Source organism: Perissodus microlepis, chromosome 3 (genome assembly GCF_051167445.1).
Source record: "Perissodus microlepis isolate ML-2025 ecotype Zambia chromosome 3, ASM5116744v1, whole genome shotgun sequence".
NCBI classification, from domain to species: Eukaryota; Metazoa; Chordata; class Actinopteri; order Cichliformes; family Cichlidae; genus Perissodus; species Perissodus microlepis.
The window spans coordinates 34,826,107-34,898,195 of record NC_140463.1 but is presented as its reverse complement, the minus strand read 5'-3'; the positions used below and the strand labels follow the sequence as shown (position 1 = coordinate 34,898,195).

The window sequence follows — 72,089 nt, the reverse complement described above, 5'->3', positions numbered from 1 at the left end:
TATATTGTATAAAATGCTTTATACAACAAGCCATACAACTACTTTTTTCTATCCTTAACATGAGCAACATACAAAGATAAGACCAAATTGGTAAACACAAGTCATTAAATATTTACCTATGTAAACATGTCATGGATTATATGGATGTTCGACGATGCTTTCTGTTTTGATTTTCACGCTGACACCAGGCAGGCGTGAAACCGGCGAACACTGGTCTAATACAGCTCATTCATTAGTCATTCATAACTCCTGACTATGCTGAAGACAAACGCTTCAAATGTTATTAGTACATTAAATGCACATAATCGGCTCGCATCATCAACACATAAAACTCCTGTCAAGGCCGGAAGATTGTTTTCATCTAGTAGTTTTCATCTAAGTTTTCGGGAAGGCTCAAAATCAAATATATTCAGTTTAAGAGAAACATATCTGCAGTCAATTTGTAGAAATCAGTGATCTTTGTAGCTATTTGATTGCAGCATGTACTGTAGATGATGAGATTTCGTGCAGTTTTATGCTGAGGATCATTATTATGAAGTTGTTCCACTATTTGAGGATGCTCTTTCTAACCCCGATCATGTTACTGATGTGTAAGTCTCAAAATGCTCTCCAGCTCTGTCTTTATGTTTTAGTACCACTTACTCGTTAGCTTTTTGTTTCAGTTTTCATCACTTTATGTGAACTGTTACTGTAATCAGATTCAAAATTAGTAACATTTTTCATGCAATAGCAGAATTTCACAGTTTAAACATGTTGCCTGTTGTCTGTGTCTATGGTAAATAAAATATGGGTTTACGAGATTTACAAATGACTCCATTCTGTTTTATTTACATTTTCCAGAACTAAGCTTGTAATAAGCATTTTTTCTTAAACTGTAGGTAAATAAAGCTATGTACGAGAAAAGTCTCATTCTTTTTCTTTCATGGGTGGTTGCAATGCAGATCACTAATTTTGTTTCTTTACATATTTTTGTGAGGATTTATAGGATGCAAGTCTTACAAAATAACTTCTACTCCTTCAAAAAAGAACGTTTTTGGCTTTGAATGTAAAATGAAGATGCTTTTAAAAAGTTACTTTGCCTATTACTGATTCATATAGTCTCTTTGTGTAAAAATACGCATTTAATCTCAACTTTGAAATGCAAAATCAAGTTTTATACATAATTATTTTCCAGGTGTGTGCTGTAATATCAATGTATAAAACTTATGACTAGAAAAAAAAGTCATGATTAAAAGCATATTAAAACAATGATTCTGAATGTCGTACTGGAAACCAAGTTTGACTGTGTTATTGGTACTCTTCAAGGCAAAAAAAAAAAAAAAGTAAGCTCCTGAGATGTTATATCACATACTTGACCATCTTATTTGGTAACTTTACATCCTCGTGGGATTTGCTGATATCTCTTTGTCTCTCCAACACGACTACTGAAGTATACACACCCATCACGAAGAGCTGTTCTGATGATGCCGGTATCTCTCCCTCTTTCTTTCTGTTTTCTTTGTGTTTCCTGGCTCTCTCTCTCTCCTTGCCTGTATCTGTCTAGGCGCAGTGCCAAGTTCCTTCCTGTCAGGCCAGTCAAACAGCACTCCTGAAACTCATCCACTCAACAGGGCTCTGCAGTATTTAAAACCCGGCACGTCTCATCGTTTGATGCCAAGTTGTTCAGTCCTCCTATGTGGTACAAAGTTGTTGTTGTCTAGCTTTCCTTGAGTTATCATTGACCTCAGAGTTATCCTCACTTCTTGGTCTCAGGTTTTCTTCCTCTACTTGTCAGTTTGCCAACTGACAAGTAGACGAGCTTTGCCCAGCTTTCCATTTTCCATTCTCTCTCAGTAAAGATCGCCCGTCCCACTCTCTGCTGCACTCTACGCCTACTGGCCATCCTTGCTCTCCACTCCCTTCAGCAGCCGCAGCTCTGTGCTCCATCCTGTGCCAGCCAGCCACTCTCATGCACTCACCATCTTCCTCTCCACTGGGGCTCAGATCCAAATTAGAGCTATGTTTGCAAAATTACAAAGACCTTGTTTCCCTGTGATGTTGAAAGCCTTTGGGCTCTGCTTTTGGTTCAGTTTTCATTCAAGTTTATTTTTGGACTCTTCTTTTGACATTTACTGTTAAGATTAGGTCTCTATAACCTGTTTAGGGACTCCTGCTCTTCTTGTGTGTGAAGACTTGAAGATTTAGTGGGGTGTTAATCACAGGGTGTTGGTTTGTGAGCTTAAATTGTTTTATGTGTGTATTTTATATGAGTTTATACTTGTATATACATTATGTAATTTAAAATAAGTGGATAGGAACAAATAAGTCTATACTTTATTCTATCCTTTTTGTTTAAGTATGAAGATATATATGATTTTCTTGTTGTTTGTGTTATATTTATATTTATATGCAAGAAAAAACTGCAGCTTCAAGCACTCCGTGGTTCGTTTCGTGGAGGATGTGGATGATGAAGATGTTTTAGAGCCTTCCTGACACGATGCTACTGTTCATAACAAAAGTTGTCATTAAACCTAAATGACTCACAAGAGGTGATTTTTTTTTCACTCAGTGGTTTTCATTAGCTATAAGCAAAAGTCATTAAAATGAAAACATCAGAAGGATTGAACCCTGCCGAAGTCACTCTTCTATTTAATGAATATAGAATAAATGCAAGTTTCCCTGTTTGAATGAAATTTTTAAAAAAATATATGTTTTTCAAAATCTGTAATTTTTTTTATGTTTTAGTATGTACTATTACAATCATGCATGCTCATTTTAAAAGTTAAATATGTTTGAACTAATCACAGTGATCGTTGTTGTAATTCTATGGGATTCAAATCTTATTAAAATTTGAAGCTTCTAACAAAAGCAAACTTGACAGTAACAAATTTGAAAACCTGCTGGACCAACTCGACTCAACAAGAAGTTATACTCAAACAAAATCAAGAAATTAGAATTTTGCTTTTGATCCATGAAAACAACAAACAACCCTTCAAAGCTTAGTTTCCCTTATAAAAAACTTAATTATTTAAATATATTTCAAGCTTCATTTTCAAATCCTGGCTGTTAATCTGAAGGGGTCACGTGGAGGACACAGTCAGATAGTTTAACAGTGCTAATAAACTGAACTCAGTAAAAATGAGTGTTCAGAAGAAAGTATTCAGGCTGGGATTTACAATTCTCTTTCTTTCCACAGGACAAAGGTTCAGGCCACTCCGACCTCTATTGCAGGCTAGATGAGAGTGTCTCAGGCAGGTATTCAGGTAATTATTAAGCATGCTTTCGGACAGCTTTCCTAGCAGGAGGGAAAAGACAGGTGAAAGAGTACAGAAGAGACAGAACTTGATGCTACATCATACACAGAACAACAATAGGGCAACAAGTGGAAGTGAAAGCCAGTTTTAAGTACTGCCACCGATCGTGGGTGGAAAACAGGTGCACCAGCTGGAGACTTCCTGAGACCACCACTGGAAGACAGTGGTTAGTAACACCCACACCAACATTCACACTGATAGAAGAAAGAGAGAAGACAGATCTGCACCTGGAGGACAAGTGGGGGGCAAGGACATGATAATGATGGGATATTCATCCCTGTGAACCAAAAGATTCAGTTTCAGAGTACTCTAAATGCTCCTTTTTGCACTGTATGATCTGTATGATGACTGATGACCAAACCAAACCTTCTGCTTGTGAGGAGTGGCCATGTAGAATAAGTCAATCAAGGTAAAATAGCTAGTTTCAGACAGACAAGGCCCAGTGTCAGAGAAATGAGGGTTATTTTGAAGTGTGAGTTATGTAGTGCTACTCTACAGAATCCAAGACAGAAGTATGGAGCTGGAAATGAGCACAAAAGATCCACTTTATGGACTAGCCTCCTGCAAAAGTCAGATTTAGGTCCAACTGTGCACTGCACCTGAAAGCACAAAGAGACTGGTGGATTGTGATTGGAAGTTTATATACAGGTTACTGTGATTAAAGTAACTAAGTGTTAAATCCACCGTATGACCGGTCGATTTTTAATCAAGCACAGAGGGAGAATGAACCAAAATGTGCTTTTTTTTGCCTCTTTATTCTCGTGGATAATAGTGACACATTAATATTGTCAAAATCTCTTTCCTGACACCAAACATGTAAATTAAATAAATAATTCTGAATGACTATCTGCAAATAAATGTTGAATTAGGGCTGCAAGGCTTGCCATCCATAATGACTGGCCCACAAAAGGGTTCACGCTGGGCTTTCAGTCAGTCTCGCAATTTCTTGTCACACCTCGCCGATGCCTTTTGTGCTCATTTAAAAATATGCTGCTCGTTCCTCTGCAGCTCTGCAGAGACCATTTCTGCTCTGCTTGAGGGGCTGCTGGGCTCTGGAGTCCAGTCAATGCTGCTGACCCCAAGTTGTAAGGACACTGAAGCTGCTATAATAGATTATTCACACATTGAATATTCTCTTTCCAGTCTTAATAATTTGTTGTGATATCAAGACTGTTTATGGTAATGGTGGAAATATTTCTCATGCAGAAATAATCTTTAAGGAGATGCAGATGTGAAGTGTAAACTTTTGATGGAAATACTTGATATCATGGAGAAGAGAGATGATCATACGTATGATCATCATATTCTGAAATGCATCCTTCCACAGGGTTTTCTTTCTATGTAGAAGGAAAAATAATTAATCCAATGATGAATTTGCAAGTTTGCCCACTTACCAAGAAATGAAATCTCTAATTTAATGGCATTTTCATTTTGATGGAGAGGGACAGAATAGAAACCACATTTTCAGAAAAACACTTTATATAAAAGTTATAAACTGATTTGCAAGCCACTGAGCAAACTAAGTTTTCCATCCCTAAATAAAATATGACTTAGTAGTTGGTGGAAAAACTCTTATTGGTGAGCACAGCTGTAAGATGTTTCTTGTATTTGGTCTCCAGGTTTGCACAAATCTCAGGAGGGATTTGGCCCACTCTTCTGTACAGAAACTCCCTAAATCCTTTAATCTGTGACGGTTCTCAGTCATCCAGGTCATCGTAGTCTAAGGAGCTTGGAAAGAAAAGCCTCTGGACTTCTTTAGGTTCCTAGAAGATCTTTCACCTCTCATCTGAGAAGCTTCTTCAGTTCTAAGAGCAACTGGTGAAGAGTCCCAGATTTTAAGCCCTCCTGGGGACATTCCCATAGGGCTTAATCTGTGACTCTTCACCAATTGCTCTTAGAACTGAAGAAGCTTCTCAGATGAGAGGTGAAAGATCTTCTAGGAACCTAAAGAAGTCCAGAGGCTTTTCTTTCCAAGCTAAATCCTTTCTTACCTGCCCCTTGGCAGCTTGAACCTTCAGCTCCCTCCACAGACTTTGTATAAGTCTGAGTCTGTCTAGGCCACTACATGAACTTAATGTGCTTCTTCTTTAGCCGCTCCTTTATTGCCTTGGTGGTATGTTTTTGGTTGTCGTCATGCTGATAGACCCACCCATGACACATCTTCAGTGTTCTGGCTGACGGAAGGAGGTTCTCTTCCAAGATTTTACAGTACACAGCTCCATCCATTGGGCCTCAATGTAGTGAAGTTGTCCTGTACCCTTATGAGATAAGATTTTGGTGAATGTGGTCCAAACTGCCTTCAGATCATTAACAAGCTCCTCCTGTGTAGTTCTAGATGATCCACCACCTTTCTCCTGATCATCCTCATCCCATGAGGCAAAATCTTGCACTGATGATCAATTTATATTTGTTCCATTTCCCAATGATCACACCGATGTCACCAAGCACTGTTCATTTCTTTGCAATTGAGCAAACATACAAATTCAGCTAGGAATCAGATAATTATTTCCCCCATGTACTCTAAACTAGACAACAGTCAGCCAGGCTGTGCTCGAGGCTTCCACAGAGGTAAATCAGAAAACACCTAAGAGGCAATTACCTAACACTATCACTACCTCACCAAACAGAGGGACTCGTCGAGGAAATCCATCACGCTGAATGAGTCCTAAATGTGTCCCAGTTTTATAAAAGGTAAACGTCAGTATAATTGGATGTTTGTGATGAAGCGGCACTGACAGTTTGCAACACAACTGGAGGCAAAGATTAAGCACTGAAGTATTTCTCCTGACTAACTCTACAGTGTCAACAATTTCACAGAGACAGATAACCATTAGTCATAAAAGCATTGAGACTCAGAAAGAAAACAAAAGTCAAACAGAAGTAGAACAGACAAAGGTGTTTTTTTTTCTCTTTTTGATGCACCTTAAGACACTGTTTAACCAGTAAAGAGCTACTCAAGTAATTTTCATATGAACAAGGTTGACTCTTTAAAAGCAACGGCAACTGTTTAATATGTTACACCATGTAAAATTAAGAAAAAAGGCTTTCTAAGTGACTACAAGGTGCAGTGGATTTTATGCACTTGTTGCGATTGGTTCCCATTAAGTTCATGAGACATAAATTTGGGATTTTGTAACCTCGTTTCTTTTTATGTTTCTCTGCGTCATTTATTCAGTTATAAAATACTGCACTTACAGATGCTGTGTTTGTGTTTGCAAAAAGACATCACAGTCTGACAGCTCTACAAGTGCTGGAATAAGCTCATCTCTCTGGGCTGTGGCTGAAAAGTTGTCATTAGGACACGTCAGACTCTCAGCCCCTTTAACTGCTGTCTCTTGCAAAATATCATTTAAGAACTTCATTGTTCAAATCTCTTAAAGGGGGTCTATTGTGCTCATTTGCAACTCCACGATTGTATTCTTTGACTCTACTAGAGGGCAGCGTGGTGGGACCATTAGCACTGTTGCCTCACAGCAAGAAGATCCTGGGTTCATCTCAACATCTGGCTAGGGCCTTTCTGTGTGGATGTGTTCTCCCCATGTTTGTGTGGGTTCTCTCCGGGTACTCCAGCTTCCTCCCACAGTCCCAAGACATGGAGTTAGTGAGGGTTAGGTTAACTGGTGATTGCTAAATTGCTCATAGGTGTAAATTTGAGTGTGAATAGTTGTCTGTCTCTTTGTGTTCGCCCTCTGTCTGGCTGGCAAGTTGGGATAGGGATAGGGGGATAGCCCCCCTGTGACCCTGATATGGATAAGTGGAAGAGAATGGCTAGTATAAAATTGCTTTTGCATTCACAGTTCAGAATTAACCTTGTTTATTCTGTACTGATCCTCCGATGTTCACCCACTCCGTGGGACAAGCTGTTTTAGCTCAGATTAAACTTAAACTTTCTCCTGATTGGCTGAAAAAAGGTCTGAACAGCAGGTCTGAGATGACCAAATTAACACTGTCCACTTACTGACATCACATGGAACCAAAAGAAAAAAAAAGACCTGTGAAACTAAGTGTTTAGAGCAGTCTGCAGCTTTTTGAAACTTGTTTGATGTTTAATATGAGTATCCACTAAAAAATATACAGCATATACTGCATGACAGAAAAAAAGGAAAAGTATAATATGCCCCTTTAAAGGAAAACCATTCCTACTCCCAGTAGGAATTCCTAGTAATTCTGGCTGAATGAGAGGCATTATTCCTCACCATCACCGAGTTCCTTAAACACACAGGAATCATCTTTGCTGTCAGCACATCTCTCCCCCTGGACACTCCACACATATAAACCCGGCAGGTCCTTGCTACCTGAGAGCTAACGCTGCAGCACATTTTTCGATACAACAACAAATAATGCAACTTTGGGTAAAGGTGTGAATTTTTTTAATACAATGCAGTTTTTTCTTTGTTTTTTGTCTGGTATTTCACAAAAAAAGTGTAGGCACACATTGATAAGATGTGTGCCCACTCATCAGCGAGGACTGGGCACTCTTATCACATTGATAAGAGCTTCCAGTCAATAATTGAGAAACAGGGAGTGCAAGGCAGGTTAACCGCTGAAATATTCATGCAGATTCAAGGCAATACTAGGAGACAGTGTGAAAGTGCTGCAAACTTGCTACTACTGTCCTTCCTCTCCTGTAAAGACACGAATTATAATTTCTTGGTGCTCATTTGGGAAACTGGATTTGGTGAAGTGGAGCTTTGAACTAGAGGTGTGCTGCTCACTGGTTTGACTCCCTGGGTGAACTTTTAGAATGAGGTAAGATGATGAGTCATGGTCTCACCTCCTGGAACCACCACTAAAACACTGCCAAGGCCATTTTTTAATGTACTAAAGCTGCATGATTACATCTTTACCAACCAAATGGATGCTATACCCTAAATATATTATTTTTATTACTATCATTGGGAAGTAAATGAAACTGAACCATCATAAAATGACATATTAAGTATTTCAGGGTTCACTTTGAAAAGAAACTCAAAACTTTTAACTGAGAAGAAAGACACAGGAGTGTTTAAAGATAGATAGACATAGAATAGATGGGTAGACATGTTATCATCCCCTTTTTGCCCCTTGATTTTCACAAAAACAAGAAAAAGAAACAACACAGAGAAGCTAGAAGACAAATGTATTGGTTTTTTTTCCTTGTCCATTCAGTATACTTTGATTGTTCAAACATTTAATTAAAAATAACCAGCAATGTATAAAACACAAATTCATTTATATACTTATTTTAAGTCAGCTGGTGTGATGAGACACTTGGACTTAGAAGTACTTCTAAGGAGGATGACTGTGTATCAATGGGATGCTGCTGAGTTATTGATGTAGATATTAAAGACACTGGTCATATTATTATATTTGTAAAGTGGTTTTACTTCAAACTTATTTTCATCGCCTTTTCATTTTACTTCAGATGCTTTGGCTAAAGGTTATGTTTCTACTAGATTTTCAACAGTTGGCATATTATTAGTCCACAGACTCAGTCACATCTTTCTGGTCTTGAATATAAATTAAAGTATAATTGAGTGATGAATGCTTTTGATCGAGATCAGTGGGTGTCATGATCATCAACTCAGGAATCTCTTCATCTTAAACCTATTCAGACGTGCGTGGAAGCGGGTGGATGTAACACTCGGCTGCTGCAATGTTTTATTTTTCGTTTTTTTTCCTATGTATGTGGGAAGGATTTTTTGTGCATACAAATGCGCTAACTGAGGTTGAAAATATAATTCCGTTGCAATCTGCTGAGGAAATCACGTGACTCTAACATTGCTGCCCCACGGAACAGAATTAAAGCTGTGAAATTCCGTCTCTTGCGCTCATGTTTTCGTATATTTGGTAGAAGTAGCTGGCATTTTGAATTTTTTAAAGCTTCTTCACAGCCAAGATGTGTTATTCGTATTAAAAAAAAAAAGATTCCATGGGGCTCAGAAATGTTAACACTGGCATAGCTCCAGGCATCTTTTATTTTTTTTTAACCTGTTAACATACGTGCTGTGCATCCCCCAGTGGTACTGCCAGATATTCAAGTATAACCCACACCAGTGAATGCAGGTGTGTGTGTGAGGGGGTGGGGGGGGACTGATGTAGCGTGGAGGTGTGTGTACGATGAGGTGAAACGCAGTAGACCTAGCAGCCTGCCTCTCAGCAATGAGCTCAGCTCCAAAATCCCAACTCTCACACTCCGCCTCCGTGATCTCCTCAAAACTGCTGCCACACACACACACACACACACACACACACACACACACACACACACACACACACACACGGCGCTCCACAAATTAAATCCTGTCCGACTCTTGATCACACTTTCTTTTTCTTTTTTTCATTTCATCTCAAACGGCCTGGCTGACTGTCTCTTCCCTTAACGGCCATAAACAACCTTTAGGACTCTGCAGCGGGGAAATAGTTGATGATGATGAGTGCAGCAATACTGACCTCCAGTGAGTTGAGGTTTATTAAAGAGAAGAGGAAGTCTTTCAGGTTTTATAGACACTTAAAACTCAACCAGCAAGTCAATATACAGAGTTCTCTCTCGCTCTCTTATCGACTTATACAATTTCAGATGTTATTAATACTATTAACATTAATATTTTTGCATCGGTTTGAGATCATCTGGACACAGCCTTATCACATTCCCACAATATGAAAATAATGTGTGCCGGGGGCGGGGCGGCAGTGGGTGAGTTTTATGAGAACAACACTTGGGGCATCATTAAGAGCGAGAGCGCACCATGCTGAAGGAAGGGGAGCTGCGGCTGGATGTCATTCAACTCCTGACGAACAGGAGCCGTGACAAAACTATACCAGGGGTGTCTTTCCAATTCAAGCAAGTTGTCTTGAGACACACCCGATCAACAGGTTGTAAGAGCCTCCAGAGACTTCGTTAACTGGGATTTTATTTTATTTTTTGCGTGCGCCCGTATCCATGTCGTCAGATTTGTAAATTAACCACGGAGGAGCGCGTTTCTGATGGACTCTAATGACAGGAGCATTAGAGATCTGAAAAGAACTGACAAAATCCAACCAGGATATACACACACAAGCAAATATATGTAACAATGGATTCGTTCAACGCCAGCGGAATGGATGCGTTCACGGTGATCCATTTAAATTCCTCCTGGACGCTGGACAGTGGATATTCTTTAGCAGCGATAGCTGGCATCGCCGCTCTCGTAAGTTTTCTCATTCTTTTTACCGTTGTTGGAAATATTCTTGTGGTTATCGCTGTGTTAACGAGCCGGGCACTGAAAGCCCCCCAAAACCTTTTCCTGGTGTCTCTGGCCACAGCGGACATCCTGGTCGCCACTCTCGTGATGCCGTTTTCTTTGGCAAATGAACTCATGGGTTACTGGTATTTTGGAAAAGTTTGGTGCGGTATTTATCTGGCTCTGGATGTTTTGTTTTGTACTTCATCTATTGTGCATCTGTGCGCAATAAGCCTGGACCGATACTGGTCCGTTACGCAGGCTGTAGAGTACAACCTGAAGCGGACTCCTAAACGCGTCAAGTGCATTATCCTGATCGTGTGGCTTATATCTGCGTTTATCTCCTCTCCGCCGCTCATATCTATCGACAGCAACAGTGAGATCAGCTCTCAGCCTCAGTGCGAGCTGAATGATGACACTTGGTACATCCTCTCCTCCAGCATCGCGTCCTTCTTCGCTCCCTGCTTAATCATGATCCTGGTCTATATCAGAATATACCAGGTGGCCAAAACCAGAACCAGAAGCATGTCGGGAAAAAAACCCAGGCCAGATGGCGTTACACAAACTGAGAATGGACTGAGCAAAGCCACCTCCCCTTTCCACGGTGAGAGGGAGAACGGTCACTGTCAGTGCCCGCCTACGCCCAGCCAACGCACCGTCACCGTCGGGCAACAGACTGAGGAGGCTGACATGGAGGAGAGCTCCTCGTCAGAGGGCAAAGGTCACAAGCCCCAGCTGCAGGAGTCCCAGAGAGCAAAGAGGATCAGCAACAAGAAAAGCTCGCTCTCCAAGCAATCCACTCGCATCTCCAGGGTCAGTAACAAGTCCATGGATCTGTTCACCTCCAGGAGGAAACGCCGTAAGAGCTCCCTAGCCAGGAAGAAGATCTCCCAAGCCAGGGAGAAGAGATTCACATTTGTCCTGGCTGTTGTCATGGGAGTGTTTGTTGTTTGCTGGTTTCCCTTTTTCTTTAGCTACAGCCTGTATGGCGTGTGCAGGGAACCCTGTAGGATTCCCGACCCCCTCTTTAAATTCTTCTTCTGGATTGGCTATTGCAACAGCTCCCTCAACCCTGCCATTTACACCATCTTCAACCGGGACTTCAGACATGCCTTCCACAAGATTCTCTGCAAGTCCTGGAAAAAGTCCTTTTAGCTGTGAAGCAGAGCTGCTGCATCACTGTGACAATCTTACATGAAATATAAAATTGAATTTATAAAAAACACAGGAAAAAAAGGAAATCTGTTGTGTTTGTTATGCCTCACTTATGTCTCATTGTCCTGCTTTTCCAGTCATGACAGCGTGCACCCTTCAAGGAGTCCCCTCAAGCTTCAGCATAGATGTTTTCATTACAGACTTCTCACAGGCTTTCCCAGTTTGATTAATGTGCACCACATTTCTGTTATTCTCTATGAACTGTGCTGTAATTCTGTATTAAAGGACCGATATTGATAAAGCCCCCTGTACATCCACAAAAGATGCACACACGGGTGATTTATGTGCCAGGACAAACCCCCAGTTCAGCTCCGTTTTTTCCATTCCATTATAATTTTATATTTTTTGAACACTAAGATCATTCTTCATCACAGATTTTCTCTTGGGTAATTAGATTTAACCTATTAATATTATTTTACACATTATTGAAAATATAAAAATATAAAAATATGCAACCTACAAGCACAAAATGTCATAAAACCAGATCCTTGACAAGACAGAGTCTTAGTGTGGCATTTTGAGAAATATGCTCAATGGACTTTCCAACAGAGTCGGTTCAATTCAAATTTATTTATATAGCACCAAATCTCAACAGTCACCTCAATGAGCTTTATACTGTAGAGTAAGGATCCCAGAATATTAGAAAGAAAACCCCAACAATGAAAATTTGATGACAGTGGAAAGGAAAAACTCCCTTTTCGCAGGAAGAAACCTCTGGCAGAACCAGGGTCAGGCAGATATCTTCAGAAACTGGTTAGCAGTGAGGAAAGAGAAAAGTTAATGCTCTTTTTAATGGACAACATAAGAGAAGATAAGAAGAAAAGATGTCTGTAAATATGTAGCATGTTTGTTCATAAGCACTACCTTGACACAGAAATTTAACAAATTCTCACTGAAATTAGCACATTATATAAGTTTTGTTAGTTAGTGAAAAGAAGGCTTTCTATTTGCTGGTCTTCAATGCACATAACAAGTGGAAACTAGAGAAAGTTAGTATTGCCATAAAACTGCCCCCCATCATTAAAAAGATATATGTGTTTGATTTAGATATAGCAAGTGTAGCTAAGCTTAGCTAAGCTAAGCTTACCAGCTGTAAGCTGATACAATGTAACTACTGCAGAGAAATTAAAGCGATACTGATCTTCTCATCCAAGCCAGCAACAAGTCAAAGAATATTTCTCAAAATGTCAAACTATTCTTTAAAATGTTATTTAAAAAACAAAACAAAAGAAAAACAAAACTGTTAGTGTTAATGCCTGTGTGGTCAGTGCTGCACTTAATCTGTAAAAAAAAGAAAAAGAAAAAGAAAAAAAACAGTAGCATAAAACAGTTCATCCCCACTGTGCCTGAAACTTTCTGGCTCCCTGAAATGATGAAGCCTTTTGGAGGCTGCCCACCTGGCCCAGGTTAAGAATCCTCATACACTCATGCACCTGTGGTTTCCAACCTTGTTTCATCGCCCTTCTGCTTATATGTTTGTTTTGAAGTGAAACCAAAACGATTCTCCTTTCTTATCTGCCTTTTTAAAGGACATATTTACTGTTTTGAGGCAATGAGGGCTACCGTGGAAAAGTCTGAAGTGATATTTATGTACAAACATGTTTGAATCTTTGACCTTTTTGAGAAAGGCAAGCAGGTTGGACGCCATTAGCTTAAATTCAACCATTTGGTTTGTTTGTTTGTTCAGCTTCCTTGATGCTGTTAGCCGTGTTTTCTTTGACAGTTTTTGAACATCTCTGTTGAAAACAGACTCTAAACTGAACTCTTTTTGTGTCATTGTAGGGTCTTTACCTCACAATACAAAGTGCTGTGAGCCAACTGTTGTTGTGATTTGGCGCTATCCTGGGTTTGGTTGTCATCATGGTAATTCACAAGTCACACTGAGATATATTAAAGGACAACAGCAGGATAAATCACTGCAGATTACAGATTACTGGGTTTGACATTAAAAAATGGTTCCATGCAAAAGGGTAATTATTTTCACAGTAGCCCTAAACGACTGAGCATTTCAGATTCAATGCATTCATTCTGCATTTATTTTCCAAGAAACTACCTCTGTTTATTTGCTGCTGATTTTGGAGTGACATCTTGCAAAGTGCATATTTTCCTCTGCTTAAGCTGTCTGCTGTTGTGCAAAAATAAAAGATGACAAAGTCACCTGCTGTTGTGACACGGAGTCTCATTAATGGTCAAAAACATGGGGAGAAATAGTTAAGAAGCTATCACGAAATGATAAATGTTATTGTGTTTTTTTTAAATATAAATATTTATATTCTAATCAGATGACCACTTTTGGATTAAACTTACTGACAACATCACAATAGTAAATCACGATAGTCTTTCTATCTATAAATGCATCCTTTGATCAGATTCAAATTCAGCAAAAGTTGATCCATCCGAGAAGTTTACTTTCCATCCGATAAAGAAAATCCCCATTTAGGCAAAGCCAGCGAGATCCAGGGTTTTGTTTGACTGTGTTGTACAGCATTCGTGTAAACAGAGTCCTAATTAGGTGGAACAGTTGCACGATCCAGAACAAATTGGTGACTCCAAAACTGCTCATTATCATTATTTACCCAGAGAATTTAGCCCCACCGTGTTCAATCAAACTTCTGCAAATCCACATATCGTTCAGCAGCTTGAAATCCCTGAACATGGCAACGGGTGGGTGTCATAAAAAGTGTTCAGTCCCTCTGATGGACTGAGGCCATGTTCATTTCAGCGTGTTGGTGACCTTTCTGCACAATAGGTTTGATGTTGGTTCTGGCAGTGTCATAATCTAATACTCCCCAAAGACCCTGTGGGCAAGACTGAGGTGAAACTGAATTCTCCACACACCAAAGTCCTGTTTTCCTGCTGCTTTTGTGCCGTGGCTGAGTGTGCACAGCCAAAAGCCATTTGTAAAGGGTTACGAGCCCATCTGCTGTTTGCAGTCACGAGAGATTTATGTCCGAAAAAAACACAACAAGAAAGCATTTTCCCAGCCTGTATAATTGTTTCAATACAGAGGATACGCAAGGAGGTGCAGAGTGGTTGATGAAAGACAACAGTCAAATATATCACCAGATGGACGTACTGGTGCCAAGCAAAAAAAGGAAGTCTTTTTTGCATTAATGCCACCATAGCAGGAGTACAGGCAATATCTGACTAAACACCTCTAGTAGCAAAGACACTCTTTTTATTACTTTTGAAAAAGGCTGGGAGTGGGTTTACAGAACTTTTTCTTCATATTTCTACTAAATCTTAAGAAACTGAGTGAACAAATATATAAAAAGCTGATCTAAAATATCAGGTTTATGAATAAGTAGTGCAATAAACTGAGAAGCTGGGAGAAAACGTGGCATAGCTGTGAACCTCACCAATAGCTGTGTGAAGTGATGCAAGAAATTAAAGAACAAGCCATATTTAATCTGTTGATGTCCAGCTGACATGATCATTGACTGGACTGTTTGTAATTACCAGGAATCTTTTACCTTCCTCCAAACTGTATTGAAGTGGGATGGGGAAGCCAAAACAAGTTTCTTTATATGAATTATGAAGAAATATTTGAATTTGTTACATAGAAAAGGAAAGTTTTATGTAAATAATAAATGGAACATTATGTATCACTCATTATCTAGGGTTGGGACACAAACGGTAGAGTATTCAGCTTTTGTGGGATAAGATATGCATATCATTTACATAATATGTTTAGTCGAAAGACAAGAATGGACAAAGGAGAAAACCTCTGTGAGGACCTGCAATGGCACCATGCTAATCTTTTTTTTTTTTTTTTATAAAATGTAGTTAGTGGGTTTCCTCATAAAGAACTCCATTGGTGTTGTTCTGTCTGTGTTTTATAGGTTTGGTAAGTACACTGCTTTCCTACCTAAGATAAATAAAATTTGTCCTCAAGAGTCAAAAGCAAAGTGGCTTAATGGGGTGTGTGATTGATTTTAGTGATTTATTGTTGCTTTAGAAGTCAACAGTTAAAAAGAAACTGATTTGTGAAAGGAAAGTGTAATTTGTTTCTTCTGTGGTTTGTAATTTGTATGAGGGTTTAGGTATCTCAAACATGTTAAACTGCATTTTAAATACATTTTATGGTTACATTGAGAGAAAATAATCAGCAGAACACAAAGCAACTGAACCGATCCTACAATGAACCTGTCAGATTGAACAGTGCTCACATGTCTATAATAGCTGGTCCCATTTACAACCAAAAATAACAACCAGCAGACAAACATCAACATTAGCAATCAATTGGAGTTTATATTCTGGCCACATAATGAATGTAAGTCCAATATTCATCCTCCTGAGGGAAACATCTCAGCCTATAGCTGAAGGTCGTTCCATTATGCTCACCAGATAGTCAATAGACATTGTCTGCTTGGTGTTTTGTAGGTAGTTTACAGTCATTTTTATCATAGTATTAAAAGGGAAACAGTAAGGCTGGCGTTCATGGTGGGAAAGAAGCAGACAGTAAAGCTGTGGGTCATAAAATCAAAACAAGGAGCTAAAAGACACTAAAACGCTTATAAGAAGTGACGGGACAGAGTTATGAGGTACCTTTGTCAGAGTTTCTCAGAGTTTGTCATGAAAAGCAACAACCTTCATATTGGTCCACAGTGAAGAAAACCAAATCAGTCCTGTGACTCATTTAAAAAAAAGTCTTTTTAGATGCATACCCAAGCCTGCTGATATATTTTTGCTTTCAATAAATCTGCTTCCCATTGTTTCCACTCAGTAACTACACCTCCACAGTCGCACTGTCAAAACTGTGAGGTTCTGAAAAAGCTAAAAAAGGGGATACTCACTCTGTAGAGAATAATGCAAAGATTCTATGTGGTGAAATAATGACATTTGTCTTTATTATTATTAGATTATGTATTTCCGTTTGCCAAGACATGCATATTTTAAACTTTAAAATATAAAGGATCTTTATATGCTTTATATGCACAGTACTGCATCTGTGGTAGATATGAGAACGAGTTCATCTGGTGGATTTTAGGATCGGCAGATGTCTCATCTCTCTTGGCTGTAGCGGACAGTTTTGCGGTACTTAGTTTGTATCAGATTTTGTTCAAATTTCAGTTTTATGGCTCCATAAAAGTGAAAAGTGAATTAAAAAAAAAAGACAGCTCCAGACTTAAGTAAGATGAAAAAGATAGATGCCAAACATGTGACATACAGATAAATATTTATTTCAGATCAATGTACATATCTTTTTGGTGAACTCCGTTTCTCCTTTTTTCCTTGTTAATATTCTCCGTCTTGTAATCCAGCTTCTGAGCGAGAGTTTTGAGTGTTACAGCATCTTTCCTCAGTCAGATGTCAGCATCCAGTGTTGTGTGGAAACTACAAAGACATTAAATTAAAATTTTACAGCTGACAGCTCACACAAAAATCCATAAACCCAAGAATGTGGACACACATTTTTTTAGCGCTTTAACCGCATAATGCAAGATGTGAAAAGACTACAGCCATGAAAATACATTTTAAACACATGAAGATATCTACTCTGAGCGATTAGCATATCGAGTGGTTTTCGGCTGATTTATGGGTACATTTGCTGAGAAAGAGACTTAAGATAAAGCAGACAGGGTTTCTCGTGTCATCTTTAAACCTGGCAAATTTTGTGGAAGATGAAAGGCCTCAGAGTCTTGTGGATATGATGTTGCCACACCTGACCGGCTTCAATTTTCTGCCAGACATCAGACCCCAGCAGTGAGAAAACATGGGCAGGCTATCACAAGATTGCAAGAGCACACCTTTCCCAAAACCCTTTTTGGTGACTGAAAAAGAAAAAAGGAAAAGAAAAAAGGAAACCTGTTTCATCAAAATTTATGTTTACCTTTGAAAAAAAGTTTCCTACTTTCTGACTCTCTGAACAGCAAATGCATAAATGCTCAGTTCACTTAAGAATCTCTCGGCAGCTGCAGAAACTGAAGACACGTCTCACAATCTTCTAATAAGTCTTTACACCATCGCTATTTTGTGTTTACCACGCACTGACTCCTCCGTGAGATTTATAAGATGCTGCATAATACAGTGTTTGACGTTAGATTATTATTTGATGTAAGACGGTGGGGTTTGCTTACCAGCAGCAGAACGTTCTGAACTTAAATCCACATTTCAGTGTGATGAATTAGCCTGTTTCATTATGGCCAATAATGCATCACATTGCAGCTGTCATATATAATGATGGAGAACACCTCAGACGGCGTTCACTAACTCCCTCACAGCTGAGCTCACAATTCGCTGCCTGCGCAGAAAGCTGTCCTGTCAAACAGCTCTGATATGTAAATGACTCAGCTGGAAACAGACTCGGCTGATTTTCTGTTCAGTGGAAATTACTGTTCGAGGCTTTAAATGACAAACTTCTCTAAGAATCTAATACCTCAGCTGTGTATTGCACTTTAAATAATTACAGCTAAGGATGAACACAGAGCCAGTGCTTTTAATATTCTGACAACTGGAACCAAAAACCCTGTTTTTTCCTTACCTTATGAACACTTCCTTAGCAAACAAAATGTTAGTTTTCTCTACATTTACTGTGTTGATGACTCCTGTTCGTTTGGAACAACAGGGCCCCTGAGGCGTGGGAGAGCACGCAGGTGCTTTAAACGCACCTCAAGTCACTTTTGGCTTTTTGTTTACGCCTGTAAGCTCATCCAGCCTCAGGGAAGGGAGTGAAAACAAACAACATGGCTGACACTGACTCTTTTGCATCTGTGAGTTTAGTACCAAAGCAGTTATAGCTGTGGCAGTAGTTATAACAGAGTGGCAAAACGGGTTTTATTCAAAAGGAAAAATTATTTGCATGATTATGGGTGTTGTGCTGTGTACTGTAAAACTATGTTCACAAACTCCTGTAAATGTATTGCCCTTCTCTCTACTGATTGATATGACATGAGCTATTATGGAAACTGAAGGGGGTTTCTTTTCTGTTGCACAACTGCATGCTCTCAGTGTAGTAGATCTGCACTTGGATGTAAATTAAGTGTCTGAGCAGCGGTTATAGCTCAGGGAGCATGGATAAGGTTAGGGTTAGGCGCTAGGAGTTTAGCTCTACAGCAGTAACAAAATGAATACAAATTAAGAGCCAATGGCAGGACTCGGCAGGATCTATACTGGTTTTCTATCATATGTGCTATAAAACCAGTTTTGGAATACATCAGTAAATACAAATGGAGCAGTTCAGCTATAGTCTTTGGATAACCAGCGTGTTCACTTATTGTTTTTGAAAGCAGATCTGTATTGCGAACTTTTTACAGTGAAACTTTAAAAGTTTAAATATTTAGCACTTATTCCAGATCTTATACCTTCTCTGGCTGAGGTTTTGGCCCATTGAGGGCAGTGAAAACAAGACAATGAAAAACGCATATCGCTTGACGAACATGGCAGTAACTTTATCTCCCAGGTCAAACTTAGCCTGGTATGTCTGCAAAAACTCAAAAACTACCCCACTGGACGCTTAAAGGTGTTGTTGACAATATTTCAATGTCAGCCAGTCAGACTGTCTCTTACAAAGTGTGGCAGCGAGAGAGAAACAGTGATGACACACACCCACACACGATGGTGGTGGTGGTGACTGAGAGCTCTGAAGCTGAAACTTCTTCCCCGCTCATCCCGGCACTTGAGCTTCAGGGTCCTGCACAGTATCTTAGCTGTTCCTAGGACTGCGCTCTTTTGGACAGAGATCTCCGATTGTGTTCCTGGGATCTGCTGGAGCCACTCGCCTAGTTTGGGAGTCACCGCACCTAGTGCTCCGATTACCACTGGGACCACTGTTACCTTCATCCTCCACATTTTCTCCAGCTCTTCTCTGAGCCCTTGGTATTTCTGGAGCTTCTCGTGTTTCTTCTTCCTGTTTTGGCTCCAGTTGGAAAGAGTCTCTGTTTATCTATACATGTCAGGACTTCTGTGTTATACCAGTTGTGATTTAAGAATAAAAATTAATCTGTTAAGACCTTTAACACAGTGTTCATTAGTTAGAGAGGCTATGCTTGGATTTTTCTCCCAAGGTCACAGAGTTGCTTTGGTACAAGTGGGAAAGAACAGAAAATGAGTCACATTTCTACATGGACCAAAAAGGTCAGTCAGACACTATAACTGTGCAAGCTTGTAGCCAGGTTACAAGCACAAAGTGCTGCAATTCATCAGCCATGTCTATACAGAAATAAAACCAAACTTTATTAAAGAAAAAAAGGAAAAGAAAAACTGAAAAAAAGATTCAATTGTAAGGAAAATAACAAAAGCAGCAACAAAATGACTTTAAAAGCCATGGCGATAAGCAAGGCTGTAACCATGGAGTCAACACTGGGACAAGTACGCAAGATTTTGATTATTTATTTATTTTACAATCAATTTTTATCCCTTTGTGTTACATGTTTGCCCTTTTCCTTTCATTGTATGTAGTATTAATCATTAATATTTATTCATTCATTTTTCTCACTCACTTCCATGTCGTTTTCTTTCCATGTCCACTTGGCCTCTTAAAGCCGAGTATTATTAAGAAATGTAAAGTCATCTCTTTCACTGTTATATATATAATTGATGTTAGTTGGTATGTTCTTGTTTTCTTTTCTTTTTTCTGTAGTTGCCCATAAAAATCAGAGGATATTACAGCTTCTGTCCTCTTGCTCTCCCAAAATAAAGGCAAAAAATATAATAAAAAACACAACAAATAGATGAAGAGATGTTGTGAGCAGCTTTATTGCTGAAAAGAGGCAGACAAAATACATGATTTTTTAACATCCCAATGATCCATTCATTGTAAATCACAATAATTCCCCACCTTTAATAAAAATGTATACGTTCAGTTATCAGAGTCTTGAAATTCAAAAGAACTTCAAGGATCAACGGAAGAAAACAGATTATTTTGAACAGGGTGACACAGATACTCAAACTTTAAAGCTGGGATAATGCTGCAAAACTTTGTTATGGTATAAATATATATCCACGAAATCCATGGTATAAAAATGTAAGCTGTAAAAATGTATTTGGGCTTCAAGTATGTGTTTCATACTAAAATAGAAAGCATTTAGAGCTTGATGTTGATGTTGGGGGGAAACGTTGTGATAAACACTGCAGTACATGAATATCCCTATCATAGAGTGGTTGTGCTGGTGGAAGTGGACTCATGACAGCCGTATTTCTGTAATCCCACCATAAGCAAACCTGTATTAGTGGTGGAAAGTTGTGTGCAACCTGTCACCCGCACAGAGGATGGAGTCTTATCCTTTCTCGGCTGACTTAGTCATTAATTTAACTGCGGCACACGATGTTTGCAGTTTGATCGCTGGATTTGTTTCAGCACCTGCAGATCCACCGCTGTAGCGATGGTTTCCTGCCTTATGCCTCCAATCCAATAAACAAAACAGAAAGCTTCTTTCTGACAAGCAGCAGAAAGCACGATAACTTGTTAACTTGTTTGTTAGATTTCAGTCTAATCAAATTTCCCTGAAACTTAATGAATATTAAAGCAACTCATCTCAAACTAATGAAACGAGTTGACTCAAACTCATCTCATTAGTCTGAGTCAGCTGCTGACTTTTGTGCACAGGATCATTTCCAACATGTCTTTTCTTTTTTTTTATCTGAGAAGATTTGTTGACTCAAGCCTTTGCATTTAATTTTCTCACAACGGGCAAGCAAATTATAAATGACTGTAGAAGACAGAGGAGGTTGGAAATAGGAGCACAGAAGAATTATTGATATCGCGCCACATCCACTGCTTTCTGCACTAAGGGGGGAGTCAGCCCAGGGGCCTGGTCTGGGAATTTAAGTTAATTGAGTGCCACATACCTCTTCCAAAACCACACAGGGCGAGTGTTCATCTTCCATTAAGAATTATTGCTGCTGAAACATCTGCTTCCTCCCCAAAATGAATATCAGACAGTATATTAAAGGCTGGATCATCGGGGAAATCAGCTGAGCATTGAAGCATATCCGTGGGTTTTCTGGGTTGAAGGCTAAAGTCAGAAATAATCCTTTTCAAACTAGTTTAACCGTACTTGCATTTTGTTTTTGTTTTTCTTCAAAAAAATCCTTAATATTCCAACAGCAGTATAAACACTGCAGCAGCGCTAATGGAAGAAAATGACCCAACCACCATCAGCTGTTATTTGACTGCTTTTCATGAATATTTATCTCCCAAACACGGCCGTTCAATCTTCACAGGTTCGCACTTTAACGATACAAAACAGACTTTAACTGAAGAGACAGACTGAAACTGCTGTCTGGTTTAACATATGTACAGTTAGGTCCATGATTTATTGGATTAAGACATTTTTTAGGTGATTTTTACCTTTGTACACCATCATGGATGGAAAGGCTCCTGTGGCTGTGATTCAAGGGGCTTCACAAAAACTTTTCATTAACTCTTTAGGAATTACAGCCTTTCTTCTACTTAGTCCCTCATACTGAGAGGCTCGTGATTGGACAACTGACTGATGACAAGTGTCATTGCCAGGTTAGGGCCTGTTTTCTTCTTATTTTATGACATGAAGAAGGGATGGCTGTAGCTCAGGAGGTAGAGCAGGTCACCTACTGATTGAAAGGTTGGAGGTTCAGTCCCTGGCTAGTCTGCTTGTCAAGTATCCTTGGGCAAGATACTAACCTCAAGTTGCTCTCCGATGCATCCATCGGAGTATGAACGTGTGTGAATGTAGTTAGAAAGCACTCAGTATAGAGATAGCGCTTGCGAGAATGGGTGTGATTGGGTGAATGTGGCGTGTTGTATAGAGCGCTTTGAGTACTCCGGGAGAGTAGAAAAGCGCTATATAAGAATCAGTCCATTTACCAAACAATATCTGAAGTTGATCCAGTTCAAGAGATTTAGTATTTTATAGCTTTTCACTGTAATTTGAAACATGAGGCCCAGAGAGATGAGAATGCAAGTGAAGCAGCTGAAAAAACAACAACATAAACTTGCAAAGTCCTTGAAGTTCTTTAAAATTCAAACATCATTTTTGTGGCTAACTGAGCAAATGCCCATTTACAGTATAAAAGCCGGGGTGACAAGGCTGAAAGCTGCTGAGCAAGTAAATAAGTGAACCATTTGTCAAGCTGGTCATTCAACACTATTAGTGCTACTAAAAAAGAACGAGAGAAAGTGAGAGAGAGAAAAGCAATAGAAAAAAGGGGCCCAGGAAGGTCCTTGTTTTACCTACAAGAAAACAAGAAGTTCTCAAGCATCAGTTACTGAAAAACAATGAAAGTGAGTGAACACAGGTGTCAGTGGAGTCATCACAAAATCAAAGGGAGTTTTTTCCTTGATTACACTTTAAAGTGTGTCGGGAAAGAAACACAAAGCTTTTTATTTCTGTTTAACACTTTAATATGTTTGGAACCAACCTTGGACTTTAAAAAATAATAAGAGAACAACGATGTGGGAGACTGAAAGTAAAGTGCATGGAGGTTTGTAAAAATTCTCTCGCAAGTTTTAATGTTTTCGAGTGAAAACCGTCGTTATGTTATTGATTATATTGTTACTAATGTTCAGTCTTTAATGCAGCTTTTTGCATCTGTTAAACAAGGATCTGCATGAAAGAAACCAGACGGAAGCGAAACACAAGCAAAGATGGATAATATCTTTATTCGCTGTTTCATACATCTATTTTATTATGTTAATAATCTTAATATTCTTTTTATTGCACTTACTAATATTGTGTTTACAGCAATTTGAATATCCCCTGGGATTTATTAGGGCTAACATAACCATAGCTCTTTCATACTGGGCTGCATATTGCAGTGTGCATATTTTCACATTTTAATATTGAATAATAAAAAGAAATCCAGGCTCTCCCCCAAAGACCCTGTATCTGTTGTAATTCTGTGCTTAGCATTTCCTCATTTCTCCCACGCTGCAGCAGAAGGCAGCAAAGATAATAACTGTATTTCTGAATCTCTGAGAAGAAGAAAGACAACTTTCTCTTGCTTTTGAATGCCATTTGTGGACTTCTGATGAGCTGTCAGTCAGCGAAGAATTCAAGGGGTCCCCTGCTGCGTCTCTTCAATGCAAATCTATCGAGAAATTTGTGGTCCCAGTCTTAAAAGTTTGGGCACATCCATCCAATCTTCTTGCATATTCACACTGCACCTGCTCACTAAGATGAATCGCTCAACGGCGTGCCAAACTTCCAAGTTTGTGACATCTGTGTTCGTTGCAGGAGCCTTTTGATGTCCGAAAGCTCATTTTTTACACAAATTCAGTCAAAGCCGAGCTGATCAAAATGGCTAAAAATCTAATTTGATTAAAAGTAACATCTCTTGATATTTTTGTGGCAAATGTATTGCAAGATTGGATAAATAAAACTAAACCACGCCCTCTGTGTTCCTCTAATGAGATGTTAAATGTGATGCAGCCATATCAGGTAATAATTATAGTGCTGCTTTTACTTTTAGACCAGTCCTTAAAGGATAATTACAACATCAGTTGCGATTTACATGAGGACTCCCATGAAGGAAGTAACAAGTCATCAAGCATGAACGTACATATGGAAGGCATTGGCTACGTTGTAAATGGATGCATGAAAGTAAGAGGGAAAACCCTCGAGGCCATCCAGTGCTCCACGGCTCCTTAATTACTTGGAAGGCTGAAACTTAGCAGACGGAGTGAGACAAATGAATCTCTTAATCAAGACCTACAATGCTCTGTTTATCTGTAAAGAAGCTCGCCGACAATGATGCTGGAAGCAACACGGTCACGTTCAAGAAATGGGAAATGGTTTACTTAATATTTTAATGCGATGGAGTTTTTATCACAGGGTGTTTAGCAGCTGTGCTTTCATGCTTTTATTTGTGTGGACTTCTGATGGTGAGCAAAGGTTCTGTAGCTAGTCTCTAGCAACACAGCTGCACATTGAGTCAAAGATGTGATTTGTCACTGATGATAATCTGAAAATGCTGGCTGAGTGTGTACCTGTTTAATTTACCTGTTTCATTAAAGTGGACATGACAGGAGCTCCCATTGCCACCATCAAACCTTTCTATGCTAATGTGCTAAAGGAGTTAATAAAAAACGTCTTTGCACATCACTCTAACGCCTCTACATCACACTTGTTTTCCCAGAAGTAAGAGGAAACTTATCTTTTCAGATGGTGTTTACTTGCAATGTTTCCATACTACATAACTGATCCCAGAGCAGTGAAAACAGAGCATAGAACATACATGGAAATGCTACACAGCAAAATCTCCAGTGTTAAATTAACACTAGAGAGTGTCTATATGGGTCCACACCTCTGAGTGTTAAATACAACACTGTTGAGTGTTAAATTAACACTTTTGACAGTGTTATATGTTTAAAAGTAACCTAGTCAGTTTTGAAGATTAACAATGGCTAACACTGAGCAGTGCTGATTTTCTAACACTGGAATATTTCTAACATTTTGAGTTATTTTCCAGTGTTAGAAAATCAGCACTCCTCAGTGTTAGCCATTGTTAATCTTCAAAACTGACTAGGTTACTTTTAAACATATAACACTGTCAAAAGTGTTAATTTAACACTCAACAGTGTTGTATTTAACACTCAGAGGTGTGGACCCATATAGACACTCTCTAGTGTTAATTTAACACTGGAGATTTTGCTGTGTACTTGTGTGTGAAACCTTATTTTTATTTATTTGTTTAAGATCAGGTTTGATTGGTGATTCTACACGTGTATTATTCGTGTTCTGGTGACCTCTTATGTTGAAGTTTGACAAACAAGTAACCCAGGTAGTTAAATCTAGTTTCTACCAACTGCGTCAAATCTCCAAGGCCAAGCACTACATAGAAACTTATCCAAGCTTTTGTGACCTCTAGATTAAACTACAGTAATTCCCTTTACTTTGGTCTCCACTCCGCCCTTCTTAATAGATTGCAGCTTGTCCAGAATGCTGTGGCACGCCTTTTGACTGGAACTGGAAGGTTTGCCTCTATTACCCCAGTCCTTGCTGACCTGCATTGCCTCCCTGCCAAATACTGCATTGAGTTTAAAATTCTGTTGCTTACCTTTAAAATCATAAATAATACTGCACCGTGCTACCTCATTGAACTCCTTAGTCCGTATATCCCCAGGAGAGCCCTAAGATCATCAGGACAATTACTCTTAGTGCAGCCTTGACCCCTCTAAAGACCAGAGGTGACCGTACTTTTGCAGCCCCTAGCATCTGAAACAATCTTCCTGCTGCTATTGACGCCTCTGATTCCATCCATTCATTTAAATCACAGTTAAAAACGTACCTGTTTGACCGAGCGTTTTTGGTTAGTTAGTGCACATTCTCTATATTTTATCCCTATGTTATTTATCTTCTATTGATGTACCACTGCATAAATACCCCCACTTTATATTTATGAATACTCAGTAATTTTATCTTCTAAATTATGCTCTGATGTTTTATTTCTTATTTTATCTGTATTTTTTGTTTAACCAGCGTTTCTCATGTGTTAGCTTATTTGTACTCTGTTATGGTCTTATATCTGTTATGTTTTAACCTTCCTGTGAAGCACTTTGGTGTATCTTCGGTTTTAAATATGCTATATAAATACATTTGTATTGTATTGTATTGTATTGAAGTTATAGTTGCCATCATGGCAGCAGAGTGGCGAGCCTCGCCTCCAAAAGGACTTGCATTTATAAGAAATGTCTGTTACTGCACCTGGATTTTTTCATTTCAAATCTCCTATGGTGCACAGAGAAAAAAGTAGTATGGAGAAACAACACTGCCAACATCCTGAATAAATAAAAACTAATTAACTAATTTAATTGATTACTGTTCAATCTCAGTTTTGAGCCAATGAGCACACAAAGTTGTGGCAGTAAGAAATCTTTTTAATAATGCTGGTGTGTCCTTCCTTTACATTTATAAAGCTTAAGACAATGTTAAGGCTTGCTTGAGTAACTTCATGTGTCTGAACCACACTGACGATTCCTTTTATTTTGGATATATAGCACAGTTACAGTCAAAGGTGATGGCCCGCTGCAGTATAGAAGAGGCATCTTCGAAAGAAATCATTTACATTAAATACTTTTTCACGCTGGCAGACTTAATTTTGCACCAAATGCGAAAATTTACACACAAAAATAGATACACAAATGGGGTGCTACTTCAAGAAACAGATGTGAGAGACAAAAAATGTTTAACATCACACATGCTCTCCTAGTAATTACCCTGCTGAGTGCATGTATGTGTACGACGGATCATGAATAGCTTGGTCCTGCCCTGAGGTGAGAGTGGTTTTAGTCAAAGTTAAATCAAGACCTTGGGAGTCTTTCTGGCACGGCTGATGATAAAGTACAGGTCAGGCACTGAACAAAGCGGGAGCAACGAATGAACAGCCTTGATATTACCTGGAATAGCGAGTGAAATTACATTTTCCTCCTTTAAAACCTTTCTGACGGTGTCTCCAGTTACCGCTCCCGTAAACCATTACATCGCAATAATTCACATAAAAATTGACGGGACCATAAACAGCAAAGAAAACACCGGCTATTGTGTTACACGCTGAGAGCGGAGCATGAAGGAAACCCACCCCAGAGGTGGTGAACACTCAACGGCATCCGGTGACTCAGCAGCTCCTGCTTCGATAACACAGTTACTTCTGGGGAAACATAATATCAGGTATATAATACAAAGAGAATCACCGTGTTCAGTGTGTCTCTTTCACTATTCGGAGGATCTGTGAGGACAGTCTGACTCAGTTTACAGCTCCGTTCTTTGATTTATGACACCCTCTCAGCTGGAATGAATTGTCTTCATTAGACTTTCAATGCGGCTGCTGATGGCGGCATGTTGTTCCTGCTATCGTTGATGTTATCAGGTAATTGTGCTGTTTTTCAGAGTCAATAAAATGAATGTCAATTTGTGGTGTCTGCAAGCTGATTCAGGTGAAGACGACGCGAAAACAGAGAATGGGTGCCGCTGATGATTTCCTACAGTTTCTCATGACAGCATTAAGAGCCAAGAGGCCTCAGCCGACTCCTTTTTGATGATTCATTTGGATAATTAGGCTCAGACTTTAGCATCACGGCTCTCTAAACCTTTCAGTTTCTTAGTGAGGTGATTTAGTCGTCTTTTTGTGTACGCTCCTTAAATCAAAGTCCTCCTAGTTCTTAGGAAAGGACAGCCTCTCTTTAAGAGCTGTGTGCCTGTTCAGAGCAGCAGTAAAAGACAAAAAAGTCTATTGTCAGGGATTTCATTTTGTTCATAGCCTCTGGAGAACAGCTGTTATTCCTGCACCTGCATCAGATGTGGATGTTATCTCTGAACTCCTCACTGAGTGCTTCCTGCTAAGGTCAAATAAGGAGGATGGGGTTAGTTTAACAAAAAAAAAGAAAAAAGAAAGATAGATGATAGAAGGTATAGAGTCCAGATTAGAGGCAAAAATACATTTGCCACACTTTTTTGTTTTTTTGTGCTCTGCAATTTGAAGCACTTGATTCTGGTGCCATTTTTCCCACACTGCCTTCATTTCTCAAAGAAAACCAATTTCTTTACCTCATGCATAATATAATCCCTACACTCACACAGGCAGTGTCAGGATAGGAGGGCAGTGGTGAATAATTTAGCAGCATGGATAAGAACAAGTCAAGGTCTCGGCAGGGATGGACTGATTGAGTGGATGGCAAAAAAAAAAAAAAAAAGATAATCTGCCAAAATGCTACTATTATGCATTAAAATGATCTATCGCTGATATGGATTTTGCAGATTTTCTACAGATTTAAACTGCAAATGCAGCATAATTATAATTGAAAAATTACGAAATGCTTTAGTCAGCAGAAATCAAGACACTTTTATATTATTATATTCGGTCTTTAATATGAAGGAAATGTTAATGACAAGCATTAAATTAACATATTCAGAGCACAGCTTGAAATGATGTTCAATGGCAGGAAGAGTTTCACGAAGTCTACAACAATAGAAGAGGTAAACATCGGGCTCTTAATATCGTGCAAACAGAACAAAGTCATCTCTGTCTAGACTCGCCATTTGTGCACAATCACACTGTACAGACTACTCGAGAGAAGAAACGCACACATACCAACGTCTCTGCTAACAGGAGGAGACTCAGAAGTGCAACAATGCCACGAGATACAGGATTTGAATTTTAAGCGAGGGAACGCGGTTCTCAGATGTTTCCAACAAAGAAAAAGAGGTCACTGAGTGTGATAAGAGATGTCAGTACCTGGAGTACAAATTGAAAACAGAAAAACTTCTTCCAACCCTCAAGATGACATACAGTAATATTAAAGCAGCGAGGGAGGGTGTTTACCTACATCATTAATCAAAATGGCATTTTCTGCTCTTTAATCGTGGATGAATTGTCCTCCATACCAACACACACACACAGAGACACAGACATTGCAGTCAATGCTGCTCCAGGCAGAGTGGAAACCGAAGACTTAGTGTGAGCCTGTGATTAACTTTTAGGTCTGCGACAGGTACGCTGGCCACCTGAGGCCTCCGTGCTCTGTCAGAGCCAGGTGGAGGGTTGGGGAGGCGGGGATAAGCGGGGGATGCGCATCTGCAGCTGGCAGAGCGAGTACCTCAATAAAGAGCCGGGCAAAGCGAGAAGACGGCGCACAGTCAGGTGGCGAGTCTCTGCACCATCTGGGAAGCTGATAAGGTGGGAAAATCCATTGTTGTATATGTTCCCTGAAGCCAGAGAGTGTAGGAAGGTGCTGTGATGCATTGTGAGAAGCTTCTAATTTAGCTGCACAGAAGGCAAATAATGCACAGGGATGAATTATGACAAAGGTGCAGGTCTTCTTTCAATCTTTCAGACCCTTAAGGAGAATATTTGACAAATTTGTCATATCTTATGCAATAAAAAGTAAAGAACAAGGAATTAAAACATTAAAGCATCCTTCCATCCATCCTGCCACTTATCTGTGACCAGGTTGGGGGCAGCACTCTAAGCACAGACCCTCAGACCTCCCTCTCTACTACAGCATACCCAAACCAGCTAAGGCATGTGATCTCTCCTGCATGTCCTGGGTCTGCTCCAGGGCCTCCTCCAGGTAGGACATGCCCACCTCAGAGGTGCCCTGAAGCATCTCAACTCTCCTTTCAATATGAAGGAGCAGCAGTAGCAGCTCCACACTGAGCCCCTCGCCAAAATCGCCGCTGTGCCCAGCAAAAACACAAAGAGTGACGGAGATCAAGGATTCCCACATTATACAATGGGAGATGCTGTGATTTAGTTGCTTCCTGTTTTCTTTTCTTCTACAGCTATAATTCTGATGCAGAATTTTTGCCCGAGTGGCAACATTTGCTTTTTAGAAAACAACTGCAGTAAGTCCAGGTCACCCTAAAGTACTAGCATAAACAGTGAAGGGTCGTGGGAACACCATAGTTGGGCATGCGATACAGTCAATGCTGTAACTGCAAACTAGACTGATGAGGGAGAGAGGAAGGGGGAAGAAAGGCAGGAGAAACTAGAAACATAAATCCTAAAACTGGACATTAATGTGCATTATTGAATCTTTTTGTTAAGAAGTTTTTTCATAACCTGCAGATTCTACTCATCAAAAATCAGTTTTATCAGCTGTCACTTCAGTAGTTTTCAGTGTGGACACTCAGTAGTACAGCACATACTGTGTGCCACTTCAGAAAAGTGACAACAGCTCATGTATCAAGGCCAGAAAATCTGCAGAGTCTGTGTCTGCTTAAAAAAGATGTTCTTATGCATGGTGGTGCTCAGACTGCTGGAGAAAAAAGGCAGATGGAGGTGATGCAAATGACCGAGTCTTACTGGACTCTTAGGAAATGCCCAGCACAGCCGATCCCACCCGCACACTGATTTAAAAAAAAGAAAGAAAGAAAAAGAACTTGTTGATATGAAAACCCAGTAACACTAATTTGCATTATGATGGAAGTGTTTTATTCCTACAAGGCTTCTTGCACTTACTTATTTTTCTCCCTCTCTGTCTCTCTCTTCCTCTCTGTGCACGAGAACCTCCTGACAGGAGAGATTCCCCGCCCGAGCTCTTCTGAAGGACTAATTTGATTTGATAGGGTGTGGAGACAAAAGACGGGCATGCGAAGGAGCTCTCTGTCTCCTTGTAATGAATTAAACTGCACATCATGCACAGCAGCCTAAACACAGCCTCGGTGTCAGACATTCGCTCTCTTTTCCTCCAGACGGCCGTGCATAATTGCCACAGGCTCATGTTCGTCTTAATTTTTAGCCCAGGTACTTGTGATTCAGCTGGAAAAAAAAGGCGTCCAAACTGCTCTATTTGCCTTTGCCTGGTGATTTGAGAGCTCACTTTATTGTGCCACGGAGCAGCTGGATAACTCTCACCGGTTCAAGATGTCAAGTGATGGATTATTCAGATATGAGACTCCAAAATCTCCAACTCTAAAGCAATTTACTTTCTGAAATAATGATTTAAAATGTGATAACAAAAAAGAACCTTGGTGATTTACATCCTGTATAATATATTAAAGCCAAAGATCTTAACTCAGCAGTGCTCATTCCCTGTAAATGCCACATAGCAACAATCTATCCACTGCAGTTTGCAGACTGACTTCCAAAAAAGACACCTGAAAGTCCCTGTTACCATGTTCACCATTAGGAGATTGAGAAGATTATCTGAGCGTTTGTCCTGTCTCATGCAATACACCTGGATCACATTTACCACACACAGGCACAGCGGTCTCAGGTAACAGATGATAATGTTACTTTGGTGGCTCAGACAAACATTGTGAGCGATGAGGCTCTCCCATCATCTTCTAGTAAATGAACCATTATGGAGCTTCCCACTGATTGACTCTTGGATGGCAGCGGGGCTTTATAGCCTCTCAGTGGGTCATTTCTTATCTCAGCACATAAGAAATGACCCACATCCAGATGTAAGTACAGACCTAAATATAGAACTGTGCATGCTAATGGTGGAATACAAGGTCATAGGTTTAAAATTTATAGAAGGAAGTCCTTTGTTGCTTTCTCATTCTGAATAAAATATTTTACATTTCACTAAATTTATTGTGCTGCTGTATTAATCACACGTTTAAACACCTTTATCTTCTTGTTGCTTTATGAACTGTAGTTAAAATAAAAATCCTACATGTGTTTTAATTATTTACTTTGTATTTTAATGCCGTAATAAAGAGTGAATCTATGCTAATCCAAGTTTAAACACCACTTCCAAAATTTTCAAAAGCCGATCACTGACCTCTCTCTCACTGTGCATTTATTATGGATATTGCATAGTGGTGAGTTAGTCTGTGTTAGTCTGCCGAGGGGCACAGCAAGAAAAAGTTAGTCTAGTCACCAACGTGCTGTTTCGTTTATGTTCCACCTTTAAATTGTGTTCAAAAGTCAAGTTTTTTTTTTCTTTTATAAACGAGCACTTAATAAGTTTTTGCCTAAATATGCACAATTGCCATAACTGGCATCGCTAAAAATTGTATGTTACAGCATTTAAAGTATGTCATTTGTTGAAATAGAAGCAGAAACAGACTGGTATTGCTCAGTAGTGAAAACCCCATCCATCTATTTTCTTACCTCTTCATGAGCTTTCAGTGCTGTCTGTCTCTCTGTGATAGCCAGGATACACGCTACCCCGGGATAACACAGCCATTCACACCTACAGCCAGTCTAACACACGCCTTCAGACTGTAATAATACAAAAGCTGATTGGATAGTCAGTCAAGTAATAATAAAAGACTGTGTGTGCACAGCCTCTCAATTTAAAATAGTTTCTCATTATAGTTTAGCAGTAACATATTTTAAGCATTATGCAGTTTGACCAGGAGCTGTGACTTAGTAAGTGTCACACTGCCATCTTGCGACATAAGACTGGTATTACAAACCTGAACTCGGCTCATCGTCTGGATGAATCGGTGGAGTACTGTCCTGCACTCTGCTTGGAGATTGATCTTTGCTGTAAAGATCACGAGCAGCATCTTTGTCCTTTAAACAGATCTCTAAATGTATTGAAATGAAATAACTGAGCATGAAAGACAGACAGCTGAGGTCAGCCTAACTGCAAAAGGAAAATCTATCCTATCCTGATCGCTCATTAACCCATCCACAGGGTTCTCTGATGGATGTAAATCATATGATCTTTGACTGGACTGGATGTTAGAAGTTGCTTTCCCCCCATCTTCACTAAAACACCAACATCTCTTTGAGAAAAATGCTGGTCATCCAATCAGCTCGGGCAGTCTGTACCAAAAAGCCGATCAAGCAGCACATGTTGCTTTTTTTCCCCTTTATTTTTTCACACGTGCAGTTCCTATCACGTGTCGGTTTAAAAAAAAGGATTGAGTAGTAAAATTTAGAGCGCATTCAAATTTTATTTGAGAAAAAGAAAGATAAACAATAAATATTGAGAATTTCAATCGCTCTCTTCTATTTTCCTTATTTTATAATCTAATTTTTATTTTATAATCGAATTTTTCCCCGCATTCACATCACACTGAGCTTTACTGCCCTCATCCGGCAGACAGCGGTACTGTCAATAAGACAACAATGCAATCGTTTCTTTATTGCACTTTTTTTTTTCACTTGTTTCGTTGTTTAGTGTAGTGTAATACGATGCTTGGACAGTTACTTATCTGTTTGTTTCAATGAATGCTTTTCAGCTATAGTTGTGTTTCTTTGCCCCCCTCCCCACACACACCTTTTTCATTACAATCAGCACTCACTGTGCTGACACCACTTACACTAGTCAAACTGAACTCTGCAGCCAAGCAAGGTTCGGGTTGCGTGATCAGGATTTTCTGTTTCCCTTCAACTCGTGAAGTGACACAAACCAGAATAGCTTTCGTCTTCAACACTTTCAGCTGAAGGCGTCTCTTTTCTTTTCCCACTGCACTGCGGAATAACCCGAAACAGCAGATTACAGTAAGATTTCGGCCTCCCAGCCTTGAGAAGGCTCCAGGCGGTGAAGCAACCTCCCTCGCTAACTCCCTCTGAAACAGCCTCAAATTAGCCCATTGCTTTCATGTCCCAGAATCCAAATTATTAGCACAGATTCCCAAAGTGAAGGTGTTGGCCTCATCGATTTCTGTAAGGAGGAACACATGAACACATGCTAAATAAGCGCTTTTGTTCAGCTGCGATTAACTTTGCGACTTGGTCTGTTTGCTGTGTTTGTGGGGACAGAAAAGCAAGTTCTGAAAAACTTTTAAAAACACAGTTGGACTGTCGATGAGATTCATAATAATTTTCCCATCTGTCAAATATGTTGGGAATTCATTCAAACAACATGAAACACTGATGTGCTCACAGCTTTTCTTCACAACCTGGTGCTGAGCGCTGACGGTGTGAGGGAGCAGTAGAAAAACCCACGTCTCTCTGAGCGGTCTAAAAAATATTAACCACAAGTTTAAATATTTATTTTAAATTTTAAAGTGAACTAGAAGAGGATTTCAGATTCCTTGTAGTTTTATTATAATAATAATTATTATTTTAATTTATGTGCAATTGTGTTCTTTCTACATAGTACTATAAAATCAGTATTTAGGATAAGACTGGAGAAAAGCATTGGGGGGGTTTCTTTGGTTTTTTTTTTTTTTTTTTTTGTGTGTGTTTGTGTTTGTGTTTGTGGGGGGAATAAATTAGGGTAAATTGTTCCGTATAAAACTAGCAGAAACACATAAAATACGCGGCAAAAAATGCAGAAAAGCCCAATAATGTAAACAAATAAAAAGTCTGATCTCGATTCTTTTGTCGGTGTGTTTGTCTTGTTTCAAAAGGTACAGAAATTATTATTATTATTATTATTATTATTATTATTATTATTATTATTTACTGCTTGCTAGTTTCTTTGTTTTTCTTTTGTTTATTTTATATTACTTTCTTTTTTCCTCACGGATTTCATATCACCTATTATTTTTGTAAGTCTTAAAAAAATCTTAATGTTGTTCTTGTCAAATTAAAAATCTCCTCTTTCGAGTACTTGTGAATATTTATTTAATTATTTATTTTCTAGGATCAAAGAGAGTGTGTGTTGCTTTTTCAGCTACAATGTTTCCAGTTTAGCCAATCAGAGCCGACAAACAAATCCGCTGCTCACTGTTCACTACAGTAAAATTAGTAAGTACTGTGCTGTATTATGTAAAAATGCTGACCTGCTCTGCTTCACTTCACTTGTAATTTTGCGTCTGAGTGACGTTTTTAAAGTTGGACCAACTTGAACAATAAACAGTACATAAAAATAAAAATCTTTCACATGGAACAAATTCAATTATTATTATTATTATTTTTATATATGTAGCAGTTTGATGCTGGTCTTATAACCTGTAGGGTCACGCGTTTTACAGAAAGGCCAACTCACAAACATTTAAGACACACAAACACTTGCAGGACAAATCAAACCTAAAAGTAATCAGCGTTTGTAAATGGTTAAATTCCGCCACCTCTGCTCTTTGCTTCTTTGCTCCTCAGTTCAACTTGTTGTTTGTTGGGCCTTGATGACACTATGAGTTAGTTTTTTTTGCGGAGGAAAAAACCCCCCTCTTACTAACCAAAAACAGAGAAATAAAATAAATAAATTAGCCTCCGTCATCATGTTTGGGCGGTGACTGGAGTCCAGGTTGTGGGTTTGATTCCCCGGGCAGCAGCAGTGAGGTCACCAAGAGGACTTGCGTGATAAGAGGAGCAAAAACGAGACTTTCTGTGGAAATCTGTCCTGTAGACACGCATTATGGACTTCTTTCATCTTTCATATCGCTTCTGGTTTTTCTTGCTGTGCCCCTCGGCATGTATGTTTAATCAGACGTCCGTCAGACTGCGAGGAGACCTAGCTCGACCCCAATTTTAGAGAAACAGACAGTGGACTTGAATTTCCTACTTTATTTATTTTGAAAGGGAAAAAATAAACTATTATTACTATTTTTAATATATTTATTTATTTATTTACTTTAAAGTTTGTAGGATATGTCTATAACTAGTGTTTCCTGTTATAACTGTATAACTACCTATCCAAATACTGTCATCTCTGTCAGTGTGCTCTTTTAATGATCGTGATTTAAATTCATTTTAATTTCCATTACATGAAAAAGCCATAAAATCACTGGAAACATTTGAACATTTTTAATAAAAGTTCATAGTTCTATTAAAATCGGGCACTCACAGTAAGCTTCCTCATTAGGTGTAATTCCGCGGTGTGTGGTTTGGGGATCGCCGGCAGGCAGCACTGACTGCAGCTCTAATAGCCTGAGCACTCCCAGCTATCCTTCAGGGCCATGATTTATTGAAAAATATGGACCCTGTGTATAAGCTAATATGACAGAAGTGCTTTGACCTCGGGGGGCAGTGCACTCTCCACGGCAGTCAGCTGCTACCTTGAGCGCGCTCGGCTTCTTTCTCACGCGATTTCTCTGTTTGAAGGTTTTCATCTTCGGGTTTTCCCCCTTGCTTTTATAACAGATTTATTAAAGTTTGCATGTGAAAACAAAGCTCAGACCCCAGGGTCACATCGAGTGCAACCAGGGCACTGCTCAAAAAGGGCACACAAACATGGACAGAAAGCTCTATTTTCAGGATCCTTTTAAAAGTATTTATATTTGTGCTTTTCAACAAGTCTTCCTTGATTGTCCTTTTCAGGAAACATAGAGGACGATTTAATTTTCTGTCTTCGTAAAACTTTACAGGTCCCTTTTATGCGTTTCACCGATTTCCTAACTATAAAAAACTAAACACAGTCTTTTTTATTCTATTTATATTTTATGTCGACATTTTTTTCTTATGGTTTTTCTTAAGGTTAATGCGTTATTCGCTCATTTTTGCACTTTTTTCTCCACTTCCGCGATTTTCATGAAACAAAGATAAGTACCAAGTGTCAGGAAACTGCCAACATCTATTTTCAAACAGAGTGCCTAAATCAGGTTGTGTATGGATGAGCCTGCACTGACATCACATACTGTCTCCTCCAATAAAAGCTCAGACTGAGCAGTAGTAACCTACTTTCTAAATTACTCAGCCTCCCAGAAAGGTCCATCATCACCACTCAGTTAAGTACGCCAAACACAGGCTCTGTTTCAACACACTGGTGCAACCAAGTCAGTGGGGATTTGAGTTTGTTTCTTCTTAAGCAGAAGTACAGATACTTGTGCAAAAAAAAAAAAAAAAAAAAAATAGGTTGAAGTTGTGATTCTACATTTTTACTCAAGTAAAAACAAAAAGTGGAGGAAATTTACCTTCTGGAGTGTTTCCAAAGCGTATAAATGAAAAACTAAATCTTCTACAAGCGATTTTGTGCCAAGTTAACTGAACCAGAACTTTCCATATTATTATAATAATAAAAACAATATTATTAAAAGGGAAAGTAAATTTTATTTCAACCGAAATTCTAATTTTAGTTAAATCACAAAGCTTGAACATCTGTTACATAGAACACAAGAAAAGAAAAACAAAAGGGAATAAAAACATTAGCTCTACCTTTCTACACTGGTGATTCTGATTTCCCACCCAAAAACATGAAATTGCATACAGTCAGGGCTTTTAAATAGGAATTGGGGGTGGAGGAAATCTAAGATGGGTTACAACTGGTGCAGTGTGAGGAATAAGAAGCACTTAGAAACAAGCCTCACACATTTCTGTTGTGAGCTCCAACAGATTTTGTGTACAAGCTGTGATCAGACGAGCTGTGCTGCTGCTCCTTGTGGATTTAGCTAGCTGATTTCAACAGGATAGCAGATGTTACATGAGCTATCATGGGTGGTACAAAGGTGGACTTCAGTGAGCGAAGCTAATCAGCTTAAATTTAAATCGATGTCTGCTACTCTTGATGTAACCTCACACTGACCATGAACACCACGGCCACTCTGCACCAGTCCATTATAGTGTATTATGGAGCAGCTAGCTTTAAATTTATCAAACTAGAAAGTTAAATCTAACGGTCCTTACATTTAAAAATACGCCTTCTTCTTCTTCTACCGTCTCTTGTCTTTCTTACATCTTTCTCCAAGCTGAAGTTAGCTCTTGTTCTTTTCTCTCCCTGAGAAATACAGCAGCTGTAGCTTCAGCTAGCATCACAATGCATAGTTGTTTAAATGATGCATAATTAGGGATTCACTTTCCTGGATGATTGAGAATGCATCAAGACGATTATTAGGGATTGTTTTTATGTGTTTTTTATGTTGTTGATCTCTCCGTGTAAGTTCAAACCAGTTTGATGAGTGGAAGGTGCAAAGTGATGTGAAATAATCAAAACGATGAGCCTTTCTTTGAAACGCAAGATGTAGAACCTAAAAACTTTTGTTTTAAAATATTCGGGAATAAAAGTAAAAATTTGTCAGAGAAAAAAATAAATATTCAATTATAGCACAGGATACTTGAAAATTTTATTAAAGTTTAAAAAAAGTATTTGTACTTTATTATTTTATTACTAACTCTGAAGATAAAGATATAAACATTTACTAATCCGGTATAAACCATTGGTGTAAACATATCCCATGTCTTATTACAGCTAAAGACATTAGTGGTGTTACAGTTAAGCTGATGTTTTCTCATTGATCTAATGGCCCATCAGCTGAGATACTTATACTCCACAAGAAGTGCTCGGTTGATTTCCACCCCAGCCCAGAGGGATGAAACACGTCTCCAGTGGCTGAATTTATCTTAGGTTACTTTATGTTGCGCAGGAAATGTGTGGATAGTCCCTAAATGTGTCATGTCTGAGCACAAACAAACCTCTCAGACAGTCTTGATGGGCATTTTTTCTGAAGGTTTTATGTGTTTATATTTGCACTGATGGGTGGGGATATGTGGCAATAGCCCACAATGTGCTTAAAATATCAAGCGTTTCGCTCCTTTGTGCTGAACTGACAAGCTGGCTCTAACAGGGGTTAATTTGCCGTCCAAGGGTTAAACAAACAGGCATCACTAGTTTATTTCTACCGAGTCTTGGATTTGTTTTGCTTTCAGGCTTCTGCCAAGTAAAATTCAAACAAGCAAAACTAAAGACAGCAAACTCATTTTTCCTAACAGATTTTTGTGTGAGAGCGTAAAGCTTTTGCAATAAAACAAACAACTCCCAGAATGCCTTTTGGTTCGTTCCAATGAATCGGGCTCAGGGTGCAGTGAGGTGAAGGCTAATAGGGATTAAGCAGGAGAAGTATGCGTCAGTTTCGATGGTTGTAATCTGGAGTGTTCTTTTTGGAGTTTCTGAGCAGGTATAAAACGCAGATTAGGAAGCATTTCTGATAAGTGACAGCGGGAGCCTGGAAGTCTGTTTTCATGCCAGAGAAACTGCCAGAGAAACGGCATGCTTTAAATCTCATCTGATTGGTAGAAATGTGGTTCTTGAAAAGAAAGAAAGATGAAAAAACAAAGGTGAAATAAATCAACAGTCGACAGCGATTGCTGCAGGAGAGCCTGAAAGACCAGACAACGTCGTCAATAACTCTACGCTCATTGTGGCATAAAGGGGCCTTCTGGTTGACTGGCTCTTTTAAGGCCGACCTAAGATGTCTGGACCTTACTGACCTCATATACACTCCTGCATTCTGGGCCATGGCTTTGACCTCAACAGTTTGCATTGACACAGTGGCCCATTATAGTGCCAGAAATAATGATGTGGAAGATCCCCCAGGAGCAGACTATTAATGCACTGATTCTGATGATGAAAGACAAACGTAACTAGCAGTAAAGATACAGGATTGGAATATCATCTGAATACGCTTTATGATGATTTATTTCTGGACAGGCTGTGCTGGGGAAATCAAAGCAATCTTGAGGACTGGATTTCTTATTGTTTAATTGAAAACTTGCTCAAGCAGCAAAAGGCCATTGGTTTGAAAAAAAAAAAGAGAGAGAAAAGCTGGCAAAGTGCAGCCCCTGAGTGCAGTTTAAGGGGATTTGGGTCCTTACATTTTACGCCAGATAAATGCTAAGCTTATATTTTTTTCTGTACTTGGCTACATTTATCAGGCAGCTTTTGTCACTTGTAAGACTTCATATAAAAAGAGCAATGGACGTGTAAAATATTGGCACCACAAGCTGTCAGACAGCAAGAAGCAAATGCTAATTAACATAGGCTATGTTAAATATGTTAACAAAATAGGGACCCTTCACCACAATACTTCTGATATGTCAAGCTCATTGATAACAGTTTTCTTTTGTAAAATTATTAGTACAGGACATGTAATCACACATCTTTAAATTATAGTATTAAATCTTTTGGGTGTCTTCTCACACTGCAAATAATAGTCTAATACATTTCCACAATCTTAAATTAATGAATTCAAAATGTTACTTTAGCAAGCAGAAAAAGGAGTTGTTTATCTGTATTAGTACAGAATGTAATCTAGAGGTATCTGTACCTTATGCCAGCCATAATTAAGTGATCTTGAACGTACCTCTGTGCTGTTCCTCAAAATAGGGCGAGACAGGACAGGAAGTGTTATGTTAATGTTCCAGCGAGGGGTCATTTTTCAAGCTGGCCCAAAAGCACCTGGCTGAATTATTGTTGGGGAAAAACAGCAGAGGTACCCAGATATGTCGACTCCTCCTGTAGACTCATACAAGCATCAGCACAATTTAATTGGGCCCTCCATATTTTCATAGCTCAGGAAGGAGGTCAAGAACAATGGGATGAAGGCAGATTATGCTCTCTGACAAGCCTCCACGTGTGCTTTTGAACTACTGACCTATAAGTTCATATAGAAACAGCATCTTTCTAAATTACCTAATATGAACAGCAAAGCCGCACTATTAAGGGTCCTCATGGAAACAAGACAAGGGATAAGATCTCATTCACTCATTTGTCAAGTGCAAAGTAAGTAAAATGTCATAAATAAATAACTAAATGAATTCATGCATGAAAAGGGTGGAGATAAGTAGAAAAGTAGTTTCTGCTAAATGTACATAAAATCTTCTTATTTGTTGAATATGTTATTTATTAATATTGAATAGTTGAGGTTAAAAGGAATTGAAAAACATACCAACTGGTTACAGTGAAAACAACTTTCCAGCTTGGTAGACGTGAAAGGGTCCCACGTGAGCGTCACATTTTCTGTGGCTGTTGTAAAAGTTTTCGTTATTTCACACAGTTGGTTCCTTTCTCATTTCTTGTGTTTTTGTCACTGCTTGAAGTGGGCTGGACCTCATTAGAACTTCATGATGTCATGCTCCTGTGGACCAATCAGAATCCAATTCAGCAACATTTGAATGAGAAGGTGGCAACATTTGTGAGGGTTTTGGTTACTTAAATGAAATGTTATAAAAACAAAGTCCTCATTAATATATATATTTTTATATATATATTTTCAGAATTTTATAGAGATTGAAATCCTAAAAGTTGGATATTGGTGTTTTAAACCCTCCCATCACACCTTACAGAAAGACAAATGCATTTCTGGCATTCTGTTACATTAATTTAATCACATTTTTTTAAACTGTAAATTGGTAATTAAGTTCGTACTTCGTGCAAATTAAGATGCAAATTCATAACATTTACCAGAATTTATGGTTTACATTTTGCCCTAAAGATACTTATCAGTTCCTGATGATATGTAAAATGTAAGAAGGACCAAATAAATAATAACTGGGAGTTTAAAAAGGACATATTTATAAAATTAAACTGTATTTTTTCCATTGGTGTTTACCTACACAGTATATTTAAATGAAGGAGACACAAATAAATGAATGAATGAATGAATAAATAAATAATATAATTTTTTTAATTTAATGAGTCCAGATACATTTTTGGGTGATGGCTGGAGAATACGCTTTGCCACAGTACTCTTCTATTACACAAAAATGAAGGATACTCTATAGTGCAGCCAGCACCCCCGATTGCAAAAGTGTAATTACAAGGTAAGAACAGGAAACACGGCTTGTCCTGGCCTTTAAAACACCCCATTATTAAATGAAAAATACTTATAATTTGTTTAAGTAAGAACCACTAAGTATTTCAGATACTTATTTTATTTTAGATAGATATACTAAAATCAAAAGCATTACATGGTAAATGCGGGAAATTGTACCATAAGTGGTGGGCTGTATTATGAAGATTTAAAAATGTTGGTGGGGGGTGTTACACACTTTTCTCTGAGAAGTGTTTGTTGCTCTTTGCTTCTCTTCTCTAAAGTCTGATCAGAGATTTGAAGATTTGTTTCCATTTCTATGTTCACATTCTTTCTTTCTGTTTCTGAATACATGCTGTATTCTGGTGTGATTCTTTCAAATGCAAAAATATGTAGAAAATAAGGGTAAGTACGACAAAGTTGATCAGCACGCAGCCTGGAATGTTCTGAGCATTAGTTCAAGGCTACTTACAGATGAAAGTAAGCTTTTCACAGTGTTTAAATCCTATTACAACTCCAAACACGGCTGTGTTTGACTCCGCTGTTCACAGTTTCATAGCTGACTAAGTATTTTCCACTTTCAGCATTAATTAACTCATTTTAAGTTACAGCACACAGCCAGTCCATCTATGGGCACCCAAGGTGATGCAGGGCTTCTCTCAATAAAAGATGCATTATTTCTCCTTGAATAGTCGAATGTTCATAGGATTTGGAAAGAGTTCTTAACCGTGGTCAAATACTTCTGCCTTATCCTAATTTTTGCCATATTTGAAGTTCTCTTGTTATTGAACTTGATATAAAGCTACTCACTGATCTGACTTTTAACCCTCTGAGGCAGGAAACTGGGACTGTTGTCGAGGGCCGCATGAATAAGCTGAACTCAGTTCTGCTCAATACTAATTTGTTCTCATTATAAGTGTATTGGTGCAGACCTCCACAACAGTCCCAGTTTTTCATGTAACCAATTGGGAAAATGAGTTGCCCGCCAATCAAAGTCATCACCAGTAATGCCCCAAATGTAACCAAAACTCTAACCCAGTGCAAGCAGAATATGTCACTTTTTTACAAAATGTAAATTGTTCTCTGAAGTTATACTTCAGATCAAACTGCACTGAGAAATACAGAAATCTGTTTTTCTTATTGTTACTTTGCTTCAGTTTTTAAGGTTCACTGAGTTTGACATTGAAACGCTGATTTTACATTATACCCATATTTTGAAGACTGGATGTTTCCTGTGCTTACCTTAAGCTGAGGTTAGCTTAGTTTGGCTGAGGTTAAAAGATGGGCTTGTAAAACTTTGTCACATTACAACTTTCTAACTTGCCAGCGACACATCTCACTGGTGTTACAACACACACAAAATTAATTTTCAAAAAAGCAGGCTGCTTCTTGTGTCCAGTAGGTGCTTTGTTTTTTTGGTTTTTTGTGACAAACGTTTTTGTATCCATAGATGCTGAAGTTTTGAATGAGGATGTCTTGGGGAAAGCAGCTTTTTTTCTTTTGTTTTTATTTTTAAAAGGGGGAATGAACCGCAAACCTACTGAGAACTGATTTAAACAAGCAAACTAATTTAAGATAAACTAAACTTTTCACTTGACTAGAGATTCCGCTTTGTCACAGTATGGTAGAAGTACACGGTTAATTGAGCGCAGTAAGAGATTTTTTTTTCCACTGACGCACGTTGTTTATTTGCCATGAACGCCACATCAGCAGCATCTGCTTTTTATTAGCATTAGCGCACAATGATACAATTATGATTCATACTCCTCCTATAACAGTGTCCATACATTATACATCATGCTTAGTCTTGGGTTTTTCTGCTATTTTAAGAAGAAAAGGAAATGTTTTACTACGGTTTATTTATGTTTATTATCCCTGTTTTATCTAAAGGCATATAACTGGATGTTAGTAACCAATGAAATAAAATATAAAAATAGCATTTCTGTGGGAAATGTTTGCTTTGCTGTGTCATTATGGACAAGAAAGTGAAACCTGAGTGTAACAGAGTTATTTTGTGAATAGTAAATATAAAGTGTGCATGGACAAAAGTAACCAATAGGCGGTACTGTGCACTGTGCCATTCTTCATGGAGCTTTCTCCATCTCCAGCCCTGAGGACAACACCGTATCTCTGCCTTGGTTTGCTCCCTAATTGACCTAAATACAGTATCTCTGCGGTCCCTCAAGGCAGACTATCGCACAGCCCACACGAGAGCATACAAACTACGAGACCGTGTCCGGGTATTTCCTGGAGTAATTCCTCTTCGCCTTTTGCCCTCAGCTCAAACCCGAAACGAATTTGCTTTGTGTATCTCTCGTAACTGTAGCAGGCTGTCCTCACATGGACTGCGTCGGGATGGTCTGCGCGCAGAAGACTCGTCTGGCCCGAGATAAGACGCCTTCCCAGGAATGACAGTATAAAATTTACGTCTGGTGGATTTTAAAAGGGTTTTTTTTGTAACGGGCGGAGTCATAAAGTCAGCATGTTGGATGATAAAACACCGAGACTGAAATCCGGTCCTCCATCAAGAGGTTCATCTTTTTACATTGAGAATTTGCTGGGAACTACAGGAAGACGTTCTTCAGCCGAGGAGCGAGCGGAGACTCCGAGCTTCAAACTTACTGGTCACAACCCGGGGATGTGTCCGGGTCTGGAAACGAGGCGTCTGAGCGACACTGACAGGTCGGACGGGAGCGGAACATTTGCAAACACAGCGAATGGCTGCTCGAGAAGTGAGTTTGCTCCTGACCATCCTTTTCGTCCCATCGAAAAGGTTACTGAAAATAATAAATGATTGTTTTTGTTTCGACGATTTGTTCCTTGTTTGTCGCTTACAAGATTCGGGTTAAAATATATAACTCGTTTTATTATTAATAAACAAACATCACCCAAACCCCCACATCTAACATTTATGATTTATGCATCTCGCTTTGGGGTCTCAATGGGGCAAAAGTGGACATGACACATGGTCAGGGTTCACTGTCCCTTATCCCGTGCATAAAACATCACGACTCTCCGATTATCAGCCGTGTAGAAGCCAACAGCATTTGGCATCCACACAACGATCTCACAACAATCTCCCTCTTGTTCTTTAAATAGACCCGCAGCGAAGAGCTGATGCGTATTTATAATCTTGGAGAGGACAGACAGCATGAATGCGAGCAATTCCCCGCTGTGCACAAATCTGACAGTGTGTAGGATGATTTAAAGTAACTTTTTTTTTTTTCACGACATCCTTTGCAGGGCTTCTTTGCAAAACCAGCCGCTCGCACGAACACGTAGACCCCGTGCTAAACAGCGACCGGGATTCCCCAACTTTAACGGGAAAGGCGGAGGAGAATGACAAACCGGCCGAGAAGGAAGGCGACGGTCTGACAGATGAGAAGGAAGAGGAAGACACGCGCTCCTCTTGCGTCTCTCTAGGGGACAGCTGTGACACAGGTGAGCTCAAAGTACACGTAATTCATTAAAAACGACACACAAAAACCCCAAATAATGTCTTGTGCTCTGCTATAAGTACGCATGCGCCGTTCTAGTACGCGCTCACTCAAGCGGAATTTTTTTTTTTTCGATTTTAAAAAAGCAGCATTTGCAGAGCTTCTTGGTTAGGTGCATTTTCTTTCCGATAAGGTGCATTGACAGCAGCAGTGACCCAAGTTTTCAAAAGTTCGCATTAGAGAGCAGGGGTGCAGTTAGCATTTCTTGGGTCTGAGGGCCATACCCTGCTCTGCCTGTTACAGCAGAAGTGGGCAACGTGTTTTATTTGATTTGATTTTTATTTTGTTGTAGAAATTAGATAAAAGCAAAGGACGATACATTTAGTAACTGAATGGAGACATTACATATAAAAATATTAAACTTTATATCTAAATGCTATATGAACATTAAATTAGCTTAAATATTGGAAATTGCTTAATAGCACCACATAGTTCATTGCATTGCATAGCAGCACCTGGAGACTTGTTAGCATGAATTTGATCAATTAACAGCTACATGGTCTGTAAATGCAACACTAGAAATATATATAACATTTTTACTGTTGCGATGTGTGTTAAGAAACTTTTAAATGAAGACACTGCTTCTTCTTGGCCTCAGGTGACATCACAGTGGTGCGAAAGAAGAAGACGCGCACTGTGTTCAGCCGAAGCCAGGTGTTCCAGCTGGAGTCCACCTTCGACCTGAAGCGTTACCTGAGCAGCTCGGAGCGAGCTGGGCTGGCTGCGTCGCTGCAGCTCACCGAGACCCAAGTAAAGATCTGGTTCCAAAATCGCAGGAACAAGTGGAAACGGCAGATCACGGCAGATATAGAAGCCAGCAGCACCACTGCACCGTACGCCGCCCAGAGGGTGGTTAGAGTTCCCGTGTTGTATCGCGAGAGCGTCACTTCCCCGCTGACACTGACAAACCTGCCCCACGTGTCACCTCCAGTAGTTGGCTTCTCTAACTCTGTTAACTATCCGCTGTCTGGCCACTTCACCCATCCGGTGTCATTCATAACACCACAGATGACCGGGCTGGTGTGACTTAAAGAGTGGAAGAGATCTCGTATACCTGTGACTCACATGAATCAAATAATGATGCTGCAAAATGTTCATGTTAGAATATTCAGTAAAGTTAATCCCTGCAGTGCACTGAGCATTGTCATCCTCTGTTGAAATGTTTCCTTTGGATGTTTTCTGGAAGTAATTTAGACAAATACAAGCAAATTTAGATCAAGGTGCCCGTGTCTACTTTCAGCATTAAACTTCCTCATCATTAGCAGAACCTTTATCAATTTATTGTAAGCAAAGGTCATTTTTTTAAGATTTAGTACCAAATTTAGCACTACCAGGAATAAATTAGTATTACTAGAAATATGGAAATTGTGATGGATATTTTTGGACCATTCAAGCTGCCCACCATCCTGTCCTTTGTGCTTTACTGAGGACATTTCACACACATAGTCACACAGTTTACAACTAAAGCTTTATTTTGCGATGATTTCTGTCACTGGAAAATGTAGGGATCCACATACTTGGAGGAGTCAATATGTTTATGGCGTGTAAAGCGATGTAAAAAAAAATTAAAACAAAGAAAAAGATACTTTGGGAATTCATTAATTTGTAAATATATAAGAAAAATCTGGAAATGAAAACACAAATTACTGTAAACAATCAGGTTACACATAGAAAAATCACCTGAGGACAAAAATCAGGACCAAAAGTTCATTTTTGTATATTTTTTCTATACTTGCTTTCAACTTGTATTCACATGCTACAGAAAAAGTTTTTCTTTGCACTGCTGAGTTTCCCATCACACTCATCTTCTCATGTGGCTTTAGACTGTTGAATTCTTTCTGAAGTTTGAACCCACACACGTGACCTATGAGTACTAAAATGTAGCTCATTTATGAAATAAAAGCCAGTATGGTGTTTGTGATATTGTGACTTTTGATAGCTGTTAGCAGGGGTAGGCTATTAGCAACACTGATTGACTGACACTTTTGTTTTTTGTTGTTAATTTAAGATGATTTTAATACAGAGTTTTGTACACTTCTATGTTCACATGTGAATAAAATTTTATGCACAAGGCGTTTTGTGGTTTCTTTCCTGTTTGTTGGTCATCAGCTGTTTATTTGGCATCTTTATTTGGAATTTAGGTTGTATGTGGGTTTCAAAATGTAAAAAAAACCCAACTTATATATGCCCAAGGGGCAATTAAGAAAGAAAAGAGGGCATCACATGAGATGAATAGTTTTTGATAGTGTGAGTAACATTTTCAAAGAAAATAAAAAAGAACAATGAGGTTAAGCTGAGATATGCACAATGTTGGAGGCGAGATTAGAGCAGCTTATTGTGTTAAACTTGGCTATGTTATGCGCCCCCTTAACCCATTGTCGGGTTACATAATTCTCATGCTGCCAGTAGTTAAAATGCTGTCAAAATGACATGTTAATGTTCTTTACAGAGATACTTAAAAAAAAGTATTTAGTATCTAAAAAAAAAAAAAAATAAATACATAAATACGTAAATAAATAAAACAACTGGTAAGGTTTCCAAACTCTTGGTTTTTGCATATTTCCTGGGAAAGCAGGCTGTAAGAAAGCGCACAAACCTCCAATATGGCAGCCAGACGTAACTCTGCATCCCGCCCTCATCTGCCCCCTCAACCTCGCCAATCAAAAGCTGCTAAACCGCAGTCTTCCGGGTCGTTGATTTACTGCGCACCGGCTCCTCTGTGCTCTAGTGGCAGCCGAGGAGCAATGGTGCTCGGAGCATCCAGAGACGTCGGTGTTTCGGGTTTCTCGGAGGAGCAAATGAAATGCCGGGGAATATGAGCAAAGAGGATGCCCCCAGTCGGAGCACTTGTTTGACCTTCACAATTGACAACATCCTCAACCTGAGGCCGCAAGAAAGTGGAGATTTGGACTGTTCAAATGGGCAGAAAGACGGTGGATGTAAGAATGTTTTGGAGGAGCGATGTGAGGATGTGTGGGACGTCCGAAGGACAGAGGAGACAGGTAACTCTGACGGATATACCCAAATACCATATCTGTAAATTTCATAGAATTAAAGGGAAATTTTAGGCTAATTAATCTGTTTAGAAGCACAACGATAAAGATCCAAATAGATTAAAAAAAGGCTCAAAGTTCAAATTATTAGTGCGAAAATGCAGAAGCGCTTACAGGACGCCGGTTTGTGTCTGCTTTACTGGAATGTTGCTCAGCTTGTTCGCAGGTGTTTTTACGTTTGCCTTTACCGCTGCACCAAAGCACATCTTGTCGCTCCGTTCACAGTGAAGCCCAGAGTTCAGCGCGGGGGAAACACACCGCCGCTCACCGCTGGATCCTGTCCGCAAAATGAGTGCAGCGCTGAGGAGCCACAGCAGCAGCACCACCACCACCAACAGCAGCAGCAGCAGACTGTGGACTCCAGAGCCATGGTAAAGAAGAAAACGCGCACCATCTTCTCCAAGCGACAGATATTTCAGCTCGAGGCGACTTTTGACATGAAGCGCTATCTGAGCAGCTCGGAGAGAGCGTGCCTCGCGAGCTCCCTGCAGCTCACGGAGACCCAGGTGAAAATCTGGTTCCAGAACCGCCGCAACAAGCTCAAGAGACAGCTGTCCACGGACATGGAGGGGCCGCTGGCCGCCGATCACTTTACAGAGGCAGGAAAAAACGTGCAATTACCAACTTTTTACAAAGACAGCAGCGTGCTGGGCGGATGTTTGTTACCCATACCGTTCCCTGTCGTGTACCCGACGGCAAACGCCGCGCCTTACATTTACTTCTCTAACACTGGCAAATACTTTGGCCTCTTTGATGCAGACTGTTGAGTTGTCTCTTGGGTGCGTGGACACTCCGACTTACAGTCAGCCCAAATTTTTTTGCATGATACGTCTGATCCTTTTTTCATTTTTAACTTTTTTTAAATGAGTTGTCAACATATCAACTAATTCAACGTGCATGCGCCACTTTTTGGTTTATCACTATTATTATTATTATTATTATTATTATTATTATTGAATTTTATATACAGAGTTTATCATCTTGAATTGTGTATGCGTTCAAATCCTCGGAGCAGTTTTCCTTTGCGCAGTAATGTCATCTGAAAGAATGTACCATACGTTAAACTCCTGATGCTGCATCAGCCTTACTACCCTGCAATAATACTTTCTGTTTGTGTGTGTTCATTGTTTTTCCTGTGGAGCAACACTTGGTTTGTATTTATATGGCCTTATCATTGTTTTGTTTTTTTAAAAAACAACTTTTATCTTTTGTTTTCACTTTTATAAGACTGTTAAACTGTGAAGACGGTTATTCTACGACGATCATATTTTGCAATAAAACGTGTAATATTTGCAGTTTTAAATGTGTGTTGACTTGTATCAGGAACAACAACAAAAACAAACAAACAAACAAACAAAAAAAACCACAGATAACACCAAAACACGCCCAGATTGCATTTTTAATAATCCTTTATTTATTTATTAACTCATACTCCTACTTTTCCTTTCACTTTGTAAGAGTCATTTCGCATGATTTATTCAGCGTTAGATCGTATTTAAAGATTATAGTAGACTGTCAGGACTTTATCACTGCAGGGAGAAAAATAAAGTTCAATAACGGAGAGCTGAGAAATCCGGGGCACACTATTTGCTTTACAGTGAACGAATTGTAAATTTAGTAGTTAAACCAACTTATGATTATACATTTTGAACTGAATTAACTAATGTACCACAAAAAAAAGAAAAGAATCGTCTGTTTTTCTTGCTCATTAAGTAAATTAGCTGGTTAGTGTTTCCTTTTGCTATCCCTAATATTAAAAGCAGAGACCATAAGCTGAATAATGGTCACCAGTTATCACCTCTGTGTTGACATGCTGTTAAAAGTATTTTAAAATCTGCAGAAGCTTTAGAGTCTCTGTTAGTGCCTTCTTGTGTGTTCATTCCCCCTGTTATACCGCAGAGCTGTCAGGATGCTCATTTTGTCTCTCAGAAATGGATGTGTTTAAACAGATGACAACTTCTTGGTGTTTAATTAAAAGCTCTGTAACAACTCTCCATTGAAAAATCCAAATCCTAAATATATAAAAAATATTTAAATAAATTGAATGATTTATTAGTTAGAAGAAAATTTAAAGTTGTAGAAGCCTGTCAACCTTCAAATAAATTGTCTTAATTTAGACTGATATGCTACAGAAAGTAACTGAGGAAGAAAAGTTTATTTAGAAAGCACTTTCCAGAGACAAAGTTGAACAGTGTTTGACACCAAATATAAATAAATAAAAGCCTCTATGGAATTCTTTTATATTGCTGCAGTAATACATTTAGGAAATCTTCAAAACCTTATAGCTGTAATGCAGATTTCGTAAGTTCTGAAGTTAAGCGATGAATGAATATTATCAAATTGTTATTTGAATAATCACTTTCAGCATGAGACACAGTATTAGTAAATATTACAAATCGCTGAGATGAGTAAAGACCTGTTTCTGGTAAGAATAAGCAACTTTTTCTGTTCAGTTTCAGCACAGATGTGAAAAAAAGAGGAAACAAAAAGAGAATATTCAAAATGCTCACAGAGATATCTTATGTGTTGAGCCTATTTTCTTTCTTTTATTATTCTGAAATTAATTTACCATCAAATGAAAACAATGAATTAGAAAAAACAATTGCAAACAACGTAAGTAAGCATATAAAAGTTGCAGGATTTTTTATTAAACCAAAGAGTTGTTTATTAAAAAAAAAAACCTTAAAAAGTTTACTTAGAAAATCTATCTATCTATCTATCTATCTATCTATCTATCTATCTATCTATCTATCTATCTATGTTGAGCCTACAGCGATGTACAGTTAGGTGTGAATAAGGAACAATCCATTCGTACGGCAAGTTTGACCAAGTTTTATAAAGTTTTCTTAATTTTGTGACAAAAGTTAATGAGTTTTCTCATACAGAAGATGTAAGTTTATGAACTATGTATATAAGTTTGTAAGTGAATGAGCAAATCAAAAGACTAAAAAGTGATTATTAAGACTTGGCTCCTGCACAGTTACGCCCTGCAGCACTTGTTGCCGATCAATTCTCCAGCTTGCTGCAGCAACACACATATTTTCAGACCACACGAGTTAATCTGGGCCAAATCTTTTCATAAAAAACAAACACACCACGATTTAGGTGGCCTGGAGTAAGATGCCACCCTGATATGTTCCCAGTGCATCCGCAGTGTTATAATGCCACATAATACCGCCACAGACTGTAAAGTTCAACAAGAAAGAAGCTCTTTTTATTCTTTACAACGGAGAAAGAAAGATTTATTTTTAAGTCTTGAGCGTTTGCTTAACTTTTTTGGGAGGTTTATAAGTGACAAGCAGTGGCCCCACTATCTGTACAGCAGAGTAAAGCATCTGTGCATAAACAGTGAGAGAAATGTGTGTTTAGGTAGACTTGCATCACTGCTTCTAGAGAGATTTTTCCTAAAGGGTCCAGCAAGCTGCACTTACTCACCGTTTCCGGGTCACTTCCCCCTTCAGAGATGGAGCCTCTTGCTGCTTTCTCCCTGTCACAGCCATTCAAGGCCCCATCGCTGTTAACCTGTTCATTCACCCTTTTAGTCTGCCTGCAAATCTGCTGTTTTCTCTGCTAAATTCCTGTCTACGATTACTGTGTATGTTGAGTTGTACTGTAGCTCATAATTGTTGCTCTGATGTCAAGTTAAAGTACCCAAATGCACCTTTGTGTATTTAAACTAAAGTAAAGATGTAACTGCTTGTGTAAAATGCATTCACTACACTGCAATTTTATAATTTCCTTTATAATTTAAATTCTTAACATATTTAGAGGTGACAGTGAAAAAATGCTTCTCAGATTCCACACAGTTGGATTTAATTTAGCAACTAACCAGCTAGTAAGAACATTTTATAACATATAATAATATATCTCAGGCAACTTTTACAGAGATCCCATAATCTGAATAATTATATGCAATTATATGGCAGTGCAGTCAGTATACAGTAAGCTTTTATGTTAATGAAATAAAGAAGAGATTTTTAACGTGGAAGAATTCCCCTTTAAAAGTTAAAAAGGGCAAAAAAAACCTCACAAAAACTGTAAGCTTTCTAAATTTTTTATGCAATATTAAACCTCACGTCAGAGTGTATTTTTTTTTTAAAACAGATTGATAGACATCTTTACTTTTAAATGAATCACACAATGAAAATTAAACGTGGTGATATTCTACCCACGGCTCCCCTTTACTGTATGTCAAACCAAGTGTTAGCCCTAAAATGAGGGAATATAGATGGTGTTACTCGTGTGTTTAGAAATGAGTCTATAGAGTTTGTAGATTAGCTCAACAGAAAGCTAAGTGTTCACCAAGTTTAGTTTTAATCAAATAGTGTTGTCTAGTGTCTCGGTTTAAAAATCCAACATAAATCAAAGGTACATTTTCACATATGATGGAAAACATTAGTTTCTGAGTGCTTCTTATGTGATTAAATCAAAACAAAGGCTTATTTAACTCAATTGTTTTCAAATAATAATAATAATAATAATAGTTTTGTAGTTCTTATCGTTGTGTCTGTGTTTTTCGGTGGTGGATTAACGGTTTTGACTCCGCTTGAATGACAGATTGTGTGCAGGTGTGACCACTGCTTTAGATCAGTGTAAATTTGGGGGTGAAATATGTGGCTGCTATGGTTAAAAATTAGTGAAAGGCACAAATGTCCTCATAAGTATGGTAGCACAGACTTGTTTATGCAGAAGTGCCCGCTTGGCGTGTCTTCGTGCGTATCTGAGAGATGGGTGTGTGGGTGGTGGTGTCGGTGGTGGGGGGATCGGGTGGGGTTTACAGTCGCCAGACTTCCTGACTCTCCCACTGTCGGACACTTGTGAGCGCAGTGTTGGCTCTTTGTGTCTCAGCACTCTGCTCTGCAACCACAAGGTTCAAATGACCCCACCGGCTGCACGCAGTCTGCCCTGAGCCCTGAGACGAAACACCACAGCCTCGCCTGTCAGAAGTGAAAAGAAAAACCCATTCAAATCTCAAAGTGATCACAAAGAACGACAAAGTTAAGACTCCATATGCACACACTTAAGAGCTATCAATGACTGGCGAGCATTGGCGGGTACTCTAATACATGCGATTGACTAACTGCCAACAGTGGCAACAAAGACTGTTTTTCGATAAAGAAGCAGAGCTGCGAGTTTGGTAGAGTTACCCAGGGCTGGTGTGCACCTCAAGGCCTTCTTGAGCTGTCAGCACATTTCCCCAGTGTGACCATCAGTAACCCGCACAGCACATGGTTTCAATTCTGTGCTAAATCTATGAATGCTGAGTGCTATTGTTTGAAATCCTTGATCGTGAATTGCAAGTGATCATGTGGTTCCAGAGGATGATTGTGGTGGGAGTTTCTCTCATGCCATCTAGCATGCAAATCTGGAGATGTGACCCGACTGCTATGGCTTCATTTTACCATCAGCGCTGCTTTTAAACAAGCCTGTTACATTTGTTAGAGTCATTTGAAATTACATCCAAAGCACAGAAAGAGTAGATGACGACCAAAGTTTGTACAGACTGTGATCATATTAGCATTATCCTTTTCTTCAATGTGTGTTAGCTGAATGATCATCATCTTTTTCCGCTCTCAGAGAGGACGGCATGTCATATCTGGTTTCATCTTTTTTAACACAGAGTGGCAACTTTGATTGAAATTTCCATTTCAAACATTTAACATTGTCCTTGTTTGTAACTGGACCCAAATGCCCCAAATAGTTGTTTGATACTGTAGGCCTGGTATTGAGCCATCAGTGGCCTCACTGTGCTGAAAAACAGGCCTCTTGCAGTCAGCATTCTTTGTGCATTCTCAGATGGGATTTATAATGACTACTAATGATGTTAAAGCTGCCTTAAGATAAACTAGATCTGATGAAACCACTAACTGTGATAGCTGAGTTTAATTTGTAAAATAAATAAATAAATACTATTAGAATCAGCAGAATTCAAGCAACAAGTTCACACAACTGTAGTTCCCCTGAATGTCGACTTTAGGCTGACTCCAAAAGCAAAAACTCTCCACAGTCTGTCCTGTTGAAAAGCCCAAACATAAAAAGAGTTTGAAGCCTCATAAAAAATAGTTATAGTCGCTACAGTTACAGCTTCCTTTAATGGCAACTCTACAGAGGTGAATATATAACAAACCTGTTTAAATTTTAAGGGCATAACCACTTATGATTGTTGGGTGAGAGGCTTCTCATCTTGTGCCGCAGCCAGTTGTACTAAAATACTCACTGGGGCTCAGTTTCTTAGATATTGTTTTAAGCCTCCTGACCAATGTCAGCATCCACGTTTCACAGTCAAGCAAAGCTAGAGGCAGTGATGATCAGGCACAACTTTGTGCACTTCAACATGTGCGTACATGTGTTGTTCGTGACACATGGAACAAATGAAAATGGAAAAAGTAACAGAGGGGATAGTGAATCTGAAAATCCAAAAGAGTTGAGATTTATAATAAATGTTTTTCAAAAACATAATTATGTATGTGTGTATGTGCAAAAAGACTGGCCAACCTGTTAAGGAGGACACAGGGCACATACACATGTATACATGTATAAATATACAAAGGCTATGATCAGTGTAGTAAGATAAGATATAGTACTCTAGAGTCTAGAGCCACCCCTCATTTCTTTATTTTTTGCTAGGAGCAGGCAAAATAGGTGCAGTGATATACTGAAACATGGAAATACAGTAAATAAGGCAAAAACAGAGTTTTGCACAATTCTAATAAGCTTGAAAGTCAATATTTGGTATGACCAGAGATGGTCAGTAATGTGTTAAAAGTAATGATTTACTGTAATCCCATTACTTTTTTCAAGTAATGAGTGAAGTAAGGGATTACTATTGAAAAAAACGTAATTAGATTACTGTTACTTTCCCGTAAGCACGCTGCGTTGCTGCGTTTCTAAACCAAAACAATGACGTATGAGCATGCTACGTCCGAGCAGCAACAGATGTAGACCAACAATGGATAATATGGAGTGCGGGAGAGTACAACCATAAAGCTTGGAAGTACTGACATTGCTTTGAGACGTAAAAAGTGACAAAAACATTAGCGTCCGCTGTACACTCATCATGGGAAGAAAACTTCTTTCCACAGCGAAAAATTAAACTTCAAATTTGAGCAAGCACCGTGCACGCTGGCACGTGAATGTGAAATTCACAGAGAAACCCCCGGATCCCCCCACTGACCTGACCGCTGCGGCAAACCTCCACCGACCCCACTCCTGCTAAACAGGTGAAAATAGATTTAAGAACAACGCGGCTTAACACTGCTGAATATTTGATTTTATTTAGTTTTTGCAGTGTTTTCTTTCAGTAGTCTTCGGGAATAGTTTTCTAGGCTTCTTGAAGTACATTCAAAGTTCTTCTTTGAAAGTTGGCTGCCTTTTGTACCCTTCTCTATCATGATGATCACACTCTGCTTCAATACAGTTGAGGTCTGGGCTCTGGGGAGGCCAATCCATGACTGACATACAGCATTTCCTACAACACCAAAGTAATTAAGCAACATCCATCCATTCTCTTCCGCTTAACCTTTTCTGGGTATTGTGGTAGCCTATCACAGCTGCCATAGATTGAGAGGCTGGGTACACCCTGGACAGATCACCATTCTATTAGTCTCCATCATGTTTTACAGATGGATATAGACACTCACTGTTGTACTTTTCTTCTGACCTCCTCTGTAGATATTGGCAGTGATTCAAGCTAAGAATTTCGTTCAAGAAACCTGGTGTGTGGGAGGAAGATGTTGCAACAGTTTGAAAATATGAGATTTTCTGGAAAAAACACTGCGATTTCTTTGTTTCAGGTTTGACTTCTCCTCTATACCAGTACCTGTCTATCCAGGAGAGTACTTCACCGAGTACTTCCACTCTCAGTGCTTTTATAAATGGTGTAGAGCTGTGGTGATGTTACTGTGCACAACATGTACAATGTGATCCTATAATATGCCTCTTAATGTGCTATTGAAGACATTGTTACCAGTAATTATATTTATCTATCAAATTAAATCAATCAAATCTTTATTTTGAAAACTTGAGTAACAAATGTTAAAACACACAAAAAAACAAATAAGCACCAGATCATTGAAAGCCATCATATTTACATGTAAAAGGAACAAAAATGGATATGATCCATTTTTATATATCAGTTATAATCTAATAAAGAGAGGATTTTTTTTTTTTAATCAAGTTCACCAGCTTCTCATGGAAACTTGGCCAGGACCTTTTGATGTAAAACTGAATGCACCAGGTACCTTATTTCATCAGTTTTAAATATGCAATGTAAAAACTATAAAATTTACAGTTAACAAAGCAGTTTTGGCTCGCAGCTTGTTCACACAAGGGCAAGAACAACAATTATAAAGTGCACGTATGATCTTCCTCAGAGAGTGGTTTGTTCAAAGGACTCAGTGACGTTGCACTTTACAACATAAACAACATCCCATTCATTATGACTTGTAATTTGATAGCGACCTGTGGGATCTGGATCCTCCTCCAGGCTTTCAGAGGGCTTATTGATCCATTAATTTCGTCGACTTTAGTGGTCTGCAGTGACAGAGTGCCTCTGTAAATTGAATGGGGGCTGAGGGATTACAATGACCGTATCTGATGAAAAGGTCTCGCACGAGTGCCAACGACATAAATAAAGCCAAAGGTCATATTTCTCTCTCTCTCTCAGGAACTGCTATACTGTGTCAAAGAGCATCTTCAGATCCCCTCAGGTGGCAAATATGTCACAGCAGTGGAGAGCAGCCAGCAAGTGTTGGCATATGCTCTTCACACTTTGGAAATGCTGAATGCAGAGTGGGGGGGAGGGGGGGGGGGTGTAGTGGGGGGGGTGTAGTGGAGTGGAGGTCAAGGCGTTGTAGAGCAAGCTACATTTGTATTTACGTTTGTATTTGTTGCTTTGATTTAAGATCAATGTCCCGAAACATCTGTTGCTACATGTGAAACTACTGATAGTGTCATTTGTTTTAAATGATTCTGAACATTTTACTCTGCGTCATATTTGGCACGGTTGATGTTACCAGTAAGTCATCTGCACATATTTTTTCTAAGGAATTATTTTTTCTGTAACTTCAGGATTTTAAATAGCTTCTGCAGAGCTGCTCTAGAGCTTTTTGTTGTACCTCAGAGTCTTCATCGGTAAAAGTTGCCTTTTTCTCCTGAGTACTTAAAAGACAATAAAGACTGTTGATACAAATAACCCAAGATAGTTTTGTAAACTATTGTTAGATATTGGATGTGCTTATCTGTTTGGGAACTGCTTAAAGAAACTGCTAAAATCTCTGAGAGATTTCAGAAGATTGGTAAGATTTAAAATGTATCATACTGAATGCAAAATCTTAACCTGAAAGAACGGTAGGTTATTTTATTTTGAAACTCAGAGAAGTATTTAAAAAAGCAAAACCCCCAAGTCAAAATTTTAATCAAGTATTGTTCCCAAAAGAGGAAAAAAAAGACACGTTTTCCACTGTTTTACTGTGTAAAAACAGGTAAAAATGGAATAACAGTTTTTTATTCCTTAGTGGTTGTAAAGAAACACGAGTCCTGATGCTTGCTCCACCGTGCTTTATAATTGGGATAAATGGGGATATTTTGAGCATCCAGGTGGTCTTTTGCATACTTGCCATGTGCTGCAATGAAGTACTGCTGATCGTGAAATGCATTTCTGTAACCTGCTGCGTAACTTTACGTATCTCTACAGCTCATTTTCTAAGGTCTTGTTAAGGTTGTTGGAATAAAAATTCACACCAACCAGACTTTCCTTTCATCACCTGAACTTCTAATCTCTGATCTTGATAGAAACACCTGATTCTAAGGAGTACACAGGGGGGATCACTCATTCTCTCCAGTATGAGTTCTAAATATCAGAAGAGCAGGTTATTTAATAAAACTGTATAATACCACATCTACTTTGTCTTCTCCCAGTAGGACAGATACCCATGGACCAAACCAGCATTACACTTTTTAATTAACAGATGTTGGTAAGTATTTAAAAAGGAAAACATGTCTCCTGAGACATGAGGCCATATTGTCCTTCTTTTTTGCTGTGATATCCGTCTGTGTATGACAACAGGTCATGCCTTTGTGACCTCTGAGATGAAAAGCCTTGACCTTTAAGGGCACTGGTCTAGCCTGTCAGCCTGACCCAGGATCAGATTACTGCTGAACAGGATCCATAAGCAGTGACCAAAGCAAAAGCACCATTCAGACAGAGAGATAGAGAGAGTGGTTATGAAATCATTTAGTAAGTAGAATATAAAGAAAATATGATGTCCCAGCGACAGAGTCTACCAGTGTATGAAGCTGTCCCTGTACATGCTCTGAACAAAAGACACTGAAATCAATAATACAAGTTGGAGGAAACAGATACTTGAGACTAATGGACATTGGAAATTGCTGCTGATGGGTGCAAAGGGATGAAATTCATATTGATACGGACATCACAGGCCAGTGGGCTCCAAGGGGGCGAGAGGAGGTCACAGCTTGCTCTGATAGCCTACCCCCTCTTAATGGAAGCCTATCGACTGAATTGGAAAGAAGCTACAGTGACTAACATGAAACAGGGAGGCAGAGAGTCTGTGGATTCTCGCCCTGAAACAAATGCGTCTGTATGGGTGCTTATACATGTGCATCTTCTATGTATGTGATATCAGTTTCTTAGCAGTCCTGAGAGATTCTTTTCTAATCGATAGCTAGTTATTAATTCAATAACACCTTCTGCTGTTAAAGACTAGAATCGTGCACATGTGAAATATGGAATAAAAACTGATATTCATTCATGTTTTTTTTTTTTTTTAATTCTCTGAGCCTTGCAGATATTGGTGTGCTGTTTTAACAATGATTTCTCCCCTAAGTATGTCACAGCTGTGGTGTCGAGACTTGGCATCAATCAGAATGAAGGCAAAAAGAAACGGAGGATCTAAATGTAAAAATAATAATGCCAAGCCTTTTTACTATCAGTAGGAACCTCCAGAGACTCCATTATATGATATTATCACGATTCTTCACTCCTGAGGCACCATTATTGCAATTTGTGCTGAGTTTTGCATTAACACATATTGTGATTTATCTTCTTTTTCAACTGCAGATTATTTATCCAAAGGTAGACTTTGTCAATATCTGGTTTGTTTCTAATAAAATAAAGATCTCCATCTGTTTGTCTCATTTCATTTGCTTTTTCTTTGCTGCAAAAAAGGACTTTTAATCAGACAGACTGACCAACACTGTCATTAAAACCTGTCATAAATGTTGCATGCACCTGACAGACCGAGCTTACCGGAAAAACAAATAGCATTTATAGTTATTATTCTTTCATGAGCCATTCATTACCTAAAAACATGTCAAACTTATGTAATCACAGCCTATTTTGACCAAAGGTTGGTTATCAGCAACATTACTAACTCCCAGTGTCAGAAAAAAGAAATAGCAATCTGATGAAACAGAAATATCTGCGATGTGCACATATATCCAAAGTGCTGACTCAACAGATGACAGTGGTGTCAAAGTGACAATTAATTGACAGCTGGTGTATTTCCTGTTGATTTACCCGTCTCTTCCAGGCAATTGGCAACAGGATGATAACCTGACCTACATCTCTCATGCCAAAAATATAATAATCTGCACTGCAACCGTTATGCCTCCATCTAAATTAGCAGCATGTGCTCCCACTCGACTCTCCCTCAGGCCTGAGCAGCTGCGCTTCGCTCAGCTCATCCAGTGTGACAGCTCGAAATCACAAGTGCAACCGCCCAGTTATGGGAATTCATCATCTGTAAACACACAATATCACTGAGCAATCAGTGACTAAGTGGAACACAAGTTGAGCTGCAGTTGTGAAAAGGACAACTACTCCCCAAACAGAGATCATTGGATTGTGGGCTAATAGCCCGAATGGCAGCCTGCCAGGTAGAGGCACCTGCGGCTCTTTAACAGCCTGTGTCATCACTACAGTTAAACCATTAAACATGGCTTCAGAGTACCAAAGTGCCATTATCTAAAAGCTGCTGAAACAACTGTTACACTCAAAGGCACAAATGCAGTTTTTACTGGAGGAGCCAAAGCAATATGAGACCGTTGCAGCATTACACTGAGTGTGGAAAAACTACAGGATGCTATTTCTGTTGTTACCCACACTTTCACAACATACGTTAAGTCACATGAATGTAAGTCAACACCATCTCAATATTTAATTTAACCAAAAAAAATGTGTAAAAATCACTTAAATCATTTAAAACTTAAAAACCAGCGATCACATATCCTAAACTGTCCTTTCACATTCCTTTACTCTCCTTTTAGCTCTGTTTTGATCTCCACCACAACAAAGATCCCTGAAGGACATATCTGACCCTTCAGTTGTTAAATGTTTTATTATATTTTAGAGCTATGTACTAATATGCTTACTACTTGCTAATGGAAACAATGCAGATGAGTTCAGGAGAAGGGAATGAAACAGCAGAGTGGAGTAAAGGCAAACGTCATAAACAAAGTTCTGTAAAATTGCTTAAATGCTTAACTGGGATGGTGTAAACAGCACAGCTCGTCCCCAGTTTGAACAATATTAGTGGTTCTTTTCATACAGTAACACGTCAGTAACACATACAGTATAATCTACTCCTTCAGTTTAAAAGAGTAAAAGTGAAAATGCAGCTTTAAATGACTGGATGACGAACAGTTGTAGAATAAGCTCAGACAGTCTCAGAGGTGGGGTATTGAAAGAACATGTTGCATTTGGTTTACCGTAAAATAGAAGTTGTATATTTTAGGAGGCAGTGCTGATTGTCTTTGTTTTAACTTAATGTGGATTTTATGGTTTTTAAATGCTAAAAGCATCTTCGTTAGAGAAAAGGTTTAAACAAATGACTTTGTTGTGACACAGACATTCTAAATCTGCCACACAATGATGACTATTTTCGGAGTCACATTACTCCACTTGATCTCTAAGAAGGGATTTTTGAAACAGCGACAGTCACGGCAAAGCTGAACATTGATACCGCCGCAGAGCTCTGACCTGTTCACCAGCTCTTTGGCCTTCGGTGGACTCCCAAGTGAAACACAATTTGTAACAGTCCAGCTATTTCTGCTCAAACCATTCGTCCGAAACTAATTCAGTGACTCGGTGATAAGCAGATACAGATGGTGCAGCAACACTAAGTGTTCAGTTAATAACTGCATGACTGACAGTCACCTATCTGGATATGCAGCTTTTCAAAAGAGACTGCCTCTACTGAAATAATTATTATTATGAAAGTGTCAAGAAGTCACAATCTCAGCCCAAAAAAGATATTATAACATCTTTAAAAAAAAAGATTTTATCAGGCAATCTGCTCAAAACTGTGATCAAGGCTTACAGATCCTCTCTGCGGCAGATTTCAATTGAGCATTGCGACAGCCACCTGAGGTTAAAATCTCATCATCATAAACTGATCCTCAAAAGACCCTCACACATCCCATCATCTGCAATCCAAACTACTATTAACGGAGCTGTCGACATTACTCATCAGCTGAAATGAATGATTTGCTGCTGGGGCCGCAGTTCACAGCCACTTCAGTCTGTCAACAAATGTCTGCATCACTTCAGCTGTCTGTCAGAAAGCGCTAAACGTCATGTACACTCTACTAAACATTTCACTATTTGTTAATCTGTTTTTAGCAAATACTGAAGGTGTTTCTGTCTCTGCATGTGTTTAATTTATTTCTTTATTTAATTCATTTTCTTTTATCAGAGATTCTCTTTTTACAGAAAAATTGGGACAAAATCACTTTTCATATTGCTGCATAATATATCTGTACAGACAAATGTACAAATGTATTGGAGCATGAGCAATGTCAGAGAATCGTATGTGATTGATCATGTACCGATATTTGTGAATACAGTTGAATATTGTAAATGCTGATCCCTTTGAGGAAAGAATATTTACACCGAGCATCTGTAAAATCTCACAGCATTGTTTTAGGGTTTTGTCTTGTTGTCATTTTTCAGTTAATGAATTGTGTGCTAAAATGTTTTATATGACTGTGCCGTGCAAAGACAACCATTTCTCATAGAAAAGAAAGACAAATAACAAATAAATGAATTCGGGACACACGGGGGGATATGAAGATTGGAACATTTGAATACTACAAACCAAAGTAATCTGTTACTCTAATCACTTTATATTTTTCAGTAACACATTACTCCACTAAAATCAGTAATTACATTACATGTACAGGTATGTTATTACTTCATATACAAAGGTTCTTCGATTATCTGCACAAAGAGCTGATATGAAGACAAAAACATTGTCTTTTTCTTACACTTGTGCTAAGATCATCTGACTTCAGTTGCTGGTGGTAGAGCAGTCAATAGCTTTTTGAGGAGTGCAGACATCGACACATCTACACATTAATTTTATCGCATGATTGGACAAGAGCGTGAACAGGACAGAAACAACTGGCTGCACAGACAACATGCTCACACAAAGCTAGTGAAAAAGTGAGTGAACCCTGAACCCCAGCTCAGCAGCCAGAGCCTGAACTTCCTCAATGAACAAAAGCAGTGATGTGGCAGCTTTGTGTTTATATGTAAAAACTGTAAAAAGAAAGATCTTTTGTGTCCTCGTTAGGATGTGGAACTGCAGCCTGTGGTTTATATTAATAACTGATAAGTATCTGCAAAGGCATTTCAGGCCATATTATGCATAACACCAAAGTAATGTTGTATAATGATTCACTTTCTTCAGTGAGTAATTAGGAAAAAGTAACAAGTAATTTGTAATACATTACTTTTATAATAATGAGTGAAATACTGTTTAAATACATGTACTGTTTATAGAGATTAGAGTACTAAAATGACAATATAATGGGAAAGAAAAAGCTGACATAATTATACTGTAAAGCTCATATTCTGTACAGCACAGACGTGTTATTACTCATAGTAATGATAGTTTGTATTACAGCATTCAAACAGTAAAATAAGAGGTTCATGCTAGCTGCCAGTATTTCTGTGTAATTTGACATCTGCATTTGTTACAGTGTCGTTTTCTATAAGTAATGTCTACGTAGAGAAGTGGGGCAGAGTAGGCTACTTCTTTTATTTTATGTTAGTGACAGTGACTGAGATTTTTTTCAGCGCATGGATCATGGCAGACTACACAACCTGCTTTCTTTCACAAGCAATTCTTCTGAAAAACAATGTAAGCAGTAACTGAAACATGCTACTTCACCCACACAGCTTCATTCCTTTTTGGCTTTTTCATGTTTCCAGGTGCAAACAGCAAAGAAACGAACTCTTACCAGATGCCAGAGAGCTCTATCTACATATTGACCAACGTACAGAAAGTGTAATATGCTAATATGCTAATCTTTCTATTGGAAGGTTGTGTCCAAGATGCATTATGACACAATGACCATGACCAATTCTGTCTTTGTTATTTAGTAGGATACTTTTTAAACTGAAGGCACTTGTGACAAGCTAAATGGTTATAAATAATCAGCGCAAATTAATAGGGTCTCTTTGGTAAACTCTACCTGCCTGGCAAATCAGACTCTTCAATCTTTTTCTTTCTATATTGAGGTCTTTAACCTGAGACGGCGATGACATCAGACTTTTTCTCAGTTGACAAAACTGCATACTATACACTCAGTGCAACTGGTTAACTCAGCTAACATAATGCATATTTAATTGCAATTTTTTTTTTTTAAAAATGCAGTGCTTTAAAACTCTAAGCAGAGCCCTAATGCTTCCGTAGGAATTAAGAAGGTAAGTAGAAGCCAGGTGCTGCTAATCAAACTTGATCATCAGCAAGTGTGAGCACCTCTGTAAAAGCAGCTGCTCCAAGGCAACAACCCTACCAGGAGTGGATTCCCAGCAAGTTCACCCAAAGGTCAGACTGTGCAGTGCTCAGAGAAACTGCAACAAAACCCAACAACTACATCTCAGACTCTACAGGCCTCGGTTAGCATGTTAAATGTTAAAGTTGATGACAGTACAATTAGAAAAAGACTGAACAAGTGAGTCTTGTTTGAAGGGTTCCCAGGGGAGAAAGTCTCTTCTCTATAAAAAGAACAAGGCAGCACAGCTTAGGTTTGCAAAATTGCAGCCGAACAAACCACAAGACGTCTGGAGTAATGTTGTTTGGACAGAGGAGACCGACGTGGAGATGTTAGGCTATAATGCACAGCTCCATGTTTGGAGAAAACCAAAAAGCATATCAGCAGAAACACTTCATACCAGGTGTCAAGGACATTGATCGAAGGTGATGATTAGGTTTGTTTGTTTGCTTTGCAAACCTGGAAAGCTTGCAGTCATTGAGTGGATTGTGAAATCCTCTGTATATCAAAGCACTATACAGCAAATGTGAGGTCATATGTTGGACAACTGCAGCTTGGTTAATGTGACAGGGCAAATCTGCAACAGCATAGCAGAAAAGGATGTCCAGCCCTCAGCCTGACTGCTGAGGGACCTTAGAAGAGCTGTTAAAAACAACAGAAACAACATTGTAAAGCACAGCGGGACAAAATTCCTTGATAATATGAACAACATTGTAAATTTAATTACATTATCAAAATTAACGAGTCGATCTCTCATCTTCAGCAGGAATTAAAGTGAACAACTTCAAAGCCAAAGGAGGCAGTTTTGTACGTTTGCGTGCATGTCTGCTGTTTTGTCAGCAATAGAAAGTGCTCTTTAAACCAGGTGAGAGCTGAGGTGAATGGATAACATCTGTTTGTACTGAAATCAAACAACACTTCACAAATATCTGTGCTTCCCTGCCTTTAGATCCCCTGGTGTCCAAGAGATGATGCAGCTGAGAGAAACAGATGCTTTCAGCCATGTATTATTCAGCACCTTAATTCCACAACCCCACAAAAGTGAAAACACAGAGTTTGTGTTTATTTTATTTATCTGGTAAATCCACAAATAGATAGCTGCAAAATGTTCCTGGTTAAAAATTTATTGTGGGCATCAAACTGTTAGCCTGAAAGGTTTATGACAGTATTAGCTTTTCTTTTTATCAGAAGCAGAACAGTTAGCTGGGTTTGAAGTGGGTGTGTGTGGACGGGTGGGTGGCTGGGTGGCCTGGGGGGGGGATTCTAAATTAAGAGAAAACCTAAAATTTATTATCTATTGTATTCTACTATTTCAGTTGGAGAAACATGTGATTGTATTGACTTCAGCTACTGTATTTTCCACACTCTATGGCGCACTTAAAATCCTTTAATTTTCTCAAAAATCAACAGTGCGCCTTATGTATGAATTCTGGTTGTGCTTACTGACCTCAAACCAATTTTATGTGGTACATGGCGCTCAAAATCTGTCCCAAATGTTTTAGTACGACTTTGGTAAGTTACGAAGCCGCACCGCTTGATGGATTGTCGGAGCATTATGGTTACCGTATGCTCAGGAGCCTCGCGGAGTAATCTGAGTCCAAAACTCCGTCTGCTTCAGGTCCCAAAGTCAACCGAACACTGCAGCATCACTGAAAGTTAAAACTGTCTAAATTATTTCATCTTTGATAAAGTGATCAGCGTTGCTGCTTTACCAGGTGTAACAATTACGTTTAACATCCAGGCATCCATGAAAATTTATAAAATTGAATGGCGTTAGAAGTTAGCAGGAAGTTAGCTAGCTAGTTTCCACCTAAACATGATATAGCATGTTCTGATAGAGATTTCAGAAAAAATTAAAACGTATAGCTCTGCTATCACTTCCAACATAAATGAAGACAGAAAATGAAACAGCAGTGACATTTGTAGGGTTACTGAAGTTGGGCTAGCTGGTATATAATGATGTGCTTACGTGATTGCTAGCGACACAGCTATGTTAGCATAACATAAGCACAGTGAAGCTGGAGGGTGAACACTAACCTTTTTCCACTCGATAAAAGTTAACGCGAGGATTCCCGATGGTTAGGGACAAATGCAATCGCTTGGCAGGATGCTGTAAATGGACCAAACTTCAGTCAGGAGAACAACTGAGATAATCCATCCACAATACGAGGTTAATCATTAATATACTGCAACAACATGGGAATAGAGCAGCTGCGAGAGAATTCAACATTAATGAATCAATGGTACAGAAGTGGAGGAAGCAAGAAGAATGAGTTGAGTAAAGTTTGACTTATCTGACTGTTTTGTTTTGCTTAATGCGCCTTATAATCCGGTGCCTTGTATATGAAAACAGACCCGTTCGTCGACAGTGTGCCTTATAATCTGGTGCGCCTTATGGTCCGAAAAATACGGTATTAACCTCAAGTGGCCATTGGAGGAACTGCAGTGTTTGAAGGTTTCATTTTTAAACCCTGGATATTGCAATTAGTTCTGAGGTAGCGGGGCATAAATATCCATGTTTCATGGATATTCAACATCTGGCTCTGCTCAGTTGACCACCATACAAATAATAAAGTGCTCACCTCCAAAACTTTAAATGACTTATAGGTTGACGGTGTTCTCTTTCTTTTCTGTACTCAATCAAAAAGAACGCACCAATCTATGAAAATGGTCTGTTCTGATTTTCACAACCAACTCCAGTGTAAAAAGAACCACAAACACAAACACAAACATATCGTTATTATTATCCCATTCTGTGACACCAGAACAGAGCTAATCTTCTCATCTTTTACCAGCTTACAAATATGTTTAGAATACACAGCTCACATGCTATTATAGAAATCCTCTCACTGATCAAAGACTCATGCTCCTCGCATCCTGTTGTGAATTATTTTTGTCTGTCAGGATTTTTTAAGGCTCAGACGCAAAACACAAGCAAAAAAATAAATAACAGCCATCACCGTCGAGTTGGTCAAAGCTGTGTTTCAAACTCAATTGTGTTGAAACTCAGTCATACTGAGAGATTTTTCCATCCCGTCCTATTCTGTAGACTGAAGCACTCTCCCAAAATGCTTGGAGATTTGGAGGGAAGTGGCTGAACAGATTGTTATGTCACCATTAGGGAGCTGTAATAAAGTCATATTTCTTTTGCATTTTGCATGACTGGAGGGCCCTCCACTCTCGCCTGTCTGCTCCTTTCACATCAGCCTCCTTTAAGTGGAGCAGTTCTGGGCTGCAGGTTTTGCCTTGTTGCCGCCAGAGTGTGTCTGTGCCAGATAGCATTGCATGATTACACTCAACAGTGCACAATTTTGTAGACAGCGTTATAGGAGGAGAATGAAGCATCTTAGGCCCCATTAAATGCTCACACATTTGGAAATTAGAAACCAGTTGTTCAACGTTGGAAAATTAAAAGGAGGTATCAAGATTAAGTTATTTATATGCTGAAAGGGAGTGGGCTGCTTAATGAAAAGGCTGTTTCCAGCAATTACCCGTGAATCAATAGTGAGTGAACAAATTAAACCGGGCGACAAAAAAGCACATTCTGGTTTTGCTTGGCCGTTTTCTGGATCCCTCACTGCTGCCCAGATTTATAAGCATTGATGACATGGATCATACTTTTTGGGCTAAATTAAAAAAAAAAATTGTGATTGTGATAAAGAGTGACAATAAAGTGCTTTAACAACATTGTGTTTCCTCTGAGCTGAAGAACACTAAAGCTATCCTGACAGATTTTTTATTTTTTTATTTATTTATTTTTTGCCAAGAGCCAGTGCAAAAAGAAGAATAATGCTTTCTGCTGTATATGTGATTCCACTGTAAAAGAAAATGTTGTCATGTGAGCACATTTTCCAGTCATGTCCTCAAAATGAGGCCCAGATGTGACCTGGCTGCCTCTGAAAACTTTGCAACTTATTAAATTAATAAAAACTGGTCAACAGTTGTTTTTTTGTTTGTTTTTTTTGATATCTCACACACATAAGTAACAGCACTTACCAGGCAACTCATTTATACTATAACAGGGCTACTGCTCTTATTCTTATTCTGGTATCTTTAGTCCCATTGCTACAGGTGTATAAAATCAAGCACCCAGTTATGCACTGTCCCTTTGCAAACAAAGAATGGGTTGCTCTAAAGCAAGGTTGTCAAACAAAAGACCCAGCAGCCAGAATCGGCCTGGCAAAGACCCCTGTCAGGCCCACTTGACAGCTTTAGAAAATTTGATGGCGCTTTTGTACTTTAAACTGTATTTTCATAGGTTTCATAGGTAATTAAGTAACAGATCCATCCATCCATTCTATTAGTCTTGTCCTTATCAGAGTCGCAGGGAGGGCTGGAGCCTATCCCATCTGTCATAGTGCAAGAGGCGGCGTACACCCTGGCCTGTCTTTATGTACCCCACGTAAAGACAGACAAGTCTTCACAACTATGTGCAATATCAAATAATCAATTAACCAAACCCCACTAACCTCATGTCTTTGGACTGCGAGAGAAAGCCAGAGAGAACCCCAACATAAAGGCCCCAATCTGATGGTGGAGTCGAACTCAGTACCACAATGAGGCAACGGTGCTATCCACTGTTCCACTGTGCTGCTATCAGCTAATTTCACATTTAATCTTGGCACATATAAAAAGATCACGTCCACCAGTGTGGAGCAGCAGTAACCACAAACAGTCTTAGCAGCCACTGACTGTATGTACAGGTATCTCACTCGACTTCATGCACACATTGTCAGTGCTCGAGAGTCGTCAGCCACACTGGACATGGTCGCTAGCAAATTGTCATGTTTGAGTGTAGTTTGCATGGAAAACACAGTGGTCTGTAAACACTAACTACCAGCTGAAAGGTAGAAAATGGGAAACAGAGAATGCTATAAGTGCTGCAGCAAATGTTTAAACGTTGCCACTTTTACTTTGAAAGCAAAGGGCCTCAGCTTCATTTTGTGTTGCACTGTTTCATTACTGCTGTTTAAAGAGCAGCTGGTGCGTGTTTGAAGATAACTTTCTAAGAAAACAAGAGGCGAGTGTATTAAACTGCTAGCAACTACAGAAATCACAACAAGATTTTTGCCAACTAGTGGGAAAACTAGTGACCACTCGTTGGTTGTCAGTCTCGAGGCCTGTGTGACTGGGACCTTTTTCGTTTAACCCTACACCATTGTGGAAAGGTAAACATGTGGCTAGCAGTCACATGTTTGCAGAACCTTAATAAAAGATGGACTTGACTAACGTGATGGCAACTTGGGGTTTCTGGCATTTTGAAGCCTCAACAAGAGGTATTTGGACCGGAGGGTGGAGTGCTAAGCTGACACATATATCTTTAAGAAACAGCAAAAACAAAAGTGCAGCACATAATTTAAGGTTGTCATGATTCAGCTGTGTGCAGGCTGGATGAGGACCCAATCGCAAATCCACAGAGGCAGGAATGAACTCAAAATTCACAGCTTTATTGCTGGAGAGCAGAACCATACAAATTAAACTGGGAAACTATAACGTAACACACAGAGAAACACACGGCCATGGATGAGGGAGAACGCGACACCGAACTGAGGGAGACGCAGACATAAATACACAGAGGGTTAATGAGGGAAGTGGGAACACACGGGGAACACAGGTGACACTGATAATCATAACAAGACACGGCAGGAGTAAATGCAACACTGACGGGAGACTGTCAAAGTAAAACAGGAAGTACACAGAGGTTCAGACAGGAGGAGAGAGAGCACGGGGAGAACACAGACATAACGGGCTGGGGAAAACATGGAATAAAACACAAGGAGAGACGAGGGCTCACAGATACACAGAGGGGCACACAGGGGGTAAGAGTCACAAGGGGAAAACACATAAGGAACAACGTAACAGAGCAACCCAGGAAGCATGGCCTAAATAAGGAACAATACACAAATACATGAAAACTAAGAATACTGGGCCAACATGGCCCAGGACCATGACAAAGGTAGGTTTTACCACACTGCATCATGTATTATTTTTCAAAAAAATCAATAGAAAAAATCTCTTGTAGGCAACAAAAACAAAGTCAAGCATTAGCAGAGGCAAGGTGCTAGCAGACAGCAACTACAGCTGATTTTGATGTCACACCAGTTACAACTAAAGTACCCAGTTGACTTTAAACTTCAAACCTAACCTTGATAAGCTGTAAAAAAAAAAAAAAAAAAAAAAGTGAAATAAATTATCCATGTGCGGAAAACAAAGATTGGAGTCTGTGGGGACTGACTTGTGGAGCCAGCTCTAATGGAGTTGGTTTCGTTTTTGGCAGCTGTCACTTGGTACTGGCTAGCCAGCAATTTACTGCATCTTATTTATTCATTTATTCAGTTGTGCGTTGTTATTATTTTGGCATGTTACCAGATAGTAACTGATTATATATTTAATATTAACATGTTGTCACCATTTCCTTCTTTTAAAATATCAGTCATTGCTAATGCTAGTTTGTTTTACTAGCCATAGTTGAAAATTTGTGAGGCTACTAACTACTCAGTAATTTATCTTTAAAGCTTCTTTTTCCTGCTGTTTGAGTAATAACAGACTGTACCTGGTAGCCTTTAAATATTAAAGCATTAGGTACTGTTTATTAAATAGCTCGACAAGAGTAATATATGAAATACAAAGATGGCTACTGAAAACACTTTGCAGATGCACGACCCTTCATATTCAGCATATCCACACTATATTTCAGGATGAAGTAAACATTTACAAATCCTCTGTTAAGACAGTGGTTTTTAGGTTTCACCTTTCTGTCATACCAAAGATTCCTTAATGTTTTTAGTTTGTGATGAAAAAGGCGTGTGTTTGGAGAGTCAGGCCCATGATACCAACTCTGTGAGCCCAAACAAAGTTGTTGAAGGATTACATTACCAGCTTTTCTTAAGTGGGCAGGCCTGCTGCCTGGCTCTTCCTCATGTCTCTCTGGGTTTGATTTGAGCCAAAAGAGCCACAGGATACAGCTCTCAATGCGTTCTCAGCAGTCACCCAGCAAAATTTCAAATCACACTAAATTAAAGTGACAGGATGCTTAAACTACAGTACATGGGGGTAAGAAACAAGCGCCTCCTGCTAACTACAAACACATTATGTAAGGAACAACGATGGGCTCATGGCTTTTCATCTGGAGAAGTCGGTTTCTTACAGTGTTTCCCAACACTATAGTGTTACACCTCCTGGGTATGAAGATGCTAATGCCCTTTAAGCACAGCGGCTTTATGATGTGGTTCAATAAAATTTGGATTGCGTGATAAAATTGGCCGAAGAGTCTAACTCATTGTGCAAGTGTTTTATTTTGTCTAAACACAGAGATGAGGCAAAAACAAATGAACCAGCAGTGTTAAACTAAACGTCCATCAAAATGTGTCTCATTATGAAAGACTGTAAAAACTGGCCAATAGTTTTATTTTGAAAGACTATAACTGTGTTTATTGGGTGTTAATCTAGTTCTACATTTTGATACATTTATGTATTATTTTCCATGTTCCAGTTTCAGTTAGTTAGTTGTTTTTAAAGTCCCCAACTACCATTATATTTTTTTATTTAGGTTTCCATATCCCTAAAAATGTCCAAATCCAGGTTTTTCAGATTTTTATTCATGTTATCTGCCTGTCATGGAGCCTATGTAGCTGTTATAAGGACTTTGTGTTGACGAGAAAGTGGATCTCAAGTCAAGCTTGTTTCCTTTACTGTTAGGTTCATTTAAAAGAAAAACACAACAGAACAAAATCCTATTTTGAATCTTTTTTTTAGTGTATTAGTCATTTACTGTTTTTCTGGACTCTGATGATTTGGCTACATCAAAGTCCGCTGAGAGGATTATTGCTCCATTGTCGAAAACTGTTGAACATTTTTCATATGATTGAGCGTAATCACATTAAAACTAGTAAAGAAGAAAACAAAAAAAAACTTTGGACGGGGAAATTACCCAGACCATTATGTCTGGAATTGCTCTTCAGTTCCTCTCTGATGTTCGATTACGGCGTCTTATGCCTGCTGATGGAAACGCTAAAAGGTTTTGCAAAAATGTTGAGTGGATTCAGCTTTTCGAGTATGAGTTGCACGATAAGGTTCAGCGGTCCTAACCGCACGATCCACAACATCCATTCATAACACTTTCAAACATCCTGTGTACATGCAGAGACAGTTGAAAACAGAGCCCCTGACTGACTCCACTGGTGAGAGTAATTTAGTGTAATTACGCCAGGGTGAAACCTTTGAAGACCCAGTTTGTGTTGTGACTGAAACAATGATGATTAGGGCTTGTTCGGTTGTCAATACAATTAGGAAGGTG

At 39.0% G+C, this 72,089-nt stretch overlaps 3 protein-coding genes across 3 annotated transcripts; all 3 read left to right on the top strand.

Annotated features, from left to right (window-relative positions):
• The first annotated feature begins 9,667 nt into the window (after positions 1-9,667).
• Positions 9,668-13,867, top strand: LOC146391326 (alpha-2 adrenergic receptor). The gene has a single exon (XM_084924202.1). It carries the CDS (start codon positions 10,349-10,351, stop codon positions 11,648-11,650), a length of 1,302 nt encoding a protein of 433 aa, XP_084780328.1. The 5' UTR covers positions 9,668-10,348; the 3' UTR covers positions 11,651-13,867.
• Positions 13,868-43,565: 29,698 nt separating this feature from the next.
• Positions 43,566-47,044, top strand: LOC146391325 (homeobox protein HMX3-like). Its single transcript, XM_084918586.1, has 3 exons — positions 43,566-44,174; positions 44,686-44,883; positions 45,538-47,044. The coding sequence occupies exons 1-3, from the start codon at positions 43,925-43,927 to the stop codon at positions 45,963-45,965; spliced, it is 876 nt and encodes a 291-aa protein (XP_084774712.1). The 5' UTR covers positions 43,566-43,924; the 3' UTR covers positions 45,966-47,044.
• A 608-nt stretch (positions 47,045-47,652) lies between these two features.
• LOC146391324 (homeobox protein Nkx-2.3-like) lies at positions 47,653-49,233 on the top strand. The gene is made up of 2 exons (XM_084918573.1): positions 47,653-47,941; positions 48,218-49,233. Exons 1-2 carry the CDS (start codon positions 47,743-47,745, stop codon positions 48,757-48,759), a joined length of 741 nt encoding a protein of 246 aa, XP_084774699.1. The 5' UTR covers positions 47,653-47,742; the 3' UTR covers positions 48,760-49,233.
• The last annotated feature ends 22,856 nt before the right edge of the window (positions 49,234-72,089 follow it).

What these genes read in the sequence shown, in the direction of transcription:
- LOC146391326 (XM_084924202.1), top strand. Translation starts at nt 10,349, where the DNA reads ATGGATTCGTTCAACGCCAGCGGAATGGATGCGTTCACGGTGATCCAT.
- LOC146391325 (XM_084918586.1), top strand. Translation starts at nt 43,925, where the DNA reads ATGTTGGATGATAAAACACCGAGACTGAAATCCGGTCCTCCATCAAGA. An exon ending in AGCGAATGGCTGCTCGAGAA is followed by an intron (nt 44,175 to 44,685) that starts GTGAGTTTGCTC and finishes CATCCTTTGCAG; the next exon opens with GGCTTCTTTGCAAAACCAGC. An exon ending in AGGGGACAGCTGTGACACAG is followed by an intron (nt 44,884 to 45,537) that starts GTGAGCTCAAAG and finishes TCTTGGCCTCAG; the next exon opens with GTGACATCACAGTGGTGCGA.
- LOC146391324 (XM_084918573.1), top strand. Translation starts at nt 47,743, where the DNA reads ATGCCGGGGAATATGAGCAAAGAGGATGCCCCCAGTCGGAGCACTTGT. An exon ending in CCGAAGGACAGAGGAGACAG is followed by an intron (nt 47,942 to 48,217) that starts GTAACTCTGACG and finishes CTCCGTTCACAG; the next exon opens with TGAAGCCCAGAGTTCAGCGC.